The 66,583-nt window shown below is 34.0% G+C and overlaps 1 protein-coding gene and 1 pseudogene across 1 annotated transcript; one reads left to right on the forward strand and one right to left on the reverse strand.

Moving 5' to 3' along the window:
• Nucleotides 1–333: 333 nt before the first annotated feature.
• LOC124372318 (probable cytochrome P450 6a18) lies at nt 334–1,000 on the reverse strand (the record flags this gene model as incomplete). Its single annotated transcript, XM_046830700.1, has 1 exon — nt 334–1,000. A coding segment is annotated over exon 1 (412 nt), but the record flags the coding sequence as incomplete, so codon positions are not given.
• On the forward strand, nt 889–51,031 carry LOC124372319 (annotated as a pseudogene).
• Nucleotides 51,032–66,583: the final 15,552 nt, after the last annotated feature.

Here is a 66,583-nt window from a genome sequence, read left to right on the forward strand (position 1 = left end):
CCATTCAAAGTTCTAAAATTATACTAATCATTTCAGTCATTGGGACAATCATCAAAAATGTAAAAACTCTAGAAACGCAAATATAAAAACTACTTGAGTTCTGTAAAATGGATTTATTTTTACTGCATATTTGAAGTCATTCTATCAATGAATTTTAACTATAGAAATTATTATTCTATATAAAATAATTTATAAATTGCAATGCATTAGAGGCAATATATATGTTCTACATCTAAAAATTGTCTAAAGGCTTCTTGTTGCCTGTGTGCTTCCCACTGTAGAGATTACACTATTTTTTGAACTAGTACATAATGTATATAAACAGAAACTCACCACCAGAGATTTTGTCATCGGATTTAGAATTCACATCTCCATTTTCTTCCCAACTACCTTTTGTGTACTTGATATTCATTAGGAGATCTACGAAATCATTCCTCTTGATATTGTTCTTTCGTCTATACTCCACAGAATCGCGAACCATGTTGGTCAAGAAATCCCTCAACTCAGGTCGAACCTTGTTGAGACGAAGAAAATCAATCAGGGAAGGAAAAGCCAGAGATAAAATTCGAACGATCTTGAATTTCATCGATTTAAACGCAGGACCCTTAACGACTCCAAAGAAGGTCTCACCTTCCTTCGTTAGAGCGTTTGTGTCCACTCCAAAGGCACAAGAGGCAATAACATCCATTGTGAATTTGGAAAGAACATTCTTCACGTCCACTATTTTTCCTTGTTTTAATTTCATCCATGAGCAGAACTTGCAACTGTTCACTACATTTCTCCATCAAGGCAAACATGAGTTTGATTTTGCCTGAGGTGAAAGTTGGTGTTAGTTTCGCCCTCATATCTTTCCATTCTTGCCCGACTAAATTTACTAAATGCTTCATAATGTATTCTGTGCGGTTGCCAATCACTGTCCCTCTGTCTGTGAAATACTGGAAGTCTTTTACCATGACCACCTTGATCAAGTCTGGGTCCCTCAATACCAGTGTAGGTGTTTAGGAAACTCCATTATGCCATAAAAGCGCTCATTTGGAAACTGTTTGTAGAATTTTTCGTGGACTTTGCCAGCAACATTTTTTGCAAGTATCACATCCTTTATAGAACCAAAAGGAAATTCAGGTTTGATGAATGGGACTCCTCTTTTGTTTCCAGTAATCGTAGCTTGTCGTGATGTTACCAATAGCAAGATGCAGAACAAGAGCAGTACACCAGAAACTATTTCCAAAATTGGATCTTCCAAAACTAATCCCATTATCTGCAAAGAAAATATATAGTTATACAGAAGTAGTTTGTATTAAGAAATGTGTATAGTTGTATTAAGAATTTGTAATATAATAATAATAATAATAATAATAATAATAATTTTATTTGTCATGAAAATGTATTACATCATTGACAAAGTCATAGTATATTGCTTATTGTTAACCAAGTCAATACAATAGTCAATAAAGTCTTACAAGTAAATTAAATAAAATAAATAAAAAAATCACAAAAATGACAGTACAAATTGTCAGTAACAGTAACAAACACATTAAAAATCAATACTTTTGGTGTTGAAGAATTCATCTAGACTGTAAAACGGATTTCTCCAACAACCAGGAATATAACTTATTCTTAAAGATATCAAAGGGATATGAGCAATATTTTTTCTCCAGAAAGTTATAAATTTTCAAAGATACTACAACATGACTGGTGAGGGTTTTGCTTAATCGAAAATGTCCAATTTCAGCATTGTTTCGATTACGCGTGTTGTGGTCATGAATTTTATGTTTAAAATTTAACAAATTTGGATTTTTATGGATGTAAACCACCGAGTCATATATATACAAATTTAGAACCGTCTGAAAACGAAAATTTTATGAAATGGGGTTTGCAATGCTCTCTGGTATCACACTTTTTTAGAGCCCTAATTGCCTTTTTTGTAATACTAGTATTTCGGAAATTCTGGTTGCAATTACCATATAGGACTAATCCATATCTAAAAACAGATTGGAAAGCGGCTCTTATAGAATTTAGTGGTACAATATCATTCAGTCTACTCAGAAGATAAATGGACTCGTGAGAGTCTTTTATTTAGATAATCAATATGTGTTGCCCATGTCAAATTTCTATCAAGGTTGATACCCAAGAATTTAACTGAGTCTGAATAGCTTTCGTCCAATGACCCAGCAATATGCCTAAGAGTAAACAACATTTTTGTTGTTTTGTCTTTATTTAGCAAAAAACCCATTAGCATGAAACCAGTTTTGATGCATTTTTTAATGTATCATTTTGCCAACAGCTCCAGATCATGTACACTTTGACTGACATTAAAAAGTGTAGTATCATCTGCATATAATATGGTTTTCGAGTTAAGAGATAATGGTAAATCATTTATATAGATTAAAAAGAGTGGGGGACCTAGGACGGAGCCCTGTGGAACTCCCCACTCCACGAGGGCTTCTTTAGACCACTTACCATTATTAAAAGACCAGTTGCTTGCGATTGTTAATATATGATTCAAAAAAATTTAGATTAGGCCCCAGAAAATCCGTAATGTTTTAGTTTAGATATAAGAATTTTACTATCAACACAATCAAAGGCCCTGCTCAAGTCACAAAAAGTAGCCCGAGCAAAGCCCTTGCTCTCGAAAGCTGAGTGAATTTGTCTAACTAATTGATCTAGAGCATTTAAAAGTTGATTTATCCTTTCTAAACCCAAATTGTGAAGGTTCCAGAAGGTTATTACTTTCCCAGAAAGTAGTAATTTGCTTACAAACCAATGATTCAATTAGCTTACCCAATACAGGAATTACAGAAATTGGGCCGGTAGCTTTGAGGTTGGTCCTTAGGACCCCCTTTTAAAAATTGGACATACTCGTGAAATCTTGAGTTGCTCAGGGAAAATACCGTCATGAAGCAGATGATTAATAGACACTGCCAGAGGTTCAGCCACACTACCAATAATACTTTTTAACAAATTGTTAGACATACTATATAATGTCTTGGACTATCAGAATTGCTCATTCCCCTGACAGCATCCAAAACATCATTTGAAGTAACAATTTTCCATTTAAAATGTACTAAGCTATCATTAGAGATTGATTCCATAAGTTCAACAAATGTAAAACTGGAATTAACAACCTTATTTTTAATTTCTTTTACAGATTCGAGAAAAAAAAATCATTAAACACATCAGGCTCAATATTACAAATATTTTGTTTGCTGTTTGCTGTATTATATTTAATTACATCCCAGGCAGCTTTACATTTATTTTTACTATTTTGAATGTACTCAACATTTTTAGCATGTTTTGCCTCATTTATAGAACACCTGTATTTACACTTCAACTCATAAAACCCCATATTTAGATGTATATTATCCCTGTTACATTTTCTTAATCTGTCCAAGAACAGTAGCCTTTCCTTCATGATAGCTAATTCAGTTGTATACCAATCCTGTTTGTATTTGTTTTTATGCTCTGTTCTTTTTCTATTCACCCTTTTAAACAACTTTGTAATGATTAATACTATTCAGTATAACATCAAAAATTTTAATAAATAGTGTTGCAGAACTTTGCTTAGTATATTCCACTTAACAAGGACGGCCAATCATAAGACTCCAGAAGTAAAGAGAGAGGTTTAATATTCTTTTTAGGTAGTACCATGCTTTGAATACTATTTATATGTTGAGAGGTACCCCTTGAGTCAACAAATCCGTCTTTTTTGACATGCATTAACAAGTATCCCATCATGATCTGAGTAAGGAAACGATAAGGTAGTTACAGAGGAGACATATAAATTGTGATTAAAGATAAAAACATTATCTAGGCAAATTTTTACCCTGGTTGCATTTTTATTCAAGGGGAAAAAGTTGAACTGTCTTAAAAATGTTTTAAAAATTCATTTGCAGTTTTGGTATGTTTTGTAATATCAAACTTACTATTAAAATCACCCCCAATTATAATAGTGTAAAATTTCCAGTTCATAATAAAATTTAAAAATTTCTCCATTACTAGCAAAAATTCCTGTGGATTGCCATTGGGAGAGTGATATACTGAAACTACAACAGTTTTACAATCATCTAGTATTGCAGCTGCTGCCTCAAAATTTAGTTCGTCACAAAAACCTTGTTACATCACATTCCCTAGGCTTTAGTCTATCACTAACAAATATACAGGTTCCCTCCTCTTATTTGTTTTGATCTACAAAAAATCTGCAGCACAAGAAAAACCCAGTGGGATAAGAAACTAATAATTTCATTCTTTTGACATCCAGTGTTCTGTTAAGCAAACCACTGAAATATTTAAATCAAGCAAGAAACTCTCCAAAACAGAAAACCTTATTCTTTAAACCTTGAATATTTAAGAAGATTATATTAAGGCTGATTGATTTTTGTATTGTGCATGGCAGTGCTGTAACATACAGGTAGGCTAAATACATTGTCCTGATCTATCAGGTGACAGAGATAAATTAATTTGACTTATATTAGTACTATTTACAGTTGTGTTTAAAATATCTTGAACGACACCCTTACCGATCTCAACAAGCACAGCACTAGACACTTTAGAAACCTATATTTTCAACCGCACTACAATTTTCACTTTCATTTTGAAATGCTGAATGTGTGAAAGGCGGCTGAGCTGCAGAGTGGGTCATGGTCAAAGGTGTTTGCTCTCGGTACGGAGTCTTCAAACACGGCTGTCTGCTGACTTCTGTAGTTGATGGTATTGCAGAGAGATTGACTGTTTTAAACTTTTTGATAAACTCAAGATGAGACATACCGTTTTGTAATTCTCCAGATCCTTTCATCAAAAGATACAACTTTGATAATTGCTCCAGTGCGATGTTGAAAATCTACAAGTTTTTTAGCAAAATATTGTATTGGAACATTATCCGTTACACAGCCCATTGGAGAGCAAATAAGCTGTTTAAATTTTTTTTTTTAATTTGAAATCCTGTAGAAACTGTTCCAAAGCTTGCATCATAGTCAATCAAATTAGGCTTTTGGTAATGTCTAGTTTTCGTCACAAGACCATAAATAGTTGCTCCTTCAGTTTTTTGACATGTCAGATGATTATTAATAAAGTCATTAGGTTGTGGTCTATTAAATTTTTCTCTGAAAACCACTGCCACGCCCTGAGTCATTTTAACGTCAGCTTGAAATACAGTGAGAGAAAGCCGTGTCAGCAGAGTTTTTAAATTCTTCTATGACATCAAACATATTACTTTCAACTAAATTAATTGGTAAGGTTGTATCCATTCTCTTCTCTTTATCCTGCTGAAAGATTGAACTTATAGTGTCTGAAATTGAATAACGCCAATTTAGTTTTTCCCCTGTTGTTCAAATGCAAACCCGTGGTGTGTAAAGTGGAAACGTTTGAGTACTAGATCCAGATCAATAAGGTGAACGGAGTCAAGACGACTAACTAACTCTCTTATATAGTTGTTAGCTTTGAGAATATGATTATGGTAACTATCAGTAACATGTAGATCACACCTCGCTGGGATTGTCGTTAAAAGTACAGGTGTCTTTTTGCTTAACTGAACCAGTTCTTGTTCCAAGGTTGAGTAAATTGGACGAAAGTCCTTACATAGAGTGTCATTAGTTCCTCCCATCACAAAGATGACATCATCCTTAGTATGTGAAGCAGTCTCAGCTACTTGGAGGAGGCAGGCCATTTGGCATAACTGAGCCTACTACTTTAAGGTTGTTTTGGATTAATCCACTTCAATTTTCTGTGCCAGTCCTCTACCCTGACTATCTGAGTACAATGAGAGTCTCAGTTTCCCTCCCATATTCATTTCCTAAACTGGACAGCTTCTTTTTGGTGGAATTTTTGTTTTCACGAGGGTTTTTGCAAATTTGTCTTGTTAATATTTAGTGTTTTGTTTCGAGGTATTTTCTTCTGTCCTTATTCGTCTTGATGTAAAATATCAGCTGCTTTAGTGTATTTGTACTGAAATTTAGATACTGATGTTTATGGACCAAGAATGCAAGCTGTGCCCTCTTTGTTTATAATATCAGCTTCTGATAGAGGTAGAAGAATTTCTTCAAAGAGGCCTGGTGACAAAGAAATGCACCCCTCAGACAGTTCTGAAATAATAATATCAGTTGTCAAGAGCATATGGATACCGCAATCATCGTTATTGGTTTGTTTTGGAGTCTGAATACTTGCTACTGAAACTTTTTTTAGACATGTTTAAAATATGTATTAATTTTAAAAGCAATCTTCTCTGCATGTAGTAAGTTATAATCACCTTTAGAGTCAAAATGGGTAAAAATTGGCTACCCACTTTATCCCATAATAATAAGCTCCAAGTGGGATCCAGAGCCTCCAATGTTTTGGATTTCAGATGAGTCATTAACTGGGAAAAAAATAAATTTTTTATTATGCAGCTGCAGAGGTTTGATAAGACTGTCATAGTCATCAAATATTTTTACAGCCAGTGTAATTACTGGGTTGAGAAAATGAACATCTCCTTGTACAATGTTATTATTCAAAATGTTGAAGTAGGCATCTACTGTATCATCAGTGACCCATTTTGCTTCTATAAGTGATATTGGTATGTTTTCTTTCATTTCGATCTCTGGATTTGGAGAGCTAGCTTTGTCCGATGTATTTTTGTTCCCAAGTGATGCAGAGTACAGATCTTTTGTTTCCAGAGGAAGGGTACCGTCCTCAGATATGAGGCTTTTAGGGGTCGAGCTAGAATGAAGGCTTGTCGTCTGTATTTTGGTTTGCCATTTCTGCCATAGAGACGCCTGTTAGATCAATTGAGTAATCTATATGTAGAGGGTTTTCAACAGTTATGGAGCTGTTATCATTTATTTTGGGAGTTGATGTTTTGTTTGAGGTGTCTGCAACACTGATGGTTAAATTAGTTAAATCTGCTGTTTGCAAACATTTTGTAAAAGAAGTTGGGGGTTTTACAATTAACTTTAAGCTTGGAGGCCCTTTTAGGAGTAGGACTTCTCACTTACTTTAATAGCATTTTCCATTTCTTCTAATGCCAAGTTGAACCTCTCATTTTTTTCCCTGGGATTTCCAAAATTTACTTTTAAATTCTTTATATGGGTATATATTAGACTGCCTACATTTGGAAGTTTCGTTAGTTCCATAAAAAATTACATGAAAATATTTAGTTTTATTTTTTGGTTTCAATGTCAGTCACCACAGCAGGCCAAGAGGGTGTCCTCGAACAGAGGCAAACACATTATTCCCCTATTTCAGGAACTGCTTTAATTGTTTTGACCATTTTCAATTAATTAAATAATTTATTAATTGATTGAAATTATTCAGTTCAGTTTAATTATTATATTTTTATTTGGTTTTATTTATTGTTTACTACTATTGATCATTCAATATATTTAATTCAGTAATAAATACCATTACTTTATAATACCACTATTTACTATCATATTATTAAGTTTTCCCAATAAATTGTTATGTGGAATTCATGATATAATCTTATCAGCTGCAAGCAGTAGCAAGGTGTAGTACTGTTTACATTGGTCTATCAATGAGACTCAGTCCAATGTCAAACCAGCTGTGCAGATACAGGTTTAATCCCAACACCAGACGCGCAGTAATATTCAAAGTCCACTTTTCAATATGCTCTAAAATAGTACACTTTGTTTCCCCAAAACATCAGTCTCTACTGCTACTATTGTGACTATTAAAGAAAAACTTTATAATAATTTAATGAAAAAGAGTTCAGTTAAAACGTGTGTGAGTGAAATATACCTTCAATCCAAGAATAGCTCAAAAAATGTGCTCAATATGCAACAACTGTGGAGTACTTTTTTCACTTTAAATTTTAACTGTTAAAAAGTAGATAAAAAAACAAATCTATGATTAAGGTTTGTCACAGCATGATAAATGTTTGTATTTTACTCACTTAAACACATTTCAAAAAAACATTTATCACTTTTTAATGCATTTTTTAAGAACACTTGCCACTAAACACCTGCTACACCAGCCATCTAAATGACCAATGTGGTGTATTGTTCTTTACCACATTCTTTAAATTTATATCTTAATTCTTTAGTAAAAAAATTAATTATTCAAAGATGTAGCCAGCAAGGGCGACCAAGGGGTAAACGATTATTATTATTCAAATAATACATGTACTGCTGAAAGATCGTTCTGAACAAAAAAAATGGGGTCAAGAACTTTTTCAGGATCAAAATGGGGTCTTACTCTCTGTCCACTACTGGAAAATATCAGTTGTGTAGACCCCCTTGAAATGTTTTCCTTGCTACGTTCTTGGAATTACTTTATAGTCTATGCTATCATTTTGAGTTATTTTCAGTCTTTTATCTAATTGTATGTCAACAATATTTATTCTTCTTAACTCGACTGGACAGTTTGTGTGAAGCTAAAGTATTACCTAAAAAAATTGTATCAATTGATATTTGTAACCTCTTTGATATCTTCTTATTACAACCCCCATGAAAACTAGTGATTTCCTTCTTTTGTACATGGCTCTATTGATTTCATGAAACACTAGGTTATGTTCTTGTACAATGCAAATTTGCCCTTGCCTTCCTGATTATAAATAATAAAATATAGTAATACATGAAAAAATTGCAAAATTTTAAACGCTAATACCTAATGTTGTAATGGTTAGGGTATTTTCAATGTGAATGTTAAGTTTAGATCCAGTACTCAATTGCTTTACCGTGCTTTGTGATTGTGTCTAAAACATTGTAGTGCACTCAATTGTGCAATTGTGCTGATGGGACAATAACAATACCTTTCAACCTAGATAACAATATATTTTTTTAGTCTAGGTGTCTCTGATGTTAAAAAAATGCAAAGAGTTTGTTTTGAGCATCTGCATCACTGACATTTTTTGGATCTCTGCAGACGAACATGACTCCCGATTCCAGGAGTTAAGTCTGTGACAGTATCAGATTCTAAATGCTGCACTAAGAGAAACGTGAACTTATCTCAACATTTATACTTTAATAACATTACCATTGCACCAACTGTAATAAAATAAAGGTATTTAGTTTATTACATAAAACAACTGAAAAAGTCAATATAAGTACAATATTTTGGAAATACTGATATCTAAATATTTGATTGTGAGTTGATGTAGTTACCGGTATCTGTTTTCCAATCTCCCTTTCATTAGTAATCAACAAAAGCCCTACAATAAATTCTTTCTTTCTATTTATTGCAAATAAGTCTAAATAAGACATAAAAAACCGTTAGATCTTTTACAACATAGATAAAAAATGTATTTTATTTGGAATTTGTATCTTTTTGACCTAACAAAACATCTGGTGAAGTTCTATACAGTATTTAAGTTTATACGCTCATTAGTTTTTAAAAGTCTTTTTGCTAATGTCAAGCATCTGTATAAGTGTTTGAAGTTATTTGATTTGGTATATATTTGATAGTAGAATTTTATAGACTCCCTGTAATTATACGTGTTATTGTCAAATTTTTTAAATAATACAATATAACTATTTATAAAACTATATATAACACTCTATGGATGTTCACATTAAAATGTTACTTACCACTTATTTTCAGAGATGTAAACAACAAACATTGACTTGAAGAGATGCTACCCAGTATAATAATAATGTTATCTCAATAACAGGTTTTTATCTAATCTAGCAGTTTTCTTGAAATATATACTGAATTATCAGTAAAGTTTTCTGTTATCTTATGTGGCTTGCTCTTTTCAAAGTAACAAATTCTATTTTTATTTCAGATAATGCACATTTCACAATTCATGAGTTGCATATTTATCAAAATAGGCTGTATTGGGTCTGCCTTGAAAAGTATAAAGTGACTTGCAAATCGACTTCAAAACTATGTGGAAATATCTGAAAAAGAATCATTATATATTGTTTGAGTAAGAGTACACAAACAAGTTTAAATACTTATTTAAATTCAAACACAAACCAATATTTAAGACTTTTATTTTTGTGAGGCCTTTCGATATCAAGGCTATCATCGTCAGACACATTACTCAAAAATAAAAGTCTTAAATATTGGTTTATGTGTTTGGATGTAAATAAGTAAACAAGTAGCCAATACAAGCTCCATTTTCAACAACAAGTTTCAATACGTTTATCTATATTATCTGTGTATTTGATTTATTTTATGTTATGTTTGTGTTTATGTAATACTATCTGAACTATTGGAATTTGAAATCCATTTTCCAGTGTTAAATTACATATTGTAACCTACAAAAGAGTCCTAGACATAGGTGTTAGTTCGGGGATATAGGGGGGTCGGTGCCAACTCGCCCACTCTCTCTACCAGTCCCAGGCTACTTTAAAATTTATTTTGTTCTAGGAAGAATGGTTGGCAAACTCGTTCAACATATTCCTTGACTATTCTCTGCAACTGATCAAGAAACACCGAATTCTGTTCCCACCACACCATCGACCTTCTATGTCTCGGCTGGAGCACCTTCTCAGGTTAATATCACTGTAGTTTTGTGTAACTATCTACATGTGCGAATTTGGGATAAGCTCCAGTTCATCTTCCACTTAATGCAGCGTCTGGAATCTGAAGCTGTCACAGGCTTGACTCCCTGAATCTGATGCAAAAGGTGTCTCATCAGATGTACAGCTGCATTTTTTCACATAGATTGCATTTGTAGTCTACGTGTTTTGATGTCGAAACGATGTAGAGGGTTCAATTTGAGCTTCTTTGTTATGAACATGTTTTGGATTCCTTCAGATGAACATGACTCCAGATTCTGGGAGTTAAGTCTGTGACAGCGTCAGATTCCAGATGTTTGCACTTATGGGAAGGTGAACTGGAGCTAAACTCAACATTAACATTGAATCAACCCTACCCACCATAGCTGCCTTATATCTACATATTTTGTGGAAATGCCACCATGTTCCATACACAAGCCATTCTGGAAATGTTGAAGATATACTAGATTTGAAACCTTCATCTGATCTAATTCTCATGCAGACAGAGAGCCTTACCAGTTAAATTATAATTTGTGTCCTGTTGAGCCCTGAATAGGGATTAAACTTGATTTAATTAAGCACAAATCTGTTACCTAACAACAGGGATACACCAGTCTAAGTAAAATTATGTTAAGTTTCGAAGCTGTTGCCTTATGTCGATGACTACATCATCTTACCTTTTGTGATATAGTGGCTACTACACTTTTATTGGTTAATCATAGTACTGGAGTAATGATTCAATAAAGATAAAGGATCCTTTAATCAAGATAAAATCTCTGTTACACATGGCGTGTCGTTGCCCCTTTGACGACCAATAACTTGTAGTGTATTTAGTGTGAGAAATACTAAGTTGGTAGGTATCCATAGTGATATTTAATGTCTGCACCAGTGATGTTGGCAGTATGTATTGTCAGGCGATGTAACATACGATGTGGTCTAAAAGAATAAAGAATGCTCATAGGCTGCTCTCCTGTGACGTCACATCACGCCACTACCCTACAACCAACGGTCCAAGCTGGCCAGCCAGCAGTCCACCCGGAGTCCACCACCAGACACCGTCATGTAACCTCCGCGTCCCGTCCGTTCCTTTACGAGCGGTCTTCCTAGAGCAATGTTACTCTAAATGTGTAGTTTAATTATTCTTCCCGACCCATAGAGAGTACAGTTGTCGACCCGCATACATTACAGTGGCGACGAGGAAAACAACTGCAACAGTGGAACGTCGCTTACAGTGGCGACGAGGAAAACAACTGCAACAGTGAATTACAGTGATTTAGTGCGGAAGGGCAACAAGCGTAATGAACACGTGCAAATAACAACGAATGTGCAGGGACATTCGGGACATTGAAACAGTGAATTACAGTGATATAGTGCGGAAGGGCAACTATCGTAATGAACACGTGCAAATAACCGCGAATGTGCAAGGACATTCCGGACATTCCAACGGTCGGGAGTAGTAAGGTACGCCGATCGATATAAACTATTCTTGGTGTAAGCAGCGCACAAGCTGATTTTAATCGTTGCAATTAATGCCGTTAGACGATTATTTTTACCGGGGACATTTTAAACAGTTATTACGGAGTGTACAAGAAAACAAAATGGCAACTATCGGGTCTCTGGGTTATTTTGATAGTGCGGAAGAATCGTGGCAGTCTTATATAGAGAGATTTGAGTTTTTTATTGATTGTAATGATATCGATAATTCAAAGAAACTAAGCACTTTGTTGACAGTTATGGGTTGTAAGGACCTATACGTTACTGAAAGACTTAATTACACCAGACAAACCGTCTGACAAGTCGTACAAGGAAATTGTGGACACTATAGCGAATCATCTGCATCCCAAGCCTTCTTTTATCACGGAAAGATTTAAATTTAGTAGGCGGAATCAATTGGATCATGAAACGGTTAGCGATTATATTGTGCATTTTAAAACAGTTATCTAAGTATTGTGAATTTGGTGATAAATTGCCAGACTACTTAAGGGACAGATTAGTCGCGGGTCTGCGAGACCAACAGATACAGAAAAGACTTCTCGGGGAGGAGAACCTCACTTATGAAAAAGCCGTGCAACTAGCTACTGCAATGGAATTTGCTGAGAAGGGGGCGGCCCAGATGACAACTGCAGGAGGACGTATTCACCGGATGCAGAGCAGCGGGTCGATACCGAAAAGGACACAGGCGGCGAGCATCGCAGCGAGACGGTCATCGGACGGCGGGAAGGCGCTGGGAGACATCACCTGCTATTGTTGCGGCAAGCGAGGATCACACACAGCATCGCAATGTCGGTTTCGTGAGTACACGTGTAATCATTGTAAAAAGAAGGGACACCTTGAAAGAGTTTGTAGATCGAAAAATTATGTTAACAAACCTAATGAGAACAAACCAAATGTTTTTTACAAATAGGTCTAAGGAGCCTTCAGCTAAAGGGAAACAGTTTTACAGCAATAAAAAGCAATATGTTTATAAAGGTAGGCAGCACTATGTAGAGGAAAGTAAAGAATCAGCAGAGTCCGGTTCAGATAATCACGGGAAACATAAAGACAATGACGATGTGCATGACATTTCCAATCTATTTACGGTTAAAGAAATAGAAACTAAGATTAATAAAATTGAGCCAATAACGGTACAGTTATTAGTGGAAAGTAAGGAAAATTGTATTTGAAGTCGATAGTGGAGCTTGTGTTTCAGTTATGTCAGAAAAAGATTGTAAGACTAAGTTAGGAAATATAAACATGTATCCAACTAGCTTAGTATTAAGTTCATATACACATGAAAAGATCAGGCCTTTAGGTAAGGTTATGGTCAATGTACAACATAAAGGTAAAGAGAAACAATTAGCTTTATACATCGTAGCTAATGGGGCTAATCCCTTGTTAGGGCGTGATTGGATGCAAGCATTAGATTTAACAGTTAGAGTGCCTAGTAATGTAAAACAATGTACAGTCAGCTGATCGCACGAGCATGGTGGGGGTTGTGCCAACTGCAGGCGGCAGCGCGGCAGACGCATGCACGCCTGTCAGTGGAAGCCACAACACACCTGTAGAGGTAAACAAACAAACATCTGTCAATCCGTCTGTTGTCAACAACAACAAACAAGTAGAATTACTGTACAATGAGTTTCCAAATGTATTTACGGATAAGTTGGGATGTTTCAAGGGTGCACCAGTTAAATTAAAGTTAAAAGAAAATGTAGTACCAAAATACTTTAAACCTAGGACGTTACCTTTTACACTTAAAGAAAAAGTAGAAGCCGAGCTGACTAGACTAGAACAAGAGAACGTTATTTCACCAGTAGATACCAGTGAATGGGGGACTCCCATTGTACCAATTATTAAGGCTAATGGGAAAATAAGAATTTGTGGGGATTATAAAATAACTGTAAATCCTTTCTTGGAGGTAGACCGACACCCGTTACCGAAAATTGAAGAAATATTTGCCAGCCTACAAAACGGAGAAAAATTCTCTAAAATAGATTTATCTTCAGCTTATCAGCAGCTTAAACTAGATGTAGATAGTCAAACGTATTGTACAATTAGCACACACAAAGGATTGTATGCTTTACAATCGCCTATGTTTTGGTATCAGTTCAGCACCGGGAATATTCCAGAGAATAATAGAACGAACATTACAAGGTATCCCGGGGGTAACTGTATTTTTAGATGACATTCTAGTAACAGGTAAAAACAATGAGGAACACATGCATAGACTTAGACTAGTGTGTCAAAGACTTGAAGACAATGGGTTCACAGTGAGCAGGAACAAATGTAAATTTTTCTGTGACAGTTTAGAATATTTAGGTTTTGTTATCAGTAAACAAGGGTTGCATACCGCACCTAGTAAGGTTGAAGCAATTGTCAAGGCACCTGAACCTCAAAAATGTGACACAGCTTAAAGCCTTCCTTGGTCTTGTTAATTACTATTCACGTTTCATTCCTAGGATATCCACTATTTTAACCCCAATGTATCAGTTGTTAAGAAAGGATACCGATTTTGTATTTAATTTAGCATGTAAGAAGGCACTACAAGAGATTAAGCAAAAGTTAATCTCTGCTGAAGTTTTAGCGCATTATGATCCTGCATTACCACTAGTGGTAGCCAGTGATGCTAGTCCATATGGCATTGCATCAGTTTTGAGTCAGATTCAATACGACGGTACAGAAAGACCTATATCATTCGCAAGTAGAGTGTTAAATAGCGCTGAGAAAAACTATTCACAAATAGATAAGGAAGCATTAAGCATTGTATTTGGTGTTAAGAAATTTAGTCAATATTTATATGGTACACAGTTTTTGTTAAAGACTGATCATAAGCCTTTAGTGGCTATTTTTGGACCAAAGAAAGGGTTACCTGCTTTCGCAGCCAGTAGGTTACAACGATACGCTTTGTTTTTAAGTGGTTTCCAATATGAGATTGTGTATGTTAAGTCCCAAAACCATGGCAATGCCGATGGTTTATCTAGATTACCTGTAAATAGTGAGATTAAAGATGAAATCTCGGATGATGACCTTAATATTAATGTCATAGGTACCTATTTGCAGTGTTTAGCTGAAAATGACATACCATTAAGCTATGTAGACATAAAAAGAGAATCAATGGTAGATAGTGAAATCAAAAAGGTAATATCCTATGTAGAATTAGGTTGGCCTATTGTAACTGAACCAGATCTAAAGCCATTTGAAATTAGACAGTCGGAATTAACCTTGGAGCAAGGAATCCTAATGTGGGGGTACAGGGTGGTAATACCTAAAAGGTTCAGAATAAACATTCTGAACGAATTGCATACTTCACACATAGGTATTGTTCGCATGAAGGCATTAGCCCGTGCATATGTATGGTGGCCTAATATCGACCGGGACATAGAACAACTAGCTAACAGCTGTGCAGCCTGTTTGGAGGAACGAGCAAAACCGCCCAAGGCTTTCCTGCATCATTGGTATGTTCCGGAACGAGTTTGGTCTCGAATTCATATTGATTTTTTTGGACCTTTTCAGTCCAAGTTATTTTTTGGTGGTAAAAGATGCGTACTCTAAGTGGCCAGAGGTGTTGCCCGTTGCTTCAACGGCAGCTGTTCACACGATTGTGAAATTAAGGGAATTATTTAGTAGGTATGGTATTGTAGACCACATAGTGTCCGACAACGGACCACCTTTTACCAGTCAAGAGTTTAAAGAATTTTTGATGTCAAATGGTATCAAACACACGTTTTCACCACCTTACCACCCAGAAACCAATGGTTTGGCAGAACGGTCAGTCAGAACTATTAAAAATAAATTGAAAACAGCTCTTCATAATTCCAAGGATTTAGAATTAGCTTTGAGTAACTTCCTGTTCACTTATAGAAATACAGTGCATTCTACTACCAATCTATCGCCAGCTCAATTAATGTTGGGTAGATCGCTAAAGTCTAGGTTAGATTTAATTCGCCCAAATGTTAAAGCAATAATGTCAGATAATCAAGAAAAACAACGATTGTACTATAGGGGTAGTAAAACTAGACAGTTAGCTATTGGACAACCAATCATAGCCAGAGATTACAGAGGTAGAAATAAGTGGATACCAGGTGTGGTAGTTTCACGATTAGGACCAGTCACGTATTTAGTTGAACTGAATACGGGCATGAGGTGGGAAACGACATATCGACCAGTTGGTAGGTTTACAGTGTAGTCCGGAAATGTCTGAGTTGACAACAATGCCTAGACTCCCAGACGCAAGCGTGGCAACAGAGCACACGCAGGAAACGATCGATATACAGTCGCGGGACAGAGCGAGCGCAAGGTCGCCAGTACTTTTAGCAACGACCTTGCCCCCCTCTCCGCAAAACCATAACAATAACAGAAACGCTCAGGGGCAAAGCCCCAGCCCACGTACAAATGTAAACAATAACAGTTCCAGCGTTTCACCCAAACAAATGACACCTGTTAGACGATACCCACTAAGGGATCGTAAACCTTTAGTCAAAATGGACTTGTAAATACAACCCAATTGTGACTTGTATATAATTAATATTGTTTAAGCATTATTATTATCGATTTGTTAATTGTGTTCATTCAATGTGTTATTAATTGCTATATTCTGATTTATTGGTTTTGATTGAAGTGTTTGTGATTTGTGTTAAATGATTATATTGAGTTTGTATTTTGTTCTCTATAATCTATACTTACAAAAAATAAAAGAGTATAATGTCAATTTTCTTATTCATTGTAATTGATTTAAAATTGGAGAATTGTAAAACAAATTGTAATTGATAAATTTCTAAAATTGTAGGGGACTTATGTATTTAAGGGGGAGGATTGTAGTGTATTTAGTGTGAGAAGTACTAAGTTGGTAGGTATCCATAGTGATATTTAATGTCTGCACCAGTGATGTTGGCAGTATGTATTGTCAGGCGATGTAACATACGATGTGGTCTAAAAGAATAAAGAATGCTCATAGGCTGCTCTCCTGTGACGTCACATCACGCCACTACCCTACAACCAACGGTCCAAGCTGGCCAGCCAGCAGTCCACCCGGAGTCCACCACCAGACACCGTCATGTAACCTCCGCGTCCCGTCCGTTCCTTTACGAGCGGTCCTAGAGCAATGTTACTCTAAATGTGTAGTTTAATTATTCTTCCCGACCCATAGAGAGTACAGTGTCGACCCGCATACATTACATAACTAACGAAAATCTGGTGGTCTTTCCTATTTTCATAACCATTTTAAAGGAATTACTTAAACAAGTATGTATTAAACTTTTGTTTAGTTATTCTAAATACTTTGCACAAATAATTCTGTATTTTTTCGGTTGTGTAAAATCTTACAGTTTTACATAACATCTAAAACATTTGTTATACACTGAAGTTTTATCTTTAGAATGATATATTTTACACAGCTCTGCTAAATAAAGAAAATGGTGTAGTAGTAGTTGTACACATGGTTTTAGGCCGTCGTAACATGTAAATACCAGTTGTAATTCCATTGTAATCCATTTAAGAAAACCTAAACCAAAGATTCCAATGTATTAAAAAAAAAATGCTTTCTTTACTACGAAATCTTCTGAAATACTTTTTGGTATTATGTTAACTTCAGGGAGCCAAACTTACCCAAGGTTGTTCTCTCAGATAATTTTGTATTTATTTTTCCAATAAATGTGTCGCCATAGTTCATTTTTGTCATCCCTAATATAGTTGTTACTTTTCCAATAGGCACATTGATATTCTCTTCAAATCTATACCAATTTTTGAACTGAACTTATGTAGTTAGTTATTAAGGCTGTTTGTTTGTTGTTAACGCAGTTTCAACAGCTTACTAAGATATTGTTTTCATCAATGTTTACAGGTGCCTCGGTCTACTGTCTTCGATGAAGGCTTATTGGAAGGTCTGTCCGTTCAATAAAGAAGTTAGGGGAGAGATCATTCAGTCGGTGAAAAAAGGGACCCAAGAATGGTAATTGATATATTTAATAAGGTTTCAAACATGTTAACAGGTATTTTATTAGGCAATAAATTATTTGTTTTACAAGAAGAATTATTTATTTATGTCCTTATATTTTAGGTTAGGGAATTACTGGTTGAACCACAGAAGTTAAGTTGTGCATTTCCGTTAGTTATGGTAATATTACTGCTATAAAAGTATAAAAAAACTGATAATTTCACAGGTATGAAGACCAGCATAAAGGTATGGCAGGGATACGGGCAGATCCGGATACTCGTATTCTAGCTCTGGTCAAACTGATAACAGCTTTCATCGTGGATCTGCAACAAGGCATCGACTACTACAATGGACTATTCGAGAGGTGAATTGTTAGCTTATGCCAAATAATCTCTTGAGCAATTCTGGTTCATTTTCATCTGTCTCAAATCCGGTACTATGGAGCCAGAAATAGTTATTTGTCTACTTTAGAGCCAGGTGTATGGATAATCCTTTCAATTTCTGTCCCATAAAAATAATCTTTCACCTTTTACATGCGTTTTTTTTATAAATGTGATTTCGTCAGATGTGCCATTTTAAAGGAATGAGTAATACAAGCATGTATAAAACTTCTTTTTAGTTATTCTAAATATCATGCACAAATAGTTGTGTATTTTTTCAGTTGTGAAAAATCTTGCACGTTTTTACATAATTTCTAAAAAGTTTTGTATACACCTAAGTTGTGTCTTTAGAATGGTATATTTTACACAGCTCTGCTACATAAAGAATTTAGAAGAAAATTGTGTAAAATTTACAGTATTATATAAAATATAAATAATGTTTGATCAAACAACTTCGCAACGTAATACGTACCCAGTTTTTTGTCACAACATTAAATCTGCTTACTTGCAGTTTTGAACTTGTGCAAGAGTTTTCATTTTGGTTTCTTTTAGTAAAATTAACAACATTTATAAATCTTAGCATACGTATACTATCTCTCTTATCATAGGAATATGTTTATTATAATTTTAGCACGCATTCCAGTAATTGTTGAAAATACTGAAGAGTATATAATTTTCATGTGTAAAAAGTATGGTTAAACACTTTTTAACCGGTAACAGATAACAGAGCTAACACTTTTTTAATGTTACTTTAACTACTGGAATAGAAATAGAAACTAATAAAAACAGTCTTTATGGTTGTTTGAACAAGATTAGAAAGTATTAATGTCTCCAACAGTTGCCACGAATATAAAACATCCCTCAAGAAAATACCTGTCACATAATAGATCAAAATTCTAAAGGGTCTGATCAAGAATGCTTGAGAGAGGTAACAAATATAAATTTCCTTAGCCACAATCTTCGAGAAAAACTTAAGTTTAGGGGCATATTTCTAACCGAAATTATTATATACTGTATATATTTTTTTAAATAATAATCCATACCATATGCATATTTTAAAGTAAATATTTTCTAAATATTTATAAACAAATGTATTTAATATAGTTCTACACAAAAAGGCACCAGATTTATCCTGATATACACTAGGTTCTCTCTTAACCGCAATCGAACCACCACCTGTCGAATTAAAAAACCCTTCCCAGGAAGGCATAAACTGGCTTGACTTCCGCGATGGTAATAACAAATAGTAAAAAAAAGATGTCATAACACATCTCTCTCTTTTTTAACTTGTTAGTGCTTTGTTATTGCCTTTTATTACTCGCAGTACTAGGAACAGTGAATGACGTCTAATGTGGGTGAGTAAATAATTATTATTATACTACATTTGTTTATAAATATAGATATGGTTACCAACATTGTATTTTTATATTACTACAATGGTTTTCTGAGGTTGATTTTACGATTTTCGGTTCAACCTACTTTAGGATGTGATCTATGTCCATCCTATCATGGTTATTTAGGAGGGAAGCTGCTGTATAGGCTAAATACTTGCCAAAAATATCAGAAATATCTCAATATCCAAGACCAAAGCCGAAAGATGCTCATATCTGTTTTTTTCTCTTAGGACAAATCGTTGAGAAATTGCATTTAGTCCCAATAAAAACATTGCGCAGCTTCCGGAGTGACAAGATATTCTGGATGGGTACGGTTGGGGGTAGGGTCCGCCTCCTATTGAAACACCTGATGAAGGATTTTAGTCATTAATCTCTGTCACGTCGTCTAGAAAGAAGGGAGTCAGCTCTGTACCAGCCTCTTCAAGTAAAAGCAGACAGGGGATGGCACACCCTTATGTCTAGGCTAGCAACTGCTCTTAACACCTAGGGGACTCCACCAACTGCAACAGTCATCCTCTAGGCCTCGACCTATCAATCTTCCCGTGCATCCCAATATCCTAACGTTGCAGTTAGTGATGTGCCTCTCGTGGACATCCATAAGGTTGCCCAGATTTTAGTGACACGTCTGTTTTTGTTGTACCCAGTAGCCGGAAGTGAACCCTCTCGGACATGATCACGTTTAGAAAACCACTTATAGTCCGTGGGGGTCCCAGTGTAATTAAACTAGATACGACGCTGTTGTGAAGATTTCACTGAATCTGGGGTTTTTTGAGACGTAGGTACCACCATACAGTTAAACGTATCTGATAAAATTTTTATCAGAAAGATTTAGATTTAGATGTTCTTTATTTTCAAAAAAATACAAAAAAACTACATTGAGTAGGGTCAACAAATATAATAGTATAATAAATGCATCGGTAAAATCAAACTATTGCATTACTAAGCAATAAATATAGAATCATTATACAAAAATTACTAAATTCAATATATCATTTCACTCCTTATGGCTTTTAAAACGATTTTGATGCTCTGCTTATACTAATAGGAAATTAATGAATACAGGTATAATTTACCTATAAACTTGAATAATTTAATTAAATTATCATCTTAATAATTTTGTGCTATTGCTAAAGAATATTATTATGTCATCCTTTTCTTTTCGGTATTTCAACATTTTCTAATATTTTTACATTTCATTTAATTTAAGATTGTTCTTTTAATTTGCACGCATAGTTGAATTTCCCATTCAAACTAATATAATTACAAATTTTTCGTCTTTTAATAAGTTGAGCATCTGAACTGCAATCTGAGTTCACCTTTCAATTTAATTTTATTTTGGGGTAATATGAACTTATGTATTTTTATGTTTAGGATTATCGCAATGGAGTTTTTGTAATTTTACACGTAAGCTTCTATTTTAGATTTTCATTATTCCTCGGTATGGATTGTTTGAAACTAAGTGTACATTACTTTGTCTTTCTTTCCTCAGCACAAATGGAGTCCCATACTTCAACACCACTTACAAACAGCTGGAGAGATTGGTAAGATTTCCAAAAATACTATGTTTCATGTATTTTGTTTTGTAGAAACACAAAATCTGTCCAAACACAAGTTAGCTGCTACATTAAAAATTTGTTTAGTATCTACAGAGAAATATTTACAGCAAATAGTCAGTATAAGGTGATTTAATTAATGAGTATACCATTGGATTAAATTTCATGCCTCGTACAATATATTGTCTGAATAATATGATTCTACGGTTTATGATGAGTTGTAGTGATACATTATTATCAATCCAAGTGCAATGTTTTTTACTGTCTATTAAACATTTAAAAGAAAATGGAAGAAGACAAATTATTACTTATTTCTCATTCCATTACACACACAAAATTGTTCTCTAATTTTTTTAACAAAAGTGTTTAAAAATTTCACTTTAAGTAAGAGAGCAAGCCAGACTCAGTTATCACTCTGACCCTGCTAGGTTGGGACAGAGTAATCTAATATTTCTTCCTCTTATTTGCTATCTTGCTCACTGTCAGTAAGAGAACCAGCCAGACTCAGTTACTACTCTGACCCTGCTATGATGGGAGAGAGTAATCTAATATTTCTTCCTCCTATTTGCTATCTTGCTCACTGTCAGTAAGAGAACCAGCCAGACTCAGTTACTACTCTGACCCTGCTATGATGGGAGAGAGTAATCTAATATTTCTTCCTCCTATTTGCTATCTTGCTCTCTGTCAGTAAGAGAACCAGCCAGACTCAGTTACTACTCTGACTCTGTTAGGTTGGGAAACAGTAATCTAATATTTCTTCCTCCTATTTGCTATCTTGCTCACTGTCAGTAAGAGAACCAGCCAGACTCAGTTACTACTCTGACTCTGTTAGGTTGGGAGACAGTAATCTAATATTTCTTATTCTTGCTTGCTGCCAACCCCCTGTGTACCTTCCGATAATTTTTGAGTGATTCCCTCAACTTCTGGTGTTCAAATATATTTTTTAATTGTAACTAAAATTATGCCGCCCACAATAGTTACTGTATGTAAATTAACTTCTTACTGTTAAACCCACAAAGCACAAAGAAAAAGTAATCTTGGTATTTAAGTTTCTTGGTTCATTGCAGTTTCTGGTACTACAAATAGTAAACCCAACGGAATAAGTAAACTGAAAGAAAAACTATCTTTCCCTAGTATCAACCAGGGTGTACATTAGATGAGAGTTTGGGAGGCTTGAATCCTCCCTCAAAATTTTCAAAGCCAAACATTAAAATTTCACTCTGTAATTTGTTTTTAAGGTAGAACACATTTATGACATTTATAAAGCTCAATAATTTCCTAGAGTAAGATTCTTGAGCCCTTATTTTAGGAGGTTAAGTTGTACTTCGTAAACTACAGAATGTGTCAGCTCCTAAATTATTCAAATTTGTGATGAAATGACAAATATTTTATGGCTAACATTAGTAAAATGGTAATTTGTAGTGGACATATATAAATATAGAGTTTATTTTTTAGTTGTATAATGCTTATTGCTGCCATTGCCTTCTTTTACTAGTAATAATCTTTTAGTCTAATAGTCCTTGAAAACCACAGCTTTGACTTTTTAACTTCTCTCTGTTTATGACAATTGCCTGTGTAGTTCATCATTTGCTTATTTAAACTACAGTATTTATTGTTCCTTACTTATTTTTGTATGTAGCTACTATTGCCTTAAATCAGAGCTCTGGCCCTTGTGACTTCTGGGTGGCTATAGCTTTCTGATTGTGTTCTTCTTTAGATGGCCAAGGAATTCTCGAGGGTGGTGGATGTGATCGAGGTTACTACGATTCCGATGCCTCCCTCTGTGATGCATCCACTGGCTTTACTAACACTTTGCTGCTTTACGCTTCGGGTAGATTCCTAAAATGTCTTGCACTTGGCTATTTTAATGCAATATGAAAGTCTTTATGCTAATTATTTATAATCGGAGGGAATTATTTATTCAACTTTTACTTTCAGAATGAATTATTAGTATTTATTTGATTAGGTTATGTATAAACTTTTAAAAATTTGTATTAAGACCAATTTTCATTTTATGGAAAGATTTAGGAATTAGAATCCTTCTTACCAGAAAATATTAAGTAATTCTGTAAATGTTGATAATATTTCTGTTTTATTCCTTCAAGAATATTTCTATTATATTACTATATGGATTCATAAATAATCTAAAAATAAACACATTGCAAAATAAAAGTTTTTAATTGAAAAGGAATTACCATTTTACATAAATTGCCGTTATTTTTGCAAATATTGCATTATAAAATAGCTCTAAGGTATCTGAATAGGATTGAGAAGGCTATCACTTACCATTTGCGAGTTGATGTGAATTAATCCTTATTCTTATCACTCAGTTAGATACACATATTATACTCTTGAAAGAATAACATTTCACTTTTTTACATATTTATTCTCTGCACAAAACAAAGTTTTAGTTATTACACTTTGTTATGATTAAGAACATAGAACATTCAATTGTTAGCATTGAGGGTCACTCATAAAGTTTTGAGGTGTGGCATTCATCGTAGTGGATAAACTGTGCCATTACCAACTCTACATTCATCTGTTACTAAAAAAGATTAATGAATTTTACCAGGTGAAGTTAGGGCTAATAAGCACTCTCTAACACTTAATCTGGAGACCAATGGCTTAAAGGTGACTTCCGAACCACCACAAATGGCCGGGCAGGAGGGCTGCTTGCAAGGACAGGATCACTCAGTGATCACTCATCCAAGCAGCAGCCACACTCGACGTTGCTTGATTGGGTTATCTCGTGTACCCGCCTCACTAAGCCATTGGTGTTGTTCACTGTAGAGACCGTAGTTTCAGTGGTCTAGGAATCAGAAACACCCGATAACAGTCATGTGAAGAGCTTGTTCCCACCTACAAGCACTCAATTAGAGTTAACCTGTTTCATACCTTTCATCATCTCTGGGGTGGAACCGGAAGGCAATATCAAAACCCCTTACATACATGATGAAGGGACTGCAATTCAGTTAGTTCTACATGTAATTATAAAGGATATATCCCTAAGACATCCTAACACAACTGTTTGGTGGGCCAGTTTCAGGCACCCTGAAATTAGGTGTGATATTTTTTTGACGTCCTTAATACACAGAATAAAGTAGCTATCTCAGCGCAAGAATCCCTGTAAACAGAAAGAAGCAGGATCAGAACCAGAAGTGTTAGTGACCCATCCTCAATGGATGAACAACTCTCAAGTAATCAGATAGTTTATGCTCATATCTGGAATGATTCCACAGGTTACTCTTAATATATTTAACCTGGTGGTAACAGTAAATAAAATTAAATCTAACGAGGTTCGATTTATCAAAGGTCATTCATTGACAGAAAAACTTTAATATATGAAGGTCAAGATCAATGAAGATTCCGAGTCTAAACGTTTTGTTGTGGAAACCAAACCAGAAAATTTCTGATGCGTTGAGGTTAGAACAATCATGGTGTGATAAAAAACAGTCGCGATCAATGAATTTACCCGTTTACGTTGAAATAATTCTTTATTTAACTGAGTAGGTGTTGTTAATTTATCTTTTTTAGGAGAGACCTATGCCCTTTTTAGCCTAATTCTGCCCGTTCTCATGGACCACTGGCCTATGCAAGGATCCTATCAAACAGAATAAGGAAGAGAGTCAATACAATTCAAGATCTACTAAAAATTACTGATATGAAGTGCTATAGTCACAGACAGGCTTTGAACCTCAATTCCAAAGTCTGATGTAATATACCGTGCAATCATTTGTTCTCTGGGGTGGTTCAAAGTCAATAGAATCTTAATGTCTTCGCTAGACAAACATTAAAAGCGTACGGTATTGTATCTTGCTTGATATTTCCGCTTTTCAAATAACTGAGCAATATGATATCTGATGATTTTTTTAAAATCTGTATACGATTCTGGATATTTAAAATTCATTTTCTATAACAAATTGTTTTTGGTTACTGACACCAGAACAAAGTGAGAAAAGTCAGCTAGAATTTGTGGTAGGTTCCTTCAAATTGGGTTGGCATTCTTGAAGAGGTCAGTAGTAATTTTTGAAAATTCCACCTTGGATGACTACTGGCAGTCCAGACTATACACAAGTGTACAAACACAGCTACACACTGCGTGACATCAGCCATATTGGATTAGTTTGTGTGTTTATTGGACAAAATACTCAAACTATACTGCATAAATTATTACTATCTTTAATGAATGTTTCTGAGGAGAATAAAAGATGCAATAACATGTTAAGAAGACATTTAGAGCAATCAACAAGTAACAAGAGGCTTATCTAATGTTTCCTCCTAAACATTTAATTTATTAATTTTTAAATTTATTTTTGAATCCTCATTTTGAAATGAAATACTAATATTGTATAAGACAATAGGTAACATTCTAGAAGTTTATATTATAATTTCATACATTTAATATATACTGTTTTATTTTTTTTATTAACAAGGATATTAGAAAAGTAAAACACCTCATGGGTCAATATTTTTGTGTACGAAAATGTGTCCAAACATAAGTAAAATGATTGCATGATCAAAAATAAGTTTATATTAATAAACAGCTTACTTTATACAAATGATTCTAATCATGCCATTATACAGTCACCTCACAAATTTCCTTCACACTCTTTTCACTCTTGTACCTAAATAAAAACAACTATCCTTGTACATATATCCCACAGCATATTGCACTTTCATTACATAAACAGGTAATCTGCTGTAATAAACAGAGTTGATGATAAGAAACGCAGACGGAGTGAGTGATAGCGCTCTGCGGCAATTCTGCGCTTGGCTTATAGAGGTGCGCAGATTGTGGTGCCTGCTTCTGCGCATGTTTTTGTTTGTCTCCAGATGCGCGCTGGCGTGTCTTAGCTAGTAAGACTCGGCCGTTATTGTCTAACTTACGTTGTTCATTGCATTTTCCTCTTATTCGACTCTTGACGCATCTTGCAATTTCTCGTTCTAGTTCTCTGCATCTGTGTATTCTTAACTCTTTTTTGTGATTAGTAAATTTGTTTATTATAAATTATGTACAAATTGTAATCATTTTTCATCCCAGAGCTATTTTTGGTAAACCACTCTGATTGATAGTAACCTCTGAACTACTAGAAAAGTTTTATAAGTTATTTGAATTTGATTTGAAAACGGTTTTTGCTTGAAAATTTGGTCTACAAAAATTAAAAACGATAATAATTAAAATTAAAAATATGTTTTTTGTGCAATGCACCTGGTAAATCTTGATTATTGTCAGAAAATAATGCTAACTTTCAAAGCCTGTGAGGAGCTTGCCCCATTTAATGAATTTTATAATACTAACAATAAAATGTTGATGTATACTAACAATTCCATTTCATTTTATGGTAGTCTTATACTTATATGTTCAAAATCTTTCTGAATCATGTTGCTATTCATTTCGATGAAGCATCACTTTCTTGGTGGGTTCTATTGTATTATAAAAATTTACATTTCTGTATTATATCTTCGAAAGTTTCAACTTATCACTCAAACAACATAAGCAATGTATACTAGTTGTGTTAATAAAACAATTTAAATGATACTGCATGAGTGGACAAAGTATATTTTGAATACACATTCTAACACTGATGTAGTGCGCTTTTCAATTTCACATATATATATATTTATTGTTTATTGAAATTGTATATAATATTCATACGGAGAATACTCTCACATTTTTGTACGTGTCAATATACCTGCTGAGATTTTTGCCATTCTTTTTGCAGTTTTTTTAGATGTTAAAAAAAAATTAATACAAATTTTTGTTTAGCATTTAAACTTTCACCCACTTTCAGATTTTAGAATTTTCAGTAGTAATTTGTAAGATATATAGCTAGATAATAACAAATCTTATCCTAATTAGAAATTATTACATTCTAAGAATTGTCGCTAATAACTTATGTGATAGCATTTAACTCTTGCTTATTTATTAATTGATGTATATCTTTGCTCAAAACCGTGTGTTTAATATTTTTTAATGACAGAATATATCACTAATTGGTTAATAAATTGAGGAAAAAACAGTGTAATTTATTTACACATTCTATATTCAAAAAATTTTTTACAAGTAACCTTATTTTAAAGATTTGCGTTCACTTTACAAGTATATTTTTGCCTACAAAAGTGCCCTTTCCCGAGGGCAATCAGAGGTCAACTTACGGAAGAGGCTTCTCCTAGGGTCAACCAACAATGTTTAGCGTGTTAAAAGTGTTAAATAAATATTGGAGAAATAGATGGGAAATATTTTACCTTGATGGTCTCCCTGTATATTTTCACCAAGAGACTTTACATTAACCCGACCTCTACGTTGGTCCGATCTCTATGCGGTGCTACGGATGCGTCAAGAGTCGATACAGGTGTATTATAGAGAACGGGGTGCAGAAGTCTTCACCCCACTAGAGTGTGCTGCTTTACATGTCCTAGAGGTGTTGGTAGACCACTCTGCACTACATCTAGTATGTTTGATGTTTGTATATATTGTTACGTTACGTTACGTTACAGCATAGTCACCTGTTGGTAGTTCTGTAGCTTGTGGTTTTGTCCTTGTACATTACAATTTTATGACATTGTACATTTTATATCTAAGTGATTTCATTGTGTGCATACAGTGTTTTATGAAGTTTGTATATTCGCTGTGGCATTGACGCATTTTAACCACCTTTACTCCTAAGTTTTCCCTGTTTGTCTCCAATAATAGCTCCGATGTATGCAGACCAGTTTTGAGTTCCAGATTACGGTCTGGTTACATTACAAATACAATATTTCAAAATCATTTAAAACAATGACAGTTTTGAATACTGCCAGTGATAGGATTTGCGACAGTAATATGATAAATATTAATATACTGAATTTTATCATTATTTCTCTACAGATTAGAAAACATTGTTTATGTAAATGATAAGTTTTAATATTCTTACTCTCTACTATTTTTACAACACATGACAGTTTTGTTTTATCTGAAATGCCTACAAATGTAAGACTATCCGTTTTAAATTTAATTTTAGTATGTTACATTTGTGTAGACCCTGCTGAAGTCCAAGTTAACTTCACAATTATAAATTTGATAATTAAAAATATGTGTCAAGTTGAATTTTATTTCTAAGTGTGTTATTATTTTAACTATTTATGTCCAATGAACTACAATTCAAATATTTTTATCATAAAAATAATATATTATTTTTCAACCCTTTTGACATAATAACATTTTTTGTGGGCTTTAAAAGTGTGATGTTTAAATAAAATCTTGCATAACTAGTTTCCATATTAAAAACTCCAAGTAAACTCTGACACATGTTAGACCTCTGGACAATCCTTTGAAAACTTAAATACTTTAAAATAAAATCAATAAGATTTTTATTTTTAAGAGTATTCTAGAAAACATGAACTGTATAAAATGTCAAGGATCTTAAACTGACTGTGTGTGTGAGAAACTGTGTTATATTGGTTATAAATAGATATACCACAAATATAAATATATATCACAATTATGTTTAGTTCACTGATAGATTCAGGACTAAGCCCATGTTTACAGTCACCTTTGTGATAACCTCTAAGTATAAATAAAACCACTCGGTGTTTACTTAATATAATGGATAATTTAAAGCTCAAGGGACCGATACAAAATTTGAAACTATCCAACATTTAGAATAAAATTATGTAGACTTTATTTATTATTATCATATAGGAATTTCGGAAAACCAGAAAAAAGTTTGAACTATCCAAGGATTAAAATTATAAAACTGGTTGAAATATCCAAGTTTGACTGTTTCATGTTAGCAAATAAACTATAAGATTTAGATGATAGAACATTTATTAAATCTACGTACATTTTTCTTTTGGATTACATTTTTTTCACTATAGGGGTTATATTCATTCCAATATATAGATATCAATGAATTCTATCAAAATAATTCACTAGTGCCTATAAAATTTAATCACTTACTCCCACACATTGTAAGTTATTCAATATAAATACAAAATATTATTTGTATGGAAGTGTATACCAAAAAATAATATTGCCAGAATTTTTCTGCTAATCTATTATAGTTTTCTAGTATTAAACTGGATTTTATAGTAAAATTTGTTTCGTCACCAATGTCTTAATATGGTTTTATCATGTTTCAATGATAAAAATTGTATGTTTTGTTTATGTCAATTAAAATCAGAAACAACTTTATGCTTTCTTAACTTTGTTTTAATGTAAGTCAATTATTACCACTGCCTTCATTTATTTGCAGTTAAATCAATGCTTTGTAGAAAGAAAACTGCATGTGTAATAAAATAAATATGGGTTTATGGGATATTTAATAAATCATAATTGACGGTCTTGGAATTTTTAAATGTTGTGTTGATTACACTTGTGTTGCCATTGCATTCTCTGCTCACTGTTGAGGTGGTGAATGACCTAGGACCGGAAATCTCAACTCTATGTCAGCAGCTGAAGGTGACTGAGCTGGGGGTCGAGCCTCCAAACTTGCCCCCAGGCGCCGAGGTCAGCACTCCGATATTCGAACTGTACTTGTCGGTTCAGGAGTTCATCTGGTGAGCAGTACAACAGTCTACAGTCTACTCGATTCTAAATTCTCTTGCAAATCTAATCTAGCAAAGAAGTTCTCCTTCCATGAAACTAAACTGTGGGTCTAACCAAGAGCGTACCCAGGAAAACATTTTGGGGGCTTAAGATGACTGATATTTTTACGTAGTGGACAGAAAGTAAGGCAAGTGCAGTCAACCGCTTATTCCCCATTAAAAGGTTCTTAACCCGTTTGAATGTTGAGAACGATCTTTCAGCAGTACGTCAGTAATACTGATTTATTCAAATAATAATAATCATTTGCTAAAAAAGTAATAGAACAATTGAAAGTTGGGGGTTCCAATCCCCTTGGACCCCCTCGCTGGCTACATTCCTTGAGGACTAACATTGTACAGACAAAGCAGTTAGAATTTCCTAAATGGCAGATCACTTTCTATAAAATATTTTTAAGACCTTTAGTCACTATTTATACAGAACTATACGTATTTTTAGTCATAGAGATGTAACATTTGAACATATGTTTGACTGAATGAATGGATAGAAACAATGAGAAACTATTGATGATATATTACATACATTAGTTGTCCAATTGCCACTTTCAATGGTGTAGATTTGAGCTCTAATAACGCTTTAATTGCTTAACTTAATAACTGGTCAGATAAATTACTATGATTGGCGAGGCAGGTTGATATAATTTTATAGTATATTTTGCCTTCCTTAAAATGTAGATCTTAATTAATTCTATTCTAAAAAAGGTAAGTTGATGTTTTGTTTTTGGTTTCTTCATTAAACAAAGTTTTTGTAGGCTTAACCATCATATCTGCAAGAAAAGCCTCAAACTTTAATAAATACTTTGACAGTTAAAAGAAAACTATATAATGGAGTATCAAAGGCCCTGGTATAACGTAATGAAACGATTGTAAGTCTTTCTGGATTATGGCAACTTTGCTGTTGCTGCTGCCCAAGAACCTGTTGACCTCAAAATTTATAGAGTTCTTTCCTTGGAAGAAAAGGAATCTATTTACTAAGTTTCAAGCATCTAAGACCTTTCTTTCAAGAGTTATCATACAGATAGACAGACAGGCAGAGCACAGTGATAAGAAGAATCTATCATGTCCTCAATAAATGAAACTGGTGATGCTGACCCTCAAAAACATCATTATAATTCAATACTGTCTGGCCTTATAATAAATCAAGAAGATACTAGGGTCACAGAAAAGATAAGTTCCCATTTTTCCCCGGAAAACTTCAGACACTATTGAGTTTATGTCCTTATTTTCTGTGATACTAAAATTTCCATGAAACGTAGAGTAAGAATAATAACTCTTTCTTTTAAGGTTGTCTTCTATGACAGAGGATTTAAATAGGCATACATTTATTTTGAACATTTTACCATCATTAAATGTAATAAAGAAACAGAAGCACTACTGTACAACCTGACTTTTTATCTATTTCTCAGAGAATAAAAGGCTAAATTAAAGTGAATAAAGAATACTAAAGCTCTGACATGTGAATATACCTGTCCACCATCTAAAATGGCGTTGTGAGACAAAAACCAATTTCTAAAATTATTGTCCTAACCAATGCTTTCTAAACCTTCTCTACCTATAGTGGAAATGTTGGCCACACGTGTGTTCTCGGTAGCCATGGTGAGTAGATGTACTAATGTGGCGGTGAGTGTTCAGCGTCAGTTAGTTAAGGTTAGTTTATCCTTACATAACTGAATTGAATTATACATTGAATATTGTCATAACAATTACTTAAATAAGGTGCTAAAGCACTAAAGGTAGGTAACAATAATGAAATACCCATATCAATTGTCACAAATTCACTAATTGCAGTTTTAGCCATTATATTTTTAGCCTTGCCATAGCTTTTTGTTTATTACTTGTATTAGTGTACTTCACCTCTTTTTTATCTATTAGATTATTAATCCATCTGAATAACAAATCAGGCTTTAGGCGTTGAAATGTCATCATTCTTAAGTACGGAAAAAAAACATGACAATCATCAGAAAACATTAAAGTAAAGAAAGTTTAATGTGAAAAAGGAAAGTTTAAATGTCTACAGAACATCGCATTATGATAAAAAAGCATGAAAAAACACTTATTCAGCTTTCAAACTCAGTTTATTCAATGTACTATTTTGTGCCTTTACTCGCGTTTAACCAAATCTGTATGATGGATTGCAAGATTGCAGAATCCGGTCTTTATTACACCTTACCTGTTACTTGCAGTTTTCAGAGAAACAGTTGCCCTGAGTACAAGGCACTCTCAGTTCACAGTTACTACGAGTGGTTCGAGCCAGCCGTCGACAAGTGGCTTGACTTGGCAAAGTTCAAGGTTAGTTGTTCATAATTATTTAAGTACTTGTACAACATAATAGAGTATCATGAATTATGTAAATATTTATTTCATGCTCACCATGCTTCATATACAAAGCAGCCTCTATATCAAGCCATTTAGCCCTATTGAATACATGTCATGTGTCCAATCAAATACTGCATTGACACCGAAAAGTCCACCATTAGTCAAAATTGGTCTAATAAGTCTTGGTTACAAGAGCCGAATATCGTGTCTGTCATGTCCAAATACATAAAGAGGTCTGTAAGGGGGCAGGATTTTGGTATCTCCATTGAAGTCCCAACTTTCCATTTAACATCAAAGTTACCTTTACTAAAACATCATAAATGCGCAGGTCTATTCCGCTGGTACACCAATATACTAAAATTTTGAGTCACCACATCAGGCCAAAACTATTGACAGCTTCTTTTCTAAAAAAGGGGGAATCAGCACAGTTTCTTCTATAATACCTTCCTCTGTCATACAACCTGACTGAACTGATCGAAAACAAGGCATCCACATTGCTGTTCATAAGAGGGGCACCCTTTGTTTGGATGAAAACCAAATCCAATCTGTAATCCTCTTGTCTAGATTCATTACCTGTGAACTCTCTTAATTTCCCCCGTTTAGTGTACTGTCTCCACATAATGATATACTTTAATGCGAATTTTTAGTTTAGCTCCAGTTCACCTTCCTATTACATGTAAGAGGAAGGTTAAACTGGATCTACACTAAAAAATCTGCATTGAATCAGCCCTTTCACACCATAGCTGCGTTATGTGTTAGAAGACTCGGTTGCTCTACCGTACTTTGGGATCATGTCAGTTAATATTCTTAGAGTACTCAATTGTGCACCTGATGAGACAATTAAAGTGCCTCTTCGCCTATATTGCTCTAATTTTTGTAGTCTGGGTGTCTCTGATGTGGAAACAAAGCAGGGGAGTTCGTTTTGAGCTTCTTCGTGCTTTGTCACCAACTATTTTTAGATACCTTGAGACAAACGTGACTCCAGTTTTCAGATGCTGCATGTAAGAGGAAGATGAACTGGAGCTAAACTCAAATTCACATTGAATCAGCCCTTCTTACTATAGCTGCGTTTTGTGTAGATACGCTTTAAGTCATATCTCACTACTGAACTCCTCTGAGTCCTTTGTTAATTACGGGGTCCATGTGCCCTTGCCTGACCTTGTGACTTCCTATGCTTGAGGCTGAGGCACTTCTGAAGCAGTGGAAGTCTCCATGGCATGACATGACGATACTCCACATCACACAGAAATATCACAAAAATGTCATCTCTACCAAAAACACCTGAATTGAGTGCTAATTAATAGGTAGGTAGTAATAGTCTGTTATTGGCAATTATTTGAATAGTGTGGTCAATTGGAACATGATTACAATAAGCATTAGTGTTAGAGGGCTTGATGGACTAAATTCAACAATATTAATTGATTTCTTACTGCTCCAAACTGTCACTTTGTGTGCATTGTTCTCTTTGTTAATCACTGGCAGAAGAATAGATTCCATTTGTAGGCCAACCAAGTGCGTAGAAGGTGTTGTCTGCTCTTCCTTTGAGATCCAATGACATGTAAGGAGATTCTCTTCTCTTCATCAGATCTTGAAGACATTATCCAGGATATGCGGCCCAGCTTAGATCTGAACTCCAGTCATCGCAGGTTTTCTGCTAAAACAGAAATTGGCATTTTTCTACTAAACCTTTCTCCACACGAACATTGTGACTTTTAAATCATAACTCTCAAACATTGCCTCTAGAAACTGTGTAATCTGAAATTGGAGCTTACCAAATATAACTCTGTAAAGTAAATAGAAGAGACTTTGCTACTACAAATAATCAAGTAAATTTAATATTTATTGCATTGTTCCGTGGTTTATATTGATCCTACCCCTCCCCTTCAAATATTTAGGTATACATAATAAGATTTTCTTTTGTCTTCTTATCCATTGAATAATATCTTATAGGTTCTGTTTGAAAGAGAATTAAGTTTTAGTTTTGCTAATAACCTAATATCAAACAGCATCAATAGAAGATATTACGTAAAGTACAGTATTTACAAGTATACAATACTTGTAGAACAGTTATGGTTATTTCTTTTAAATGAAGTTGATTCAGTGTTCTGTGTAGGCTCTTAACCGAATCAAGAAGGCTGCGGAACTGAATCGGTTCTGCTCCGGAGATTTACATTGTGAAACACAGCACCTCTGCCGTAGACACCAGTGCCTGTTTTTATCAGGTACGAAAATTCTTAACTATTTATTTTTATTTGTATGAAAAATGAAATTATTCTCCTGAAACACATATTTTGTGTTTGCTACTGTGTTCTATTTTCCTACCTAAGACGAATGGGGATTAATATCAGCGTAGCATTAAACGCAAGAGTGAAACACAAAGTTTCATGTTACCACAAATTGATATTTTTCAATTTTCAAGCACAATTCATCTTTTTAAAACTTAAAAAGTTGATTTTAATGGACTTAACCTATTAATCTGCCTAATTCTAAATTCCATGTTCCGAGTCACATTGAAGGTGTTATCAATATATATTATAGATAGAGTTAAATATTGATGTGACCCCGAGATCTCATTCAGACATCATCCTTTACAAACAACCACAAACCACTCAAAACTCACAATATTTAGTCTTCATTTAAAAATTTGGTTGGGAAAGGATTGATTTGGAAATAATCCTCATAATTTGGTCAGATCTCAAAAAATAAAACCACTAAAAATTAAATTCTTATATACATAGTTCATACTTTATAAAGTATTTTTTACAATTCATATGCATGCTATACAAAAATAATATATTTGTAGTCAGCTGTTTTTCCCTTAGATATTTGTTTTAATTAACCATAGTAATTAAATGATATGTCTGTAATTCCTTATGGCGTGACCAACAGTTTTCTAACCCTATTACAGATAGTATGTTTAAAGAACAGTAACAATGAATTTTTTTTAAACAAAAATACCACATTGCCTAAAACAAAAACGTCGAAAAAATATTTATTAAAAATTTGAAACGTTGATTATTAACAGTTTGCAAGCCTCTTCAAAACAATAGACGATTAATAAATCTGTACTCTCTACTATAGATCCTATAGATTTTCAATTTCTAATGTAACAATAGTGTTATTTTTTGTAGTTGAAAGAGTTCTGGAAGCAACTGGCTTGGCCAGATATCATTGGTTCGTACAACCTGGTGGTTAAACTTATAGATGTAAGTATTGCATTTGAAATTACTAAAGTAATGCCTGTATGTTAAGGTCATATCATCTCAAACACAAACTTACACCAATGATACTTTCTGTGGTACACAGTACTTCTCATACTATTCATTTTCCGTTAATATTAATGTTTGATTTTTCTAATTTCTTAAACATGAGAACAAATTTAGACCATGATAATAAAATTAATGTACTTCTCTAAGACCTGTACATAAAACTTTTAAGTTGGGATGAGTTCAAAGCTCACAAAATTAAATGTTTTAACTCTTCCCCGATACAGTAAAATGTATTAGTACGGTAATAGAAATGTCAGAAGATATGGTAAAGGCAGATGTATAAATAGTTAACAAATTAATAAAAGTAAATTTAAAAACTTGAAAAATAACTGTGGTTTTAACACAGCTTGCAATCAAAGTGGATTTTTCACAATGAATTAACCAAAAAGGTGTTGCAGTCTAATACTAATTACTAAAAATATTGGTTCAAAATTAAAATATTTTACTTCAAGAAACTTTGAGAAGTTGAGCAAGTAACTACTAGATTGAACTGGAAGGTAAGGGTCATTAAAATATAGATAAGACAATTCTACATAGAAAGTACAATATATTGTAGCTTAAAATATAATTATTGCCAGATTTATAAAAACAGAGTAGAATAATTGTGAACTTTAAAAATGGTTTTATTTTCTTCAGTTTTGAACCTAATGTGATAATAAAACTATTTCAAAAGTAACTTACGCTCCAGTAATAATGTCAATAAAAATATTAGATAGATTGCAATAAGGCTGTGGAAGGTGTGAATACAATTTGTATTGTATTACATATCTAGAAAACTGTACAATTTTTTAACATTTAAAGCCTATAATTATAATTAATTTAGTTCACATACAAAATCAAGGTTTTTTGGTATAAAAAGTGGAGGTATTTAAATCCACAAGCAAATTTTATTGAATGTTCGTAGTTCATTATGAAACAATTGGTTACAATGTGTATGAGCAATATCTACTTAACTTAATTATTTATCTATATTTTAACCTTTAACAGAGTTTTGACACCTGTATTTTGCCATTTGCCATTGTTATATGTAACAAAAAAATTATAACAGATTTTACGGATTGAAACCCACCCTCTTGTTTCAGGTGTAAAAAGACCCTAAAAAAAAAATGTGGCAATGGCCACTCAAAGTTAAAATAATTAAGTGATAAATGACGAACTGCGTGAAGTCCAAACTGAATGAACCAAAGCGATGTCACAAAATATGGGCGAAAACCACAACACGTCACACCCAATCTAACAAAGGTGAAGCAATGCTAAGGAAACCCAATGTTTGCACTTCTTATGACATTGTGAATGCATCATCTGAAACAGAGTCCAGGAAGGAGGTGGTTTGGGATGGGGAAGGGGTTAAAATAGACTAAATGGCTAAAGGTATAAAGTTTCTTCTTTTTACATCCAAAGAAAAGGGTAGATTTAAATTCTCGAAATGTAGTGGTATACATTTTTGTAACATTATAAACAATGGTAAACATCCGAAATCCTACTATCCCTTCATACCTTCCATTTTCTATAACAAGCTTTTAAGAAAGAGCTGTAGTTTAGTTTATAACATCTTTAGATATCATCTAATTCTGGTGTTCACCTGTCCGTTTCTAATTATGAAACTTACTTAATTGCACAGTGTATATGCAGTGGTGCCATCTACTACGCACAGCTGACCCAACAGAAACTACAAGACACAGGGTACTACGAAGACAGTGCACCCTTCAGGATGTCAGACGAGGTAATGGTAATGTGAAACTTTTATTTGCTGTATTAACAATGTTGTTCTTTCCTCTTAACCCGTCTGTGTGTGTAGGGAATGACAATCTTTACTCTAAAGACTTACTCCCTCTTCTTTTTGTGCCTGCCTACCAAGTTCTTTATGTCTTCTTCAATATCTTGAGTGTTACACAATGGAGCTGTCAAATGGTTCACCAAATTCTATGTTTCCACTTTTTCCAAGAACTCATCTTCTCTTTCTCGCAAACTTTTCTTCTCAGTGTGGAACGTATAACATGTTATTATTAATTGTTTGTTATAGTACTGTAAAACTCAAAGTTTTAATGTAAGTCATTTTAGGTAGGTTTCATAAAAATCGATCTATTGAAACCACTGCCATAACTGAACTTTTGGATAACTTTCGTATATCATGACTGATCATGATGCAATTCATGTGGTCATATGCATTATACTTGTAGTGCTGCCTTGTGAAAGAGGTAACCACAATAACTTGTAATTGGTCTCGTTCACTAACAATATCCTGTTGTCTTCATTGGCAAGAGATTAATAGATTAGAGCAGTATGCAGTAGGAAAAAACTCACTGAATGTTATCTGTCACTTTCATCTGCTGTAAAGAAATCACTACCTAGCTGACACTCTTCTGCTGAGTGTCTAACAGATCAAACAAGCTGCAGCAACAAAACAGTATCAGAGCAAGGATTCTTGTACATGATGTCCACTCAGGTAGAGTTGCATCAAGAGCAGACACCGAAGCTAAAAGTCATCAGACAATAAGGAATAGGAGCTAACTCCAGCTGTTTCAAGTTCAGAGGTTATACCTTGATGAGGACTTTATAATGTGCCATATGTCCAACATTTCTGGTTACATCAAGACAATGTCTAGGAAAAGATATTAAGAAAATGCAGATTTTTTAGCCAAGCATTTTCTATGCAACCATTGCAGGGGTTTTCTTGCTTTTGGAAAGCTCTGCAGAATGGTGGTCATCTGATTATTGCTGATAGGTGCTATTTGATTGGAAGCGGCAGGTCCACTATAGATAAACCACCTTGCAAAGAACCCTGCGCAGAAGCAAATATCTGAGCAGCAGGAGGGGCCACTTCGCCATGGTGTGGAGTGAGACAAGCATCTCCTCTCTCTGTTTTACTAGCTTTGTGGATTGTGTCTTGTGCACACCATTTTGTTTAAATTGCAGCTACTTACATATTCTATAAGTATATTGTACTTTTGTATGTAGGCCAATACAAACACAAAAATATTAATTGAACAGACTAATGTAGCCATAGACGTATCCAGGGAGCTTGCGCTTTGGTGTGAGGTTAGCCGCTAAGTGCAGAGGTCAGGTCAGGGGATAGAGCAAGCGGGTGAGTGCCGAGCACGTGGTGGGGATATTGGGAGAGGGCGGCCATCACAGCGGCGTAGGGGTATATTACCCCACCCTGCGTGAACTAAAACCGCCCAGTAACGTTTTATAAGTGGTTTACTTGTAGTACAATAATAAAATAGTATTGTGTATTTTGGTTTTTACTCGAGTCTACATAAAATCTACAAAGCCAAATGAAATTAAAAGTATGAATAATTTTTACGAACATAGGAATGATTTTTGATTTATTATGAACACATGATGAACTACAGCTGAGTTACGTTGCCATAACTTTACCTGAGCTATAGAGAAAGATAAAGACCATTTATAATATGAGACATATAACTACAATCCTGGGGGTTTGGCTGTATTATTTATTAATAATGTGGAGATTGCAATTAATACTTTTAATACTAGTTTTAAGACAAGAAACAATTATTCATGCGAACTTTAAACAATATATCTTAAGGCCTAAGAGCATTTAAATAACAGTTTATAGGCACTAGACAATAAATCTTTATTCATTAGCATAGAGTTTAGAATTGTCAAAATAATGAAAAGTAACACATTAGTTATTATGGTGAGTTCATGCTCCGTCAAAGAACTCTCGAAAAGGTGTAGAAAGGCCGTTGAAGAAGCCAGTTTTTGAGAGGTTTTTTCAGGTGTTGTGCTGGAATTTTCTTCAGGAAGTCTGGGAAGCTTGTGTTACAAGTGCATTTTTGTGACAATTCCTTGTGTTGTAGGAATGGAATTCTCCATTTCTTGTTCTGCCAGTTTTTACAGAAAGAAGAACAAATTCAAGGATATAGAGAGCTATCACAGTTAATATTTTGAGCTCTCTGAAAGCTTCCCTTTAGGTATCTTGTGGCCCAAGTCCTGTAAGTGCTCGTATGGCTCTCTTTTCGACTATTAAAACTTTTTGCATTTTTGTTGATGACGTCCCTTCCCAGGCAGTTAGTCCGTATCTGAAGTGTGACTCAAATAGTGAATGGTAGGCTGTTTTTGCAACATCTGTATGACTAATTTGACTAATAGTGTTCGGATTACATAGACACAGGTACTAAGCTTATTGCTAAGTTTATCTATATGGGGCTTCCAGAATAAGTTGTTGTCCAGAATAATTCATAAATACTTTGTTGTATCGCTTGTGACTATTTCTAGGAGGTCATTGAATCTTTTGTGTGTGTGGGGTGTGAAAACTAGCTACTGTGTCTTGCTTTCATTCAATACCAGGTCATTTATAGTACTATACTATTTTGCCAGTCTGTAAGTTAAAGACGATTGAACATCCAGATGATCTTTGTTCTTTTCAGCAAGAGTAAGAGCAGTATCGTCAGCATACATCACAACTTCGCAGAGTCCCTCTAGTGTCATTTGTGGTAGGTCATTTGTTAAGAGTGTGTATAGCACTGGGCCTAAGACGGAACCTTGGGCACACCTCTCGTCACTGGTTAGAACATCAGATTTTTCATTAATTTAGTGTTCCATTATCCATATATGGAATTTCTACTAGTTGTTTTCTGTTAGTCAGATAACGTTCAAACCAGTCTGCCTCTTTGTTGTCGATTCCTAACAGTCGGAGTTTCTGTAATAATATGCCATGTCCCTAGGCAATCAAATACCTTACTGAAATCGAGGAAAAACTGTTGTGGTGATGCAAACCGTGTTTCAACTTTGTCTATTATATTTTCTATCAGTTGTGTTAGTGCAGGAATTGTTGATCTACCCTTCATTATTTGGCACAACCCAGGCTTGCAATGATATGTCCCATACATAGTAATAACATCTACTGTGATGTCTGAGGAAACATAGAAGTTATTAATTATGTTCACGCTTTCTTTGTCAAGTAATTTTTATACCATTTTTATTTCCAGTTATCTTTAAAACTAAAAAATAATTTATGTATAAATTTCATATGAAGAAATTTTTCCAATGTCTTATTCATTGTATATTTTAGTATTATGGTATGTATCTGACTAAGTCAATGTTGTTCTTGTAAACAATCTGATGACAAATAAAATTCTTATTCTGAACCCATACAATTAAATTTAGAAATTGATAAAATAGAGACAATCAATAATGAAGAATATAGTGAGTTCTCGTGTGCTCTTATTCAATTTTAGCGAGTTTCTAGGCTCTGTGTTAGAGGGGCAGGAGTGTATGTTCAAAATTTAGATTCCTCCTAACCATATCTGTGAGACAGATCTTCATCTGTTTCAATCCTGAAGATGTTTTATTTTGTTTTATACCTTGGTGAGACAAAATGGGGTTCCATGAATTTCGTTACAGTAGCATCAGTTCCAAACGCTTTGAAAAATCTTGCCAATCATGTGAGGCAATGTATATTTCTTCAGATTAAAAATTATGTATGTATTAGTTGTTTTCACAAATTTTATTTCTCAGCTACAATAGGCAAAATTCTTTAAGAATTGTAACTACATCAATTAAAAGGAACAAAGAAATTACAATATATTTTCAGAGAATAAAATTATTACTGTTATAATAGTAATTCACAAAAGGTCAGAGTCCAGTCAATTGTCAGTTTCTCTTCTTCTAAAGCACTCTTCAATAGTATAAAAAGGATTCTGCAATAGCCACAGCAGCTTCAATTTAGTCTTGAATGTCCTCGCATGAAGTTCTTTTTAAGTATTCAGGTAGGTAATTCTACAGTTTGAAGTTCATGTACGAGGACTTCTTCTCAAACAGAGAAAGACGATGTGCAAGGAGATGAAAATCTGTTACTTGTCAGGTGCTGTATTGGTGTGTTTTACAACCTCTGGGAAAGCCACTCTCATGAACAAAGGCTACTGCCTCCAGCACATTAGGTATACTACCATCAATATTAAGATGTTGATAAAAGCTGTACGACAAGCTGTAATATACCAGCCAGAACCATTTGCAGACTTTTATTAATTCGACAAAGTATTATTACTCTTTCATGTATTTATATTTTTCAATTTTTAATGTAAGCAAGGAAAAACATAAAAGTTAACTTGTTATTACAACTTATTAGTGATATAGATAAACAACACCACAGATAATTAATAGCTTTAGATTTACAGCCATAAAAATGTTCAACTGGCTATTCTTTAAATATTAAGAATATAGATTGTAAAATTTTTCAATTCTAGGTTAAAAGGCCATTCTTGTTGTGTTTTACAAAGTAGATAGAGTTTATATATCTGAGTCAGAATAGCCTAATCGTATTTTTATACTTTACTTTTTGACATAGCCTATACAAATCTTCTGTACTTGTCTTTGTGCGATAAATATCGTTGACTGTTTCAAGATGTGTGTGGCCATGAACGACTGGAGTACGTGAGGCGCCAGTCTCAGTCTGCTCCCTGACGAGCTGCAGGTGGAAGCAGTCCTGGACGCAGTCCCGAGCTGCAGGAGATCACTCCACACAGTGGCGGGATAAACATTCAGGGTCTGTTAGACTCTGCCACCCACCAGCTCAACTCTGACATATCCCTCCATCTTCAACAGGATTGGGGTCAAGGTGGAGCTCGATGATTACATTACTTTTCACATAGAGTAACGTACATCAAAACGTCAATTTCATCAAACGTACATCAATTTCCAAACGTTCACTTTGAAATTGACTACGTTAACCATTAAATAAAACTTGCTAGGCAAGGTATCTCCAACCTCTTCTATCTTCCCATGTCCTCATGATCCTCGGGCTAGCACTCTCCTCCACACCACTGACCCTCAACAAACTGTCTCTTAAAGTTTCTCTTTATCTCTTCATGCATTCTCTTCTCTCATTTTTTTATCTTGAGGTAAAAAGGCGTTTTTGTCCCCGTGCTTAGTCCTAAAAAGGACCTTTGCGCTTCCCTTACTTATATTTGAAGTCCTCAGAATCTGAGGCTTTTAGAGAAGGTGATCAGATTTGAGAGCTCCAGTTCTCTGATGTCCTTGGGGCTGAGGAGATATGTGCCCAAGGAATCTTTTCATAATTTTTTGAAATGGCAGCACAATTTAACCAAATATGCTCTGCTGATTCCTTCCTCTTCTCAGCAGAGTCTATAATTCATCAGTCTGGATAGATAAGGCCCACCCTCATTAGATATTTTCTTAGGGAGCAATGTCCTGCCAACATCCCTAACATCAGTCTTATATCCTCCTTACTTTGATCTAGGAGAGATGCCCTTCCTTTAGCATAAGGAGAGATAAACATTTTAGGATTGTCTTAATCCTGAGGCTCTACTCAGGCATTTTCTTATCTTCTTTTCCAAATCTTTTACAAGAGCTTTGCTGTTGGAGAAAGCTATCCCACAAACCATTATGGACTCCCCTCCCTTTTTGGCAGAGGACGTTTTCTTTTTCATTTCCATGAATGCCCTCATGGCCTGGAAACCCAACCGAGTGTTACTCTGTTATTCGTAGCCAGCTCAGTTAGAACGTTCTTACATTCCCAGGCTGCTTTCAAGTCCAAACGGACAGCTATCAAGTGCTTTTAGTGCAGTCTGGCTATCAGATAGTATCAAGTCTCTTCTCTCATACCTTTACCTTTTCCCTATAAAAATTTTTTTACACATACATACATGTGGTGTCACCATCCAAATCAAAATATGTAATAGTATATATAAATATTTCAGATGCGGCCTGCGTTGAAGAAAGCCATGTTTCATTTAGCGTGGTCCCCCGACTCTCTGCCTACAAGTGATGCCATCTCGCCCCTTCTGGGAGTACCTGGACTCTCACCTGATTGCTCTGAATGCTGCACTGCTTCCACGGAACTTTGAGCGCGTGTTGAGTCTTGTGTGGGACACTTGTGTGACAGAGCTCGCTCACCAGATGGATGGCCACTCGCAAGACAAGATGCCTGGCTTTCTACGATCGTCTTTACGAGGCCCTCGATATCCTAGCTGAGTTCTTCCACTCAGACGGAAAAGGACTGGGACCTTGACGGGCTGAAAACTGGTATGAAATTGTAAAACTATGAATTTTAATGAGTAATTTAACATTGTTTTATGGTTCATAGACATTTGCTGTAAAACTAAATGTTCCTTCAACAGAAGTTGTATAGACCTGTTAAAATTCTCATATTTCTCAAGTGTCAAAACATGAATATTAATTAGAAACATTTACAGACTTCGGGATAAATCCGATCATTGGAGAGTACACAGTACGTGTTGTGTTAAACTTTTTCAGAGACTACAGATTATTTGCCATTGCCTACTTCTCATGACCAGATGTTTTGTCTGTAGATGTATACAGAGGTGTGGAGCAGAGGTTGGGCTACCATAAGACTGAAACGGAACAGTTGGTTCACATGTACCACTTGGAGAGGCTGCAGGACCAGCTGGAAACCGGAGAGTACACAGTACGGTGTGTTAACTGTCAGGGCATACTTCCCATGACTCTCTGTGTGTGGAGGTTTAATGCCAGGGACGTGATACCCTAGACCCTAATGGTGAGTTCCAAACATTGCATGACAATGACTCAATGTGTTCCTTTTTTGGCAGTGTCTTATATTATCACTGTTTTTATGAAAAGTAACTGAACCTATTCAAATTAGTGTTTCTGGAGAAGTGTTATTAGTTTAGCCCATTCAAATCCCAATCTGTTGCTACAGAGGAGATTTGTTATATGAGATTACAATATGAATCTCTTTCATTTGTTAGTAATTAGGAAAACCTGCAGAATTTGCTGTCAGTGGTGTTGAGATATTAACACCCATAAATAAATGGGAACAAAAAAGAGTAATAAAATAATAATAATTAATAATAATAAAAAAATTGGTTAAAAATTATATTAGTTAATTAATTATAATTTAATAATTTTATGATGATTTGAATTTGAATAATTTTGAATTTTTGTTGCCAGTGGTGGTGGCCATTAGAAAAATTCCTCTGACACTTTTTAAGCCCTTATGATACAATATGATACTAAAGGGTCAAAAGGATAATGGAATACTCTAACGTCACCGCAACCCTGAGGTCTACCGAGGCAACCCTGAAATCTAGACGACTCAGGTCATCTTGAGGCTCTTGATAAATTCACAGGACGTCACTAAAAAAACTGCACTTCAGTGGGTTTAGAATTACCCTGAGCAGGTGTTTCTATCTGATCAGGACATTCACTTGACAGTATGATGTGTGTAGAGTTTCTCTGGAGTTCCTGCAGAAGTGAAATGTTTATTATTTTAAGCACTTTATTTTTGGGTAGATGTATATCATTCGGCTGTTTTTGATTATTCTTACTATGTAAAGATATGATTAGTAAAACATCCGACTTTGGTAGGCCTTTTCTTCTTAAAACAATTAAAAAAACAGTTACAAAATATCGCAAACTTTTTAAAAAAGTTTTAAGATGATGTATCAAATTATGTGTTTAAAATGAGATATTAGCTCTATTGGCTAAAGAAGTAAGGGGGTTTGGTGTTAAAAGGTTCATTTGAGGTTTAAAACATTGTTCTTATGGGCACTGTAAATCATCAAGATGGCCGTCATTACAGCTGGGGGTAAGCCGATGTCGCAATAAAAATATATCAAAAAATGGATATTTTAAAAAATCAATATTTTTTAATTCTATGTTTCTTCCAGGATTAAAGAATTATATATAACACTTTATAGTTATTTATATTTTCCGTTATTGATTTAAAAAATAGTTAGTAAACCCTATTACACTCAATTTTGAAGCTCGCTCTAATGACTGGCCTGCGTTTTTTATGAAGAGTGAAGGCTAGGTTCTTACGGCTAACACCCAATACTTGGGGTGATGGTGAACTCAAAGGGTTTTGCAGCGTTCTGGAGAGGTTAAACCATTATGGTGATAATGTTAGAATATGTAAGTTTAGAATGTGTTGGGACTACGTACAGAAACGTGTGTAAGGCACCAGATTGCGGAAGTTGAAAGGAAAATAATGCGTGGAAATTGGACGCGATGGTAAGTTATTGGCAGGGGAAAACGAAGGACTAACAGATGAAGAGATAGACCAGTTGCAAAGGTACTATGGCCTTGCCATTTAGGGAAAAAATACAGAAAGCGTTGAGGGCTATGCCAAAAAAGTGATATGGGCACACTCTTTTTAACCATAAATTGGTCTTCTGACGAGAAGGCTATTCAGCACCAACTGTGTCCTGAATTTGATAAGCGAAATATGGTTGTCAGTAACAATAAGCAGAAACCAAAAACCAGTAGAAGCCTATCAGCCACAAACACTCTTTTGCAGATGCGTGTCATGGACTTATTGATCAAACCTGGTTTTTGGAGATTTGTCAAATCCAAATCTTTTTGAAACTCTGGTGTCTTACACGGGAAAAACTCAGAACCCGAGACGAGAGGTCTGAACTGTGTGTGTTTATTTGGCACAGATTGCCAAAAAACTGTTTTTTGGTAGGACCTAAATGTAAATTAAATTAGGTGTTGCAACTGATGCTGTCATGTGCTTTCCAAATGGAGGGACTCCATAGCCAAAACTAATTGTCCTCTAATACTTCTTGGGGTTTCAATCCGGAAAGTTTGATGGGTCGTGGAAGGTCTACGGAACATTGCTAGGCGGAAAGGATTAAAAAGAAGCCAATATAGAAGTAAAGTAAGAGAGCGGAAACAGAGAAGAAGAAGAGTGAGTGAAGAAGGAGGCTTTTTAAGAAGGATACGAGAAAAGAGAGTGAACTCCAAGTGATGATTTTACTTGTTCCCTGGTGGGATTTTTAGAAGTTGAGTTTGTGTTATAGATTTTTTTGATTTTTAAAACTCAATTTCCCGAAAACCTGATGTTTTTTTTAAAACTCTTACGGTACCATTATTTTCAAAAAACTATTCAAACGTATCTCTCTGTCAAATTTTATGTACATACCTTCTCCTCATTATATGGTGAGTAATGCCATGCAATTGTTGGTTAAGATTTTAAACCCAATATAGGCTATAAATAAAAAAGTATAAACTTTTTTCACCGGGTCATTCATTTTTTTAAAGCAATTGTTTAGTTTGGTGTTTTATAATTTGAACCAATTTATGCAAGTATTACCACTCAAATATTGCATGAAATTATCGCCTTAAAGGTAATAACAATCACACACCAAAAATTTCAAGTCTGTCACTCTTTTAATACTTCTTCAGTTTTTAAACCGGTAACCTATTGGTGTCGTTAATGTTTTCTCCATATATAATAGCATGGGGGGAGCCCTTCGCGACTGGCTCCCCTTAAAACCACCTGAAAGTAAAGAAAAGAACAGATGGGAGGCGATATTTATTTTTGGTGGAAAGCATATTTCTCAGCTGATTTAACTTAAGGTGAATGGTTTATTGCCTCTGATTATAGGATTCAGTGACCCTTTTGTGATCGTATTTGAACTACTGCCGAGAAAGAAATCTTCTTCTCTCACTGCGAGACCGAAACAAAAATCACAAACGTGCAGAAGAAAACTTTGAACCCCTCTGTTCGATGAGTGTTGTGTGAGTTGTAAAGTATCTTACGTATATTTAAACAGTACCAAACTGGGATATATTGTAAGCAAAAAACTACCACAGTAATCCACTGAGTGATTCATAAGTTATATAGACAATATCATTTAATTACTTGAATTATGTAAATCACAAAAATATGCTACATATACTTAGAAATGTATCTTATATCATTGGCCTGAGCATAAGCGAAGCGTGGAATAATTTTCATTTCTGTTCTGTCTTTGTCCCCATTGATATACCAAAAACAAAACTGATCTATAGATTTGATGAGCTTAAACAATTTCCTGGAGGAAAAATTCCTGATATTCTACCCCTTGGACATTACAAATTACAAATAGAAGTGTGAGCTGAGGTGGGTTGAGTTGACCAACGAATCAATAAAACTCATCATCAATGTCTTTTCTTCACCATTTGATCAATTAAACATTTTTTGTAAAGCATCTTTAGCAGGGGGAAGGTTCAATCTGCTGAACATATATCAAAGGGATTATAAGTATTAATAATTATATGTTTCTAATAGCCTATTGATGCTGGTTACTAAGCAGGATGTTACAAATTAGTCAAATTGTTCTATTGTGTAGAAAAAAATTTTATTTCATTAAAGAGTTCTATCTTGCATCATCTGACAGCTATTCCTGTAAACAGCCTCGGTGTCGCTGGATCAGTGTTCGGGGCCGGACGGAAGCGCATGGTGGGCCTTCACTGTGATGTGATCACGATGTTCTCACCGGCCAACGACTTTGCCGGGGAGCGGCGTTTCTCTCCTGTGGGGGGGGGGACAGCATTTCCCGGCCTTCTGTGAACTAGGTGCTTTGCAGTGCTGACAAAACTTCCACGGGCCTCAAGCAGCTTGAGCTGCCCCTCCATGCATCAAAAAGAACAGAAGTAAATTATCCCAGTTCTCGGCTTCTACTGCATCTGAAATGTGAAAATGTATATATGTCATTATAATTAGGGTCATCAAGAATACTGCAGCAATTTATATAAAAATCATAATTCAGTTAACTATAATTTAAATAATGAAACTTGATGAATGAAATTCAGGATATACATGAGTTCATTTAATAAGCCCACTGTTGGACGCTTCTATGTTTGTATCGTGGTTAACTTTATTGCCCCACGTTGGTGATGCCATATGTCGAAGCTCAAATGTGGAGTTGCCGGGCCGGGTTGTTAGATATGTAGTAAAGTCCTTTAAAAAAGTTTTTATTTTTTTTTTTTTTAAAGGAAGGAGATTTTTTTTTTTTTTAAAGGAGGGGATTTTATGAATTTTTAGTTTTTCGTTGTGGAATAATAGGGAAAAATTTTTATTCTCCAAATTCTAAAAAAATATATAAAAAAAAAAAAATAATAAAAATAAAATAATAATAAATAAAACAAATAAATACAAAATAAAATAAAATATTATTTTTTTTTACCTCTCCGAAAAAATTTCCAGGTCGTATTAGCTTTGGGGTGTGAAATGGGGGATCCAGAGTTATGTCCCGAAATAGGGGTAGGGACCCTCACTTACGGCGATTGAGGTTATCATAAATCCTCTTGCGTACAAATCTACATTAATTGCATCTTACTGGTATGTGCAAGCATGGATGACGACTGATGGCAATGGGGCCCGCATATGCGGGAGGCACACATAAACGGGGTGATTGGTGCTCTGTTGTAGACTTCATGTTGGTGGTTTGTTTTTACGCCAATCATACAATACATGATGCATTTATAAAACCACTTCGCATCAAAGTGCTGGCATAATTTAATTTTTAATGTTGGTGGATTAATTTTTTATGTTTTTTTAGATTTTTTATTTTTGCTAAAATATTTTTTGAGTTTTATTTTCATTTTTTATTATTTTTTGCTTAGCCTACTAAATTTAAAGGAAGAGTCTTGTCTGGGTTAATTGCGGTTTTGTATGTGTGTTGTTTTTTTCTTTAACTATGACTAAATATGAATTACGACTCCCCAATTTCGGTTAATTGAGATTCTCAGATGTATCTTTTAAAACTAGAGAAAAGAAGTAGAGGAATTTCCATTCTCGTACCCAGTCCAAAACCCTCCATTACCCTATTTCATAGAATAAAACTAATTATGATCTGCTTACTGTCTTAGTCTACTTATGCACTCGCCTTTGTTACTTTTTACTTTCCTTTCAAATATGTATAAACTTCGTTTAGTAAAACTATATTTCTGATTCTAATCAGATCACAGCCCCGATCCCCGGATATTACAAACGCTTTGGGAAAGGTGGCGGTGGATAAGACTACCGGAGACTTGGGACACCATAGATGGGCAAGCTGCGCACAAGATTTTGTCAAAGAACACAGAAGGAATACCAAACGCAGAAAACAGACAAGAACAAGAAACAATGGAAGAAAAAGAACCAGAGAAAAACTAACGGGATGCTTACGATAAGAAAACAACGATCATAGATGACTGAATTAAATAAAGGTTTTTCTATGCGGACCGGTCTAGTGACCATCATCACTCACTCTGGTTCGTGCCTTTACATTCTTGACATATGTAAGTTTTTTGTTTATCCATTCGGGTAGGAGTTGTTGCGGTCTGTTATTGTTGTGTAAAAAGAAATACCTATAAAAGAATACTGCTTAAATTAAAATTTGGAGGATTTAAGAAAATTATATTTCATAACGAACTACAATGTTAGGATAATGAGGTTATAAGAGTAAGATATTATAGTGCATAGGTAACGGCCGGAGAGTTAGTTAACACTGAAAACAGGGTGTTTCTCCGTGTGGCTGTTGGATGTCTGTTCAAAGCTGGCGCTTGTGTGTCTGTGGTTGTACGAAGTGTGTCTTGAAGTTGGCAGTGTGTGTTATTAAAAAAGAATTACCTTAAAAGTAGTCGTCATAAATGAAAAATCATTTAACACTATTTCTTCAATTTGGTAATTCGTATTGTTGTTTGATGAAATGAGTTAAATTTAATTAAATATAACAGAATAAAAGTAAAGTGTACATTTTGCATGTTTCATTTGTCTTCCACTTAATTAATAATTGGTTTTTATGCTTATAAATTGGTATATTTGATTTATTTCTGAATTTTTATTGAATGGATAAGAAATTAATATAAGAATTAACAGAAACAAAATTAATGGTTATAGGATGTTGTTGATGTAGGTAAAAACTTACATTCAAAAAACTTATGTAATTTGGAACTACCTATTCTAAACTCTATTAATTGTTAAGTGCTAACTGTGTGGTACCTTTTGTTTACAGACCTTCTATGCAAAAATTAAACATCTTTAAAAACAGATTTCACACATTATGTTAATTCTTGGCTGAAATCGAGGCGCAATTCTAAGAATAAATTCAATACAAATTGAAAATGGAAACAATCCATGACCCGACAGTCAAATTCTGCTCAGTTTTTAAATATAAAAGTGGACGGTCTAACCACATTATTAAAACTGTTTTGTTGGTTTTGTCCTACTAGTAATTTTTGCATTTAAGTTTTTCAAGGTACGGGGTTTAGTGGTTTTGAGGGTTTTCAATTCCAAGAATAAAACTTTGAATTATATAAACAAAATTTATTTTGAATCAGCCCCAAAAAATAATAAAAAATTTCATAAGAAAACCAATGGCAATTATGAGTATATTTTTTAGTACAACAAAATTTTAACACTTTATTGCTTTAACATTATTGGAAAAATTTATTTTCTAAAGAATCCAATAGCTACCTATATTTCAAAACGTGGACATAACAAGACAAGACACAATAGTTTTCAATACTGTGCCAAATTAATTGACTAACTTTGTGTGAAAAGTGACGTGAACGTATTAAAATGGATAATTGTCTGGTTTTACACTGCGGTTAATAACATACTTCTTAAGCTTTAGTAGTGGTTTAAATGTAGATTTACAATTTTGGTTTTACATCTGGTCTGAAGGAGGTAGAGCTAAAAAAACTTTACCATTCTGTTTGACTAGGGAGAGCCTAAAAAAACTTATTAAAAATGTCTGGTCACCCAGACTGTAATTTTTATGTAATTCATAATTTTATTACAGTACTAGTGGTGTAGTAAAGTAGTCTCATTACGGTAAATGTAAAATGATTATTATCTTTTCCAGGATGGAATGCTACCAATAATCGCGGTCTACTCCTCTACATATCTGCAGAGTCAACTGTCGCTCTCTCCCAGTCTCAGGGAGCTATGCTGGGTCAGCCAACAATAAGCTGTATATGAGTCGGGTGTTGAATCGGTCATGTCATTGTCATGTCAATGTCAATGTTTAGTGTTATGGTAAAACTAACAGGGTTGTCTAAATGGCTAACCTTGGCTTCAGTGGTTGTTGAGTGTTGTTGTTTGAGTCTTCCTGGAAACCTTCTAATCTCTTGTCCAATTAAATGGGGACGTTGTTCAGTTTCATTCCACGATGTGGTTTACAGTTCCGACACATCGCTCTGTTTTTTGTATTAGGTAGCACCCGGCCCCCAAAATGGAACCAAAAACCCTCCCCCCCCCCTGCCCCCCCCCCCCCCCCCGACCCCTCCCCCCCAAAGAAAAAATCATCGGTGACACCACATTTTAAAAAAAAAGTTGATTATATTAATCACTTCAAATCTCATTATAAAGTTTTTAAAACATAGATGTCAGGTCTTCTATTTAAGTTTAAAAAATCCCAACACAAATGAATCCCGCCCGCCCCTTCACCTCGCTCCACCCGCGCGATAGCCCCCCCCCCCAATACAGAGAGTCTGTAGGCCTGTACCAAGAGAAAGGAAATTAAGGTAGGGATATTTAAATTTTATTTAACTCTTTTTAATGATTATGTCGTGCAAAAAAATTTAATACTGATAAGAGTACTATTAAGTAGCTGTGGCTAGTAACGATGTGTTTCCAACAGGAACACGAGAAGTGCAATCCAGGGACACCACAGTCTGAAAAAAATTATAAAAGTTGTGTGCTAAAAAAAAAGAAGCATTAATCTAATCCAATATAACAAGGCGTGTCACGTGATTCCTAAGTCACAATTATTTGGCTTGTGTATGGCATGAAATATTATGGACTTTCTAGCCACCAAAAAACACTCTACTCGCCAAAGGTACCGAGGCTTGCCAGAGTCCGCATGCTTGTTTTATTGTTGTTGCCCATGAAAGTGTTTATGGAAATAAGCAGATCAATGACTTAAGTCTTTACGTTTAAAATTACTGACAATACTTATGAATAATCTTTCACCAAAGCGATATATTTTTTAGGGTTTTAATGCTGCCTTCTTTCAAACTGAGATATTTAGCTAAAAAATGATAACAGAGTTTCTTGAAGTTCTCCCTGCATACTTTAGTAAATTCCTTTAGAAATTTGTAACCTAATATTCACAGAAAAATTGAATGTTGAGTTAATTGTACAGAGTAATTTCTTTTTAAAATTTGCAGGTTTTTTATTTTGTAATATAAAAACGATAAAAATAGTAAGGCACAACCACCAGAAATCAGTTATTGCCGAGTTACTTTCTTTAAAATTTGCAAGGTTTTTTTATTTTTTGTAAAAAAAACGATAAAAATAAGCACAAACAGGAATGTCAATAACCAGCTGTAAGAGTCATCAATATAGTTTAATGATTCAGACTGGTTGCCTGGCTGTTTGTCTTTCATTTTGTTCACTTATGGACTCAATGTATGTAGCTAGACTTAGCATTAACAAAAAGCTGCCATTTAAGATAATTTTTTGTATTTTAATAAACAAACAAACACCTGCAGAGGATAATTACACTCTATACGCATTGGTTTAAACTCTGAGTGGAAAAAGACTGTCATTTTTGACGATGAATTATTAAATAATATACTTCAAAGGAACAGTAAACGCACAATAGCACAACGGGATCTTTTCCGGAATAACTTTGCTTATACTTATACGGTAATATGTCTTTGATTTTCTTTTATTTGTTAATCTGAATTAATTGTTCACACAGAACCAGGGCCTAACTCTGCTTTGGCGGGACCTTGGAAGAGATATTCGGCCGGGCTCCCATCCATGTCCCGACGTAAATTATAATTGATCTGTGAAATAAATCTCTTAAAAATCCAAACAGTAAATCAGCGTACAAGCCTTAGTAGTAGTGAGTTTTTGTATTTAAGGATTGAGATTTGTAAAATGATTTTTAAAATTTATATGTTAGCAGAGAAGAATGGATTTTTTAACTTTCATGACACTCCTACTGATTTTTTTAACTCTGTACAATTTTCTTGACCCTAATTTCCAGTATCATGAAAGTTATTTTTTTGTGGTGTGGTGGACACCAGTTATTTTACCAACTATTCAAGTGAGCACATAACCTTAAATTACATTAAAACTCAAATTGCTCAGAAAGAAAGAGTATAAATTGTTGAGTACCATTGCGGCCAAACTTTTGGAATCGAAGCTAACATTTTTTTAAATTAGAAAATAAAATTCATTGATAGAGAATTTGATAGTGAAAAAACCATTTCTTCAAGATCATGTAACTGATTGTTAAAGTCCTAGAAAGTTGTTGGCAAAATACAAGGTATGGCTATATTAAAAAGAACCGGACTAAGGGAAAGAAAAACAAAATTTTTACTTGAAGTATCTTTACAATTTGATGTTATCCCCGTGCAACGTATTCCCCTCCTCGATCTCTACACTGACCCATGTGAATTTTCTTTTTACCACTTTACGTTAAAATAATTCATGATCATTTACCGTATACTCTGTTCATGAACATGATCATAATTGAGTGACTTTATCTTGTGTAATCATAAAGATGTACTTCCCTTGCTTTGTTCTTTTACTGCTTCAACAGTCTCAAATCTCGTTCCTTTCAAAACTGATGGACTTGACTTTAGGGAATGGACTTGCAATCATTGAATATATTTGCTTTTGGAGGAGGACACCCTAGGACAACGAAGCTATATTCTCACGTACATCAAAGAGTGTGAATTCTAACACATCTCATAGCTGCTTATTTTATTTTAACCTTATCAAACAAGTAAAGAGCGGAAATCAAATTGGAGGTGTCCTTGATAAACCCTATTTTCAAGGATTATTCCCTAGATTATTTAGCCCCTTCAACCCCAGTGTGTTATGGAAAATAAGGACAACTCCTCTTCATCAAAGAGTAGTATATCGTGGTTTTTCGTTAGCGTTTAGAGGCAAGATGGTTCTTTTCCCAGTATTTGTTAGCCCATTATTTGAGTGCAAAAAAGGACTCAATTTCTTTTGCCAAGTTTCCATGTTTTCTATGCACACAGCACCAGTATTTCGTTTGCATGGCCTAATTGAGTCACTGAAGCCGTTTTAAGGTAAGGATGGGGAATGTCACTGACAGAGTATGTATAAGATGGGTCCTAAAGACTAAATCCTTGTGTGGAACTTCTCTTTGAAAACGGACAGTTGGCATTGATTGCTTGTTTTAGGTTGGCCACCATCACAGGTTGTTTTCTATGTTTCAAATAACTTCCCAAAGCACACTTGATGTTTCTACCTTTTATTCCTGATGAATTCTAGTTTTTCTAACTCATCATTTTGTTACATATAAAAATGCTTGGCTGTAGAAAACACTGCTATTGCATAATTTTTTATACCAGGATACATGTTGAACTAATGTGCAGTGCCACATGCCAGAATTATTTTTTTTAGGGGGGGGCTATGTCTAAAAAAATGTTTATCTTTGGACATTTTAGTGCTCAAAAATTAAAGTTTAGGTCTAAATCATTTTAGTTTAATAAAAATTGTCTGCTCAAATTAAATTCATAAAAGCAAAAGGGTATTTCAGAAACATGGCCCAAACATTTTTTAGATTTGTGTTCCCTTTAACTTACCAGTAAACAATTATTGTTAGGGACCTAATATATTATAAAACAAACTCAAATGAAGTCATTTTTATAAAAAGGAGATATTTTCCAATTTTATACATGGAAAATTCATAACGTGTTGATGTTGATGTAGTGTGATTTTCTGTTTATTACTTTCACCCAAAATTAGTCTAGATTAAACAACTAATTTCTCGTAATCTGTTCAATATCTATGTTTTTTACTTTGATTTTTTGTTTTTTTTGTCTCATATAGTACAGCAGAAAAAGTGGCTACATCAACAATGAAAATTTAATTGATTAATTTGGAGCTGATTCTCAGAACTTTTTAAACCCCCTCAGTAACAATCTTTAGTCTTATGCAATGTGCAGGGCCAACATTTTTCAAATTCTCTTATGTATTATTGATATATGGCAACATCACTCCAGTAAACATTTAAATTTTTATTGCGTCTCCTTTTAGTTTAAATAGTTTTCCTTTGACTTGCTCTAGAAATAATGTCAGGATGGCTGGTGGTAAAAATTGTTTCTAGTCAGTTTGAGTTCAGGTGAAAATAATATTTGGGATTCCCAAAATTTTTTGTTAAACAATTTTCCCCCCAAGACATTTTTTGATATTTTTGATTTATTTTGTGGCATACATATGGGTGGGTAGAGGGGCGCTCGAGCCCCATGAAATTTTGAGAGGCAAACATTTAAAAATTTTGTACCCATTAGTTTGTTTTAAGCTAGAAAACATTGTGGTCTCTGAAAGCTCAAAAAATTTTCCCCCCAATGCAATATTCCCCCAAGCCCCTATATTTGGGAGGATATTTTAGTACTTCCCTTTTAAAACCACCACTGTCTCAGTCCCCTTCCCCTACGAAATAATGTTTATATACTCCACTGTCACGTCCAATTTGGACCAATTGTTTGTACTATTTTTCAAATTTTTGGCCTGTGATATTACTTCTTTACGTTAATATTGTTAAAGTGTTGGAAACCATTACATTTTAAATTTAACTTTTGTTTTCTAATTTTATAGAATATAAGTCGTCACTAGCAATATTAATATAATTTATTGTTACATTGTTGATTAGTTTTTTAATTGTATTATTTATATATCTTGTTAATTTTATGTTTTGGAATTTTTTGGCAACCATATGACGCTTTTCCCTCTCTTTATCTAAGGTTAATTAATTATGTAACGTAAGTTTCACATTGTTAGCAATTGTTCTTGTTAATTTTTTAACAGTTTTTATAGTGTTGAAATTTGTTGACTCCGTAACGCGCACTCAAATAAGTTTGACAATAGTTTTATTGGAACTTGGGTGTTGATTAATGACTTTAATAAAGATATCTTGAATCTTTGATATAGAAGGTAGAGTTTCACACCAAAATTTTGTCACAAGTTAACTCATTCAAAAGCTATCGTTGCGTATAAAATCGTACACACAACATGACATAAGTCTGCTTTCATATCAGGTTTTATGAAAGGGACTTTCACTAAACGCTTAGCGAATCGAATAATCTATTGTGTGGCTAAATTTTTAAAATTTTTGAATATATTTAAGGGAACACAACATTTTCCAACCATTGTGTGGTGGAGGGTTTTTATCTTTGTCAGGCTATTTTTTATGTGGGAAAGCTTTTTCTATCCTTCTGCAGGGTTTGGTCTACTCCTGTCACCCCTTCTTGCTTGTTTAAGATCTATTCCTCCTTTCTTCTTATGGGTTTCTCTCAGAAAAAGAAACCGATTTGGTATCTCCTTATCACTACCTTTGTGAGGCTTTGGAAATAAGGCCTGCCTGGCTTAAGTTTCAGGAGGTACCCTATCTTCCCATTCATAACTTCTTTTGCACCAATTCTTTATTGTGAAGAAGATTTAGGCTTCTGTGTCTCCTTCACTACTTTTTCCTGAGGTCTCCTACAATAATCTTGGCCCTCTTCTTTAGGTTAGTGGATTTTTAACAGTTGTAGCTGACCCAGAGACCCGTTTATCAAGATTCTTCAAACCTATTGCAAAAGTAAGCAGAACAGGATGATGGATGTTACACTCACCTGCCAATAAGCCACTGTTCTATGCCTTTACATCAACCAAAATCATATACATTGCAGTCATATACAATGTAGGCAGTCACAGTTCAGGGAAAATTTCTCCTCGGACACAGTTAATCACACTCAACCCCTCCCATGTCGCATTATTAGCTACATAGGAAAAAGTGGTCTTTTCAAAGGAACAATAATACTTAAAATACGGTTAAATTAAATACGAATACTACTAAATGAAACTTAAAAAAACCAAACGAGCACTCTTTTTCTTTTCTTTTCCTATATATCGACTGGGTCCTCCTCTTTTTATCGCAAGCGGGCAATTTTGGGTCATCACTGTCCGAAGGGCAAACTACATGATTGTAGGTAAAAATGCTGATTTCTTTGCACCTGGAAGACTATGAGAATATGCGGATCCGCCAAACGAGCCAACGGGAAATCATATTCTTCACAAAAGGCACACCAATAGTCTCAGCTTTCAAACTATCGCATTGATCACTTTCAATCTGGGAAAAAACCCACAATGGATTTCAAAGGGTTTTGATATTCTCGAGTAGTGTGGAGTATTAGGTCTTGCTCAATAATACTCTACTCAGTATTACCACTCTTTAAAGCAAATCTGGAGTTTTGTTCTGTTCAACTCTTGACATTTTCTTCTGTGCTTTTGTAATTTTTAGTCTGATTAAGACCAAACGTATTTCTGGTGTTTCTTATTCACGAAGGTATAATTTTGGATTAAAAACATTATTTATTTCCCCAAAAATGTTAATGAAAAAAGTAAAACTACAATTTGGTAGTTCAATATAACTAATCACACAATTTTTCCCATTAGTTACAACAAGAAAGAATTTAAAAACCACGTAAAAGATATTGCAATTTATAACGGTTACATCACACAACCTTCATTAATATCATACTTCACAAATCAATAAAAGAAAAAGTATGAAAATTAAGACAACCCTTTATTATATTACTACCCTTCAAGACAACAAAAATGATTATTGATTTTGCACAACGGTACAGCAAATATTTTAAACCGATTACAAAAAACACTTTTAAACATATACAACCCCAAATCTGCGTATATTTACAAAACAACAAATAAATTATCACAAAATATTAGGAAATCCATTGAAAAACTCATATGAAAACTAAATAAGAATCTAATAAAATTTAAAAATGCAGCAACTCCTGATTAAAGTGTACAATTGGTCGAACAAAATGGAAATTTCAAACATGATTTAACATGATTACGACAACGGATTATTTCTGGAATTTTTTATTTGCCGTCAAATTTTTCAATAAATAATGGCCTTACCGTATAGGTTTTTTGTTACTTTAAACGTTTTTAAAGCCATAAGAGAAAAGATGAATGGCTTCGCAATTTATGCACACAAACAATTTTTTAATATGCTTTTTCAATGTTTCTTTGTATACCCCCCCCCCCCCCCCCCCCCCCCCCCCCCCCCCCCCCCCCCCCCCCCTTTTACCCCAAGGATTGTGTGTACCTAAAAATTATTAGTTTACTTAAAAATTTAATACCAAGCGCTCCGACGGGGTACACAATAGTCTGAGGTATTTATTTAAAAAGGCTGGTATATACTTAATAAATCCACTACAACAGGCAAACAACAAAAAAAAGCAATAATGAAATACCATAGCAAAACATGTATCCCATCTGGCGCACAATGCACTTTATGAAAGCTGTTGGGTACACAATGGCAGTGTATAGGATTACACATCATCATGGGAACGTATGTGTACCCAAATGGATACATGGACGTTGTGAACGTTTAAAGGAACATTTTGCACAAAATAAAATATGGAAGACCAGAAAAAATCTACTATTGCAAAAAACACTATATTAAATCTAAAAAACTTATTAGCTTAATAAAAATTTGTCTTCATTAAAATAAGTTACAAATGCAGTACACTTGAATGCTTCAAAAAACATTTTACATTTTAAAAAAAAACAAGATAAACTTTATTAATAATGAAAACGGACATATTTAAAATTTCGATTCTGTCTCATCTCGTTTATAAGACAAAACAAAAATTGAAACAAAATTTTTAAATATTCTATATTGGCTATAACCATACTTCCAAATCCATATTATCAAATGTCTATTTTATGTTATCGCAATGTTATATTTGTGGGAGTGCCGATTGCCGAGTGGTCTTTCTAAGACGTCGGACTTTGGTCTGAGTTGAGATTAGCGCAGGGGTTTCGAATCCTGTCTGTGACCGTAGGCACTTTTTCATCCGTACCATCGACCGTGTACTGTAGCGACTCTAACCCTTATTTGTTTGATAAGATCCTCGCTCACAGGGGGCCAGGGGGCCCATGAGGGACGGGCAGAATAAGGGCTTTAAAAAAAAAAGGGGATCGGCTCTTGTCTCTTTAAAAAACAAAAATCAAAAAAAAAACAAAAAGAAAAAAAGAAAAAAGTAAAAAAGTAAATATGTGAGATATTTGCGGATTCGTCTGAAGAGGATGAAGTTGATTTCGACAGTCGTCACACACAAATCCAAATTTACATTAGAAAATTGTGTGATGTAGTTGTATTAAATTATCATTTTTTTAAAGTATAAAGTATTAGCCATTTTACTTTTGGAAAAAAAATTCGTGGGACACCTCCATTTTCATATTTATACTTATGTAAGATTTAATTTTGACATTTATACTAAATTTACATAAGATTTATTTAGTTAGTCAAAAAAAATTAAGAAGATCTGGAAATGATGAACATATTGATTTTACCCGTTTCAAAAAATTCAACATAAATATGGCCAGAGGGAATTTCTATAAAAAATGATAAGAGGAAAACGATTTTATGATGTTTATTTTAATGGAGGGTTATAAGTTATGTTCCTGTATGTGTTGTTCACTATTACTTTCTTCTTTTAACGTTGGTAACAAATGATAGACATAATCTAGACAGGGTATCTCTATGATTTTTAAATAATAATCTGTGCTTCAGCTTGATGTTATTGGCTTTTTGCACTGGTTCTGAAAATATTTTTATTTACAATGTTTGTTTGTATGTGGGGACCCTTATAAAAATGTATGAAATCAGTGTGCCAAATTTATACTCATCTAGAGGAAACTATTATATCTCTATAGTAATGTAAATTAGTTACTTTTATAGTGTGTAATCATTTTGGACACTGATAATAAAATATAAAATTTTGTTGAAATATAATTATTTTGCAGTATTTAATAAATATATTCATTTATTGTGTTTTGATTTTTGTAACTCGGGCCAAATTTCCAATTTATATCTTATTTATCATATGAAAAAATCATGTATATGAGTCAGTGTGGGTGTATTGGTACACTTACCAGCTCGTTTATTTCTTATTATAAATTTCAAATAAAGGTTTTATTTACTTTTTTTTTTTTTTTATAGTGTTGTAGATTATGTATTGAAAAATTTTGGCTGTATTTTCGTTTCACAAAAGAACTGATTTTTAGTAAGAAACTATTAGTCAAAGTATTTCTGAATAGCCCAAATTTTTTATTAGATTAAGGACTGCGTATATTAAGTTTATTCTTAAACTTCATCTTCATATCTCTATCGTATTCCATTATGTACGGAAAAATTCTTTTACTTCAGGATAGAAGAGCAATTACTCTAAAATTTTTTCTCATTTGTGTAAGGTATATTTTCCACCGAATTATCTAGATAATTTTACGTAGTATAATGTTTAGTTTCGATGTAATACATTTTTTACACTTTTTTATAGAAATGGTGTGTTTAAAAATGTACTCTTTCAATTATGCTTTGTTTTGCATAATAATTTTATTAGAATTCACCTTCTTTTTAAGGAATTAAATGAGTTGAAAACTGACGAGGTGTTCGATGGTAAGGTTGGTAACTACAGGGAAAGTATAATAACACAAAACCGATACTACATGTTCTTAAGCCATAATAAAAATGTTTGTATTTCAAAAAACTAATAAATTAAAAAAAAAATTTTTTTTAAAAACAAAATTTTTTTAACCAAATTTTTACTAACAATTTCCACAATTTACAATTCAATTAAAAATTAAATAACATTACCCCCTTAACTTTTTCAAAAAAACAAAATTTTCTACTAAAACAAACACATTTAAATTCTTAAACCTTTTTCAACATTTAAAAACCAAAACTATTTTTTTAAACATAAAAAAATCAGTTTTTTAACAAAAAAAACCTTTAAAAAACCCAAAAAAAAAAAAACCCCAAAAACTTTTTTATCCAATTTTAAAAACCCCAATTTTTTTTTTCCTAATTTTCCATTAAAAAACCCCAAAATATAAACTATTAAAAAAACAAAAACATAAAAAGAAAAACATAAAACAAAAAAATTTTTAAATTTTCAAACCATTTAAATTTTTTAATTTTTTTTTTTATTTTCCACAAACAACCAAACATTTTTAAACTTTTTCCTTTAAAACTTTATAAATTTTTCCTATTCCAAAACCCAATTTTAACCCCTCCAAATTTTCCACAATTTTACCCAAATTTTTTAAACAATTTTTTTTTCAAACAAAATTTTCAATTTCCCCCAAAAATTTTTTTCCCAATAAAAAAAAAAAAAAAACAAAAAAAAAACATTTATTTTAACAAATCTAAAAAACCCCTAATTCTTAATAAAAACATAAAATATAACAAAAAAATACCTTTTTAATACCCCCAAAAAAAAATGGTTTGTAATAAAAAAACTTACATTTTAAAATTTTAAGAGTTTTCTCTAAGGCCTTTGATATATTTTTTTCAGTTAATGTTTAAAAAATTTTACTATATTTAAAATTAAGTTTTTTGGTAATGGGGTTAAAAAACAAAAAAAAAAATTTTAAATTTAATTCAAGATATTTACTGTATTGTCCATTATTTTTTTCAGATTATTGTGTTTACTTTGTTTTTAAACTTTCATTAGGGATTTTAGATTGAAAAAAATGCATTTACTTAACCTATTGCAGATTGTGAAGTGTTTTTCTATTTTCCGTTGATATGGACTTTTACGGGTTTCAGCACAACGTCCCCAAAATTTCATTTGCCGTAGTCCCAATCACTCGCAATCTTTACTCAAACATATCTTAAAAAATTAAAAATATTTTTGTTTGAAATATATTTCTTTCCCTTTTGGTAAAACCATTAAACTTTTTTAATTTATTTCATGTAGGCTACATCTGAGGAAAATAAATTAAAGGTTCATATCAAAGAGTAAAAATAAGTGAACAAATACTGCTGAGTATCTTATGGGGGAAAACTAATTGAATATAAAATTATAAATAATTAATAAACAGATAATCATATTTTTTACAATTCATTACACTGAGTGATAAACAGTGTCTACGTGAAACACTTTTGGATTTTTAAAGAATCATATTTTTAATTCATATGCACACCCGCAGAAAATGGTGTTCCCTCTTAAAAGTTTTACTAGACAACTGAGCCACAACCACTGTAGAAGATTCTTGTTGCGGATCTGCAATGGATTAAAGTTTTGCTGTATTTTTTCCCTTTTTTTAAATCGTATTAAAGCCTATCAAACTGATTGTAATAATACATATATTCAGTGGGGTAACTAAGAGGGTGGGGAGGGGGAAAAGAACCATTCAAAAACACTAAAAATATTCTAATGCAATTCAGCTTTTTTGAATGACAGCGTTTTTAAAAACCATTTTAAATCAACCTGTTAATTTTTTTAAATTTGGAATTATCCCCCCCCCTTTTTCGGGATTGGTGTGCTCTTCTTCTCCTCCCCGAAGCTAATCCCGGTTACGCCACTGATCACCTTTTCATCATTAACAAAAGACCTAAAGTTAAAAATTCAGCTCCCTTTCATGTAACTGCTTTTATTGACATGCCCGCCTATTTTATGATTGACATTCAAAGGTACATGTAACAAAAATTTTTTTCAGTACAGATTAGTTTTTATCGTGAAATTTATGTGGGTGTTCCAGAAAACGTAATATTTTTGTATTTTTATTTGGTTAGCACAGAGCTGCCTGTGAAAAGTAGCGGATAGTACAATCAAGTTTTTTAGCACTTGTTGGGGCCATTTATGTATTTTGTATTGTGTGTAAATAAATAAATTATAAATTTTTTTTTTAACTATGTAAGAGTACAAAAAATATTTCTATTGTGTCTTATTTGTATTTGGGATTTATTTAGCCTGTTGCCTTGTTCTGTAATTTCTCAGTCGTATTACCAGGATTACTTTGCAACTTCATTTTAGCCCCGAGATCTTCAACCAATTTGATTGAAAATTTTTGGGGAAAATTCATCTGATTGTTTTTTCTTCTTGTGGTTAACCCCATCGGCCCAAAAATCCTCATCGCTTATCTGGTGATATTGGTTGCCATTAAGCCCCTAACCGGTCTTTATTGTAGGTAGTAACCTGACTTTTACACAACTAATAACAAGTTTTTTAAACCTGTACCCTCATTGCTCGAAAAAAACAATGGCCATCATTTAAAAAAAACCGGTCCTTCAATGTAATTTGTAACACTTCCTAATGGGTTATCAATTTTTAAACAAACCTTGATTGAATTGGGGGCTTGGACAATTTAAATTTTTTACTGTATTCTTATAAAGGGAAATGGGCTGCCCGGTTGTTTTTTTAATTTTTGAACCAATTTCCAAATGTCCCCAAAATTTTTTTGACTTTTAAAGTTTTATTAGCAAAAACAAGAGGTTTTTTTTGGGGCTATCTTTATTCGTCAACATGTAGAGCATGGGGCCCCCCCAAATTTATCCCCGAGGCACATGACAGGTGATGGCAATGGCAAAAAGATTAACGCTACCAAATGCCTTTGCCACTCTTGAGAATCTTCCCCACAGGTAAAAAACCCTGTATAACAAGGGGAAATTTTTGGGGCGTTTAGTTCATACAAAAATATTTACCAAACAAGCGTGAAGTTTATTTTTATATTATTTTTTAAAAAGTACAACATTTATTATAAAATTTCGAGTATAAGGTTCTAAGCCTTTTTGGGTGATGTTCTAAACCATTTGTTTAAAATGATTATCTTACACAAGGGCACCAATTCATTCTGCAAAATCGTAAAAAGTCCCAAAAGGCCCCTTCTTGAAAAATTTTTTACTATATCACCTCACGAAAATACTCAACAGTGGGTGACACATCTGAATCCACTTTCTACTTCCCCTTTCAACACAATTGCCAATTCTACAAGAAAGGAAAATTATTGAATTTTATAACACCTTTTGCGATAAAAAACAAAAATTTACACTTGATTTCATGATCTATTTTTCAGGGCAAAAAATAACATAAACATCAATATGTCCATAACAGTTAAGAGTTAGTGGTCAGCAGCAATATGGCTCCACAACCTCACATGACATTGGACTATTTTTTTTGGGGGGCTGCTCTCAAAGGGACCACAAGAGCGCAGTTGAGGGGTGAGCTTATTTCGCACGTGACCTGTTTCGTTTCCCAAATGTTCCCCCCTGTAAACCCCAGCGCGCCGTTTTCCCGGGGGGCGTTGACGTGTAAAAGTTGCAACGTCGCGCAGGTGTCCATTCTATTGGTCACCGCCCAAAAGCACTCTTCGTGGTTCTACTGTAGTTGCTATATTCTGTGAAATGATGACGACGGTGGTGATGAGATTTATCCATATGATTTGGTATTAGTGCTTGTAAACACTTTTTAAATCCTCGTCCAACCCTTGAAAAGCCATCCTTCTCTTTTTTATAATTAAGATAATGATTCCACTCCCAAAAATTTTCAAATTTTGGGAAACAATTACCTTTAGGTTGTATGTTGAGATAGTTTACAGATGAAAAAAAATTAAACTTTAGTAAATTGCAAAGGGGAAAAAGGGAATTTTAAGGAGCTTTAAAAATTGGGGGGGGTAAAAAAAAACAACAGGAGTACAGATAAAAAAATTGAACCATACAAAGAAAAGTTATTTTGATTTAATAATAAAATTCTAAAATGTTTCAAAGGTAACCTTGGAAATTATACCCTGTGTTCCAAATTTTAAGCACACTTAAGGGATCTTGGGAAAATAAAGAGAAACAGCTAAGATTAAATGGACATACTATGTTAATAACAACTAACAGAACCAACAAATTAAAGTGGTCAAGTTGATTATTTGGGTTGCGTCCTTCACTCGCTCGCTCAAAAAACTGCTTTGGCAATATTTCAAATCTCTTTTAAATTTTTAAATATTTCAATGAAAATGTTAGGGCAAACATTGCGGAGTGTAGGGTTTGGTTACTTTTTTTTAAGCATTGGCCCATTTTTACCCAATTAAAAAAAAAGAAATCTTTTTTACTTATTTAAAAAAATAACATTATGTTATACTTTCCTCGTGGGTTTTAAAAAAATGCAAAACCCCCTTTTTGTTTGGTTGTGTGAAGAGAATCTTGATTCTACTATTTGGATGGTTGGTAAACCTGATAATATTTCGCTTTTTAATTTTTAGAAACAGCTTTTAGTAAAAGACAGAAATTACAGATAGTCAGTTTAAAAAAAGACTGTAAATGACATTTTTGTAATTAACCGTTGGTGCCATTGAGGACCACCTGTGGCTCTCATCTTTGTTCAGCGACGCCTGAGGCCACCGGTGGCTCTCACTACATTTTTCATCTGGGGGGAAAGGATTTTGGTTAGGATTGTCTTGAGCAAAACCATCATTGGTTATACATCCCCTGTGTCGAATAAGGGGTACCCAGTTTTTTTAATCAATGAAATTCGATTTTATGCAATTTAAAACAAGAAGTTACAAGTGAGGATCACCGGGGGGTCTCATGGCGTGGCCAAGTCATTTTAAAGCCCCTAAGCTTGTATTTTTTTACTTTATCAGTTGTTTTAAAACAAAAAGATTATGTACTGCAGTATTTTTAGCATCTCTAATAGTTTTTCCGTTTTGAGGGCCACCAGTGGGTCTCACGACGCATACAAGTCACTTTATTCTAGTTTCCCCCTAAATTAAATGTGTCTTGTTTGCCTATTTTTTGATACTCAGTGTGGTGGGCGCGCGCGCGCGCGCCGGCGGTTGGGGTGGGGTGTGTGTGTAAACTATAAAAAAGAGTGCAAACGTTCAGAGATGTGCGAAAACTAAAAGATTTTTTACACAGAATTCTTGAGGGAAATTTTTGAGCACGGGTCGAATGCGTGGAAGTAATGAACACAGATGAGGATGATTTTGGAGACAATGTTTGTGCAGTTTTCAGTGAATTGTTTGGAGGTTTTGACTCAGACATGGATCCAGAATATCTACCCTAAAGGAACATCAGTGAATGTAGTGACGATAGCAAATAATAGACCAAGACAACAAAAATCAGCCAGTCAACTACCCAACATACTTCAGGAGCCGAAAATGCAAATTTTTAGGTAAATCAAAAAAATCAAACTAACGAATTGGGGGGTTTTATCTTGGGAAAATAATAATAAAGATTTATTATTTTTTCAATTTAATGCCCACATTTTTTATCATAAGAGATACAGGACACTATTAAGGGGGGCTTCTCCATTTTAAGTGTACAATAAAGTCTTTGTTTTAGGACTTTCCTTTTAACAAGTCGAAGAGCAAACAAATTTATGCTCAGTGATTTTTTGAATCTGTGAACTCTGAAAAGTCAAAGCTCGAATCCGGTCCCCACAAATGAAAAGAAAAAAAAAATGAATGTTTGGGCTCTTAATATGGATGGGGGCTGGTTCAAATTCCAAATATAGTTGTTACTGGAGCAAAAAATCTATTTACAAAACCCCAAAGGTCAAAGATATGCCCAGAAACCCGATTTGAGCTGTTACTCAGGATACTTCATTTCTGTGATAAAAGGGGCTGCTGATGAAACAAACAAGTTTCCCCAAAATAAAGATGTACTTATTCGCTACATGAAAAAATTAAATTTCTCTGGGACCCCCAGCAAAACGTCTGATTGCGAAAGTTTGTCCCTTTTCGTGGG

Source organism: Homalodisca vitripennis, unplaced genomic scaffold (genome assembly GCF_021130785.1).
Source record: "Homalodisca vitripennis isolate AUS2020 unplaced genomic scaffold, UT_GWSS_2.1 ScUCBcl_2915;HRSCAF=8073, whole genome shotgun sequence".
NCBI classification, from domain to species: Eukaryota; Metazoa; Arthropoda; class Insecta; order Hemiptera; family Cicadellidae; genus Homalodisca; species Homalodisca vitripennis.